This window comes from Mixophyes fleayi, chromosome 7, assembly GCF_038048845.1.
Source record: "Mixophyes fleayi isolate aMixFle1 chromosome 7, aMixFle1.hap1, whole genome shotgun sequence".
In the NCBI taxonomy this organism is placed as follows: Eukaryota; Metazoa; Chordata; class Amphibia; order Anura; family Limnodynastidae; genus Mixophyes; species Mixophyes fleayi.
In genome coordinates, this window is record NC_134408.1 from 6,707,012 (window position 1) to 6,777,307 (window position 70,296).

The 70,296-nt window shown below is 37.7% G+C and overlaps 2 protein-coding genes and 1 long non-coding RNA gene across 3 annotated transcripts; 2 read left to right on the plus strand and 1 right to left on the minus strand.

Annotated features, from left to right (window-relative positions):
* Nucleotides 1–17,007: 17,007 nt before the first annotated feature.
* Nucleotides 17,008–31,034, minus strand: LOC142097196 (up-regulator of cell proliferation-like). The gene is made up of 3 exons (XM_075178844.1): nt 30,988–31,034; nt 27,469–27,527; nt 17,008–23,468 (listed from the first exon to the last, which is right to left on the minus strand). Exons 2-3 carry the CDS (start codon nt 27,482–27,484, stop codon nt 18,727–18,729), a joined length of 4,758 nt encoding a protein of 1,585 aa, XP_075034945.1. The 5' UTR covers nt 27,485–27,527; nt 30,988–31,034; the 3' UTR covers nt 17,008–18,726.
* Nucleotides 31,035–44,909: 13,875 nt separating this feature from the next.
* LOC142098590 (uncharacterized) lies at nt 44,910–51,700 on the plus strand. The gene is made up of 3 exons (XR_012678361.1): nt 44,910–45,395; nt 48,468–48,589; nt 51,676–51,700. It is a non-coding gene; the product is annotated as an uncharacterized LOC142098590 (long non-coding RNA).
* A 1,168-nt stretch (nt 51,701–52,868) lies between these two features.
* LOC142097197 (interferon-induced very large GTPase 1-like) lies at nt 52,869–68,376 on the plus strand. Its single transcript, XM_075178845.1, has 7 exons — nt 52,869–55,836; nt 56,691–56,825; nt 57,611–57,709; nt 58,327–58,464; nt 59,674–59,802; nt 61,203–61,361; nt 63,779–68,376. Exons 2-7 carry the CDS (start codon nt 56,726–56,728, stop codon nt 68,374–68,376), a joined length of 5,223 nt encoding a protein of 1,740 aa, XP_075034946.1. The 5' UTR covers nt 52,869–55,836; nt 56,691–56,725.
* Nucleotides 68,377–70,296: the final 1,920 nt, after the last annotated feature.

Here is a 70,296-nt window from a genome sequence, read left to right on the forward strand (position 1 = left end):
CTGAGTCATTAAGGAGAGCAAAGCATAGAAAAAGGAGTAACTGCATCTGGGCAAAACCATGTTGCATTGGAGGGGGGAGGTACATTTAAAATGCAGGGACAGATTTATAGTTGGGGGTAGGGCATGTCCTAGATCAACTTTACATTTCTGTGTAAAAATAAAGCTATCAAGTATTTGTGTGTTACATGAAAATACAGCCAGTATTTATCTTATGTGCAAAATAATAAACTAATTTGCATCCCTTGCATTGTAACATGGTTTGTACCGAAGAACATTTACTCCTTTTTTTTGCTTATTTTCCTTAATGACTCAGGCCCTTGATGTGTATTTTTAAGGTTAAGTTTATATTAGTTTTGTATATATTTAGGAAGCTTCATTCCCAGATACAATCTACAATCTACTCCAATAGGGTTGGGTTTTAGTTCATAGAGTTAGGGCTATAGTTTTTTTGCTTGGTTTTAGTACAAGGGCACCTTGAGATATGTCCCATTGATGTAATATTCTAGTGAGGGGGTCTAGATCTTGGTTAAATAATATTGGGGAGAGCGTACAACAATGAAGTATCTCTCTGGTCATTGATATATTTCTCCACAGTCATTTATGATTAGCAAAGTCCTTGGTGTGTTGTATTAATAGTCACAGAGTTGTGAGGAGTCCAAATCACGGTTTGTCGAATAAAGCTGGTAAACAGACCCATGACATTTTATCAAACTTTTTCTCTGCATCTAAACTATGTGTATGTTCAGGGCGGGTTTATTGTTTGAGGATGATATAAATATTGTCCTTGCTGATTTAATTTTGCAAATGATTCATGGATGTATTACAGAAGACCCTGGAGGTAGGTGACAGTTAAAGAGAGTAAATGAGGTTTGTGTAGGGTTGTTTTTATTTCAATTAAAATAATGTTTACACCAGTGTCTGTATTTAATTTTCATTTTTTCTTGGTGCTCTGGCAGCCATGGGTATGCTGGTGCTTGTAGTGCTACAAGCACCAGCATGCCCAGACACTTAACGGCAGCCCTGGCATGCTGGGTCCTGTAGTAAACAAGGGACCAAATGCTTTTATACATAATAAAATTAATATTACCCCAGACCCACCGCCCAGGGTGTGGAAAAGCCCTCGTGCCATCAGCACAGGGCTGGGTACACCTTGGAGGAGGGACTGCATTTTTTTTCCCAGACCTGATCTCTTCAGAGAATACAGCCCCATACTGGTTTGGCATTACGCCATGGGGTCTAGTACTAGCCTAGGCTTTGCCAGCCTTAGAAGAACTTGGTTAAGTTGCTAGGGTGGGTGGGGGCAGGTGTTTTAAATCTAGTGCTTTATGTCAACATTTTTTTGACTGTCGACTTTACAACCTGTAGACATTTAACAAGTCAACCTTCTAACTGTGTGGACCTAATAAACATGTATACATTCTGACTGTGGACCTTTTAACTGTGTTCATATTATGACTGTTGACCTTATGGTGTAGACATTGTGACTGTTGACATCTTAACTGTTGACCTTTTATACTTAACCCGCCTAAACAATGCTACTGCTGTACAGCCTGGATTGGCTTTTCGGACTGATTCTCAACAGAATCAATTTACCCATCTATAGTCTACAATAAACACTAAAAAAATAAATAAAAATAAAATAATAAAGTAATATATACATATATATATATATATATATATATATATATATATATATATATATAAATATATATATATATATATATATATAGTATTCCAGGTAATCTTTCCATTGTCTCCTCCCACCTGTCCACATTGCTTCCTTTTCAAAGAAAATGAAATAAAGTTGGTTAGAAATAAGGTGTCCAATGACTCATGATATAGTCATCGATAATTCAGCAGGGATGAGCGTATGATAATACTTAAAATATAACTTTTATTAATATTATTAAAATGGTAATACCAATAAAGAACAGCGAAATACATATATAAAATGTGCAAGTGATCAAAACAAACTATTGTGACCTTATAAATCCCCTAAATATGATCTCTGGTTGTCGTGCTGTTTTCATTAAACTCCAGGGGGTATATTTACTAAACTGCGGGTTTGAAAAAGTGGAGATGTTGTCTATAGCAACCAATCAGATTCTAGCTATCATTTTGCAGACGGTACTAAATAAATGACAGCTAGAATCTGATTGGCTGCTACTCCACTTTTTCAAACCCGCAGCTTAGTAAATCTAGCCTCAGATGTGAATACACTTTTAAAGTTAAAAGGTCCCGTTCTGGATTTACATTTATAGTAATGTTGCACTTTTTTGTTGGTGAAATATTGTTATTCATTATACTATTACTTTATGATTTTACATGTGACCTGTAATATTTTTTATAACAAATTAACAAGTTTTGGGCTCAGCGGTGGTTTCTGTGGCTGTTATTTTGTCTGCTATAATCAGTATCACAGATTCCTCTAATTAAGTGTCTGACACTGCATTATCTCTGATTATTATTAATATAAATAATGATATACATTACATCATTAATTCTAGAGCTTCAGGATTATGTTAGTTTAGTTATTTAGTTACTTATGGAGAATATTCCCTATTCACTGCAATGGGTTTTCATGGGCAGGAGCAAAGCAATAGTCTCGGTGGGACATCCAGTGGTAGAACAAGGGTACTGACTTGGATTAGTTACATTACATATATCTGCCCATTTTGCTGCTGGTATCTCCATGTGCTCACACAGAAATATATATAGAGACGTGTTCCTACTGTACGTGTTACATGTCACACACAGCACATAGCAGGACTAACAACATCTATCCATCATCAAATCATATAATTATAATAATATGCTTTGTAATAATCCGATCAGGGTCCCCGCTCACCATCGGGAACCTTCCACACTTTGGGGAACTCATTAACAATTCTCCAGCCCTCATATCGCACCCACCTACTTGATACATTTGTCTGTTATAGGATCAGGGTGTAACTTCATCTTTCACCATCACCAATAACTGTAGTTATATCGGTAAACACGGACTTTGGGGAGCTCTTGGGATTCAATCACACTTACATTAGGAACACATACACTATATGGACAAAAGTGTTTGGCGACACCTGTTAATTAATGAATTGAGGTGTTTCAATTAGACCCGTTGCCAGAGGTGTATAAAATCAAGCACCCAGCCCTCCAGTCTCCATTTGCAAACATTTGTGATAGAAAATGGGTCGTTCTGAAGAGCTCAGTGACTTCAGGCGTGGTACTGTGATAGGATGTGTGGTACTGTGATAGGATGTGTGGTACTGTGATAGGATGTGTGGTGCTGTGATAGGATGTCACCTTTACAATAAGACGGTTTGTGAAATTTCCTCCCTGCTGGATATTCCATGGTCAGCTGTAAGTGATATTATTAGAAAGTGGAAGCGTTTAGGAACAACAACTCAGCCACAAAGGGGAAGGCCACGTAAAATGACAGAGCGGGGTCAACGACTGCTAAGGCGCATTGTGCGTAAAAGTTGCCAACGCTCTGCTGATTCCATAGCTCAAGAGTTCCGAACTTCTTCAAATAAGCTTCCATGGTGGCATTACTGAAAACAATTACTTTTTGACTTTAACAATTTTAACGTTAACAAAAGTTTTACATTCAGGGGATTTTTTTGTATAGTAAAATGTAAAAATAAAGTCCATTTTCTATCACAGAAAAACAAATATACTAAATTATGTCATCATTTTTCTTTTTAGAAAAAAAGTGGGAAATGTGTTTGTATACGTCTGGATATCTCAGTTCTTTTATATTATTAATATTTTTTAATCTTAAAGACAAATATAACAATTTTTATATTTTATTTTATAGGATTATAAAGCCCTCGTGCGATAACTTAAACATAAAAAATAATAAAAATGTTATGCTTTTAAATTAAATGAAAGTAGCTTAAGTTAAAATAATAATAATAATAATAATAATAACAAAATATATAATACAAATAATAGTCATCATCAGTTTATAAAGCCCTGTATTCTGTAACCAGTTATGCAATGGTATAAAGCTGATGGACTTGCTTCAATAGATTTCTTGGTGTATATCTATATATATATAAATGTCTAGTGGCGTGTGTTAGTCTGTCTGTGTGTGTGTGTGTGGAAAAAATAAAACCAAGCTGCAGCGCCACCTGCTGGGCGGAGTTATACACTGACCTACTCAATTCTTAGTGTGTGCGGAAAAAAAATTCAGAAAGGGCTGAAATTTGGTATACTAAGATGTTTTTAATTTGTTAATTTAATTTGTTAATTGTTAAAAGTGTTTATAAAGATTTAAAAAATATATATATATATCTCTTGAAGGAGAAGTGACAGTTGGGAGTGGTTGGTTGTTGCCGGGGGTGACAGTGGGGAGTGGTTGGTGGTTGAGGCCTGGGCTATGGCCCAAATGCATGACAAGAACCTTTTTAACACCTTAAGTAGCTTGATTTGACTAGAATGCATGAGTATCATGCACGGGTTAACTTGTTTACTAATATGCAGGTTTGAAAATGTGAATATGTTGCCTGTAACAACCAATCAGATTCTAGCTGTCAATTTGTAGAATGTACTAAATAAATGATACTAGACTGACTAGAATCTGATTGGCTGCTATAGGAAACATCTCCACTTTTTAAAACCCACAGTTTAGTAAATATACCCACTGGACTTTAATACCGTATAATGTAGAATTGTATATTTTCAAAGGAGAGATTATTAAATCAATCAGCAGACAAAGAAATAAAAACAAAAGTGGTTCGCTAAAATTATTTTAGGCTTCCATGTAACGCGTTGTAGCTCTATTTAATATTCAGTTCAGGGAGCTTGTAGAATTCATTGTACCATAGATCTCTATGAGATCACTGTATAACGTTGGGGGAATATGGAAGTTTAATTCATCTATCAGATAGACATCATTTATGGCAGAATACAGTTCATATTATAAAGATGCTAGAAGTCACCAAGAAGTGACAACAGGAATACCTAATACAGCAGGGTGAGAGCTTTCATACATGTCAGGGAAATCTGTGGTGACTTCTAATATCCATAACAATAGTGCGGTTTTATTCTGTGTACTGAACACTTTGTCCTAACATAGACTGAGGTGATGACATCATTATTCACCGATGATAAGCGAAGATATTAAGACTGATCTTTTATACGGATGTTATTTACAAGAGTTTATACATATATTAATAACACTCATGTACTAGAGAAGAGACCGTCAAAACTTGCATTGTTGGTGAGTTCCTAAACGCAGCTTAACAGCCAGAAGTGTGAATACTTTGGTGCAGATTTATCAAACCTTCCAAAAAGTAAACGTGGCAGTCTTGGGCATAGCAACCATTTGGATTGGAAGCGTATCACAATGTGCTTTATGTGTATCATGGTGCAGCTATATAATAGGACGCAGCTTCATGATGACAACTGGGGTTTTAATGTATATTGAAAAAATAAATAAATAAACTGCCTGCCCACACACCCAAAGTGATCACCAGCGCTCATGGCCGCAATGTGGGGAAGCGGACAGTGTGGGGTCTCCCCCAAAAACCTGCAGCAGCTCCAGGCTATGCCAAGCTGATCTGGTCACACAGGTACAGGGAAACCCGCGGCAGTGGGTCCTCCTGCCATAATGGGACAGGGCTGAATTTCAATGGGAAAACCGGACCCCCCAAAAATGTGCCCCCTAGGAAATACCAGACCTGTCTGATTGTACTGCAGACCTCCAAGCACCCGGACCGATGGTGTAAGTCAGAAAAAATATTTCCATTTGTGGTACTACTGGTGCCAGCATGCCCACGGCAGCCAGAGCTTACTAGCACTTGTAGAGCTATACTTATGTTTTCAAGAAAACTGTGTACTTTTCTCTGTATGGGGAACATGACAGGGGACAATTTTAAATGTTTCATATTGTATTATCCAGAGAAAATGGTTATTCACATGTGTGGAGAAATCGTTTACTGATCTGGTTGTTCTGCCCGAGTACATTATCAGCACATCGGAGTTAGAGATAAGAGATTTATATCTAATATCTTCAGATGAGTGTTATTTATAGGGTTTATGTTTTATAACTTGTACTTTAGGCTTAGTCAATAAGGAGTGGAATAGAAAATGTCATGGGCTGGTAACGATGGAGATGATGGTAATGATGCGGGATTGAGGGATTGGCGTTGCCCAGAATCATGGCACGATTTCTGTGTATAGGTGGGTACTCTCCAATATCTCTTTAGATTCACGGTCAGGCTCTGCTGCCACCACTACAAACTGGTTACCGGGAAATTACTTTCACTTTGGTCAGTAAGGTGTTGGTGCCACCCAGAGATGTATCTGTCATAGATTATAAATAAAGTGTGATAATACCATTCCCCCATTATCTTCTCTCGGAGCTCTGTACATCAGTTGTACGTATATTGCCAAGATCAGTGAGAGAGGTGAGTAACACAGCACGATATCTAATACACTTAGTCATATTTTACTCCCATCGACCTAATTTACTTCTCCCCACACCAGCCAAATACAGGGTCTTCTTATTATATTATATCTCACACATGTTTTTGCTTCTTATTTACACATTAGTTTCATCTTTCATTTTGCTTTCATACTTTAGATTAAGGATCTTCTCTTTATAAATCATTAAAAATGATTTAAAAATAAGATTACTAAAAGTTAAATAAAGATATAAGCATTGTGTGTTATTTAAAAAAGAAAAAAAAGAAAAGGAAAGTCCAGCACAGTGCCTTGTATATACCCTTATGTAATTGTTTTAGGCATTCTTCAATGAGCAATTCCTTTTGAATATTTTTTTACTTTAAAATAATATACAATGTTTATATGTTATACAATTTTTACTATAGGTGTCCCTCAAGTTTGCTGCCTAGGGACCATCCTCAATACCTCCCTCCCTCCCTACAATCCTCACATTCAGTCCGTCTCCATATTCTGCCTCTTCCACCTCCAGAAAATATATCCAAGATCCGGCCCTTTCTCACCACTGAAGCCACCAAAACTCTTATTTACTCCCTTATAATCTCTTGCCTTGACTACCATAACCTCCTCCTCTCTGACTTAGCCATCTCCCGCTATGGCCCACTTCAGTCTAGCTTCATTGCCTCTGTCTGCCTTAGTTCTCTCTCCTGCTGCTTCTGCCTCCCTCTGTCAGTTGTTACAATGGCTCCCCAGGGCTGACAGAATTACATTTAAATTTGTCATTCTTACCTATAAAGCCTTCAGCCAATCCTTTCCCCCTACATCTCCAGCTTCATCTCTGCTTTGATAAATCTGGAGACTTTGCCCTGTCTGCTCCCCACCAGTGGAATGATCTCCCATGCTATATCCTCTCCAAGGCTTTAAGTGTGCCCCTAAAACTCATGAGGCCCCCTATTTGTGTCTCCCCCTTCCCTTTAGGATGTAATCTCTCAGGAGCAGGGCCCTCTTTCCTCATGTTCTCCTTCTGCTATCCATCACCCTCTGCACCATTACGCTGCTCCCCTAGTCCTGTTTTCTTGATCCCAGATGTTCTTCATGTTGGACATCACTTTCACTCACTGTTGGTGGATAACTTCATCTGCATTTCCAACTTATCCGTGTATCATTTGTTTATTAGAATGATGTCTGGTCTTTTTATTAGTTTGTTTATCATGTAATATGTAACGTGTTAGGTAGGTATCGTTGCTGTCTGCTTAATGTATTTTACTGTAGATTTCATGTATAGCGTTGCGGACATTTTGTGGTGCCTTATAATAAAAAATAATAATAATAAAGGAATCACAATGTTTTCTAATTAAATGAGACAATTTGTTAGTGTTACATAACTAAATAATGTCAATGTGGTATCATACTAGTTATTTATATATATATATAAAAGTTTAAACTTTTTTACTTTCTCCAATTTTATCTATTTTTTACTGATTGTCTATGACTTCAACAATACTTAATATTATCATTTGTATTCACCATTCCTTTGGAGCAATGTGACACAGTGGGAACTTCACTTCATCTACAAGGAATCTCCTATTATTATCACTGCATAAAGATTTACAAGAATTCAATACATAAAGTTTGTGAAAGGCTGACACTATATTCACATCACGTGAGTGTAATATGTACATATGATTTTTTTAGATTTTTCACTTTTATACAGAACTTCACTCTAAGCACAATTTTTCTTTTTGAGATTCCACATATAAAGGATTATTTGGAGCAAAGTTGGCTGAAAAAGTACTCAAGTTCAGTGTTTATGATTTTGACATTTATTTTTGTCACATTTTGCCGCAATTGTTTTAATATACAGCATTGGGTGTACGGTCTTATACTCTATTTGGTATTTACTGTTTAGCGCCACTACCAGATTTTTTTGTCTTATCTCTTTAACATATAGGGAATGGTGGTTCCTTGAATCTTGAAGCTTTCCACTAGTATGAGTGTCTGGAGATACCAAATATCTTTTTTCTGAGGACAATAGGTAGAGTATTACACTAGGTTTTGTGACTCAATATGCCATAAATTAGGAAATGTACCTCACTCTCTCCAAATTTATAAAAGTTGCACATATTTAAAAATATTTTGTTGTAATGTTGACCTCATAGTTGATAACAATTTCTCTCTGTTGGCACTTCGAAATACTCCGGAGGATTACTCCTTTGGTGTGCAAAGTGCAGGGTGCCTGGTACCAGTTTGGCATTGTGAGTTGGGGGCAATATTGTGCCGTTCCAAATCATCGACATTCATTTATATAGTGCCAGTAGATTTCCATACCGTCCTGTTGTATACACACTTGTTACAGCCTGCTAGACATGGATACAATCATATATACCAGAGATGAGGTTCACAAATCTGATGAATATTCCTCAGCCAACCAGAGATTGCAATTACTACTATGACATCATGAAAACTTAATTTTACAATGGTTGTCCAGTGTCAAGTTCTATTGTCAAGTTCTGAGGACTCTGATCATTGTTACCATCATAGTAAGTCAATTATAACCAAAAACTTCATACTAGAAAATAAATTAGTACCCAACAATAAGTTTGGTTGAGTAACATTAATCCTGTTCATTTTCAATATTTACAACTGATATATGTTGTAATATTATTCAGTGTTAGATTCAGTACTCAACAATGTGTTACATTGAGTGAAATAAATGTCATGACAGTGCATTGTGTAACTGTGTTTCTGATTCAAGTTATACTTGAAAGCAAAACATTGTGTATAAAGATCTATACAGTTCTATATAAGATCTACCTATTCTATATAATTTAAATAAATGCCCTATTGCTTGATTTTGACCTAATTCTAAAGTTTTTCTCCATCACAATCTAACTGCTCCAAGCATGTAGAGGACCCGGAGGTCACCTGTCCCCAGCCACTATAGTTCAGATCAATAGGTCAGCCATAAGTAACTTCATGATCCCCTCGGGACCTTGACCTTGGTTGTACCTTTACTATACCAGGTTCCTACCTTACCAACAATGGGGTAACTCACATAACTAAGACCCCACAGGATGGGCAGGATGCTGTTACTGTGCAAAACTGTCATCTGAGGTCACTCCTCTTCTTACAAATATACATAGTTCCACTATGAACCAAACCCTCCTCCCTACTTACTGTAATAGAATAAATTATGGTACAAATATAAGTTGGATAAAATATTATTAATGTATTATATGTGTTCAGATAGAATAGTTGAACTGCCTGTATTTCTATGTATTCTGTGCAAGGGTTAAATTCTTTCTATGTGTCTTAGAATGAATACAGGATGTTCGAATAGATACCAGATGTGTTGAGTAGGCATAAGCCTTAGGAATGTAAAAGATTACATATGCCCCTTCACCTAAGTATATAGGTTTTCTGTTTGATGAAATATCTGTCAAAAGCATTTATAATTTGATTTCTTTACAACTGTAGTGTATTATTTCAAAGTATGTGATATGATTAGTGATGTCTGTTAGGAGGGGTGGATTTTTATGTATATAATCTCTGTACATTGAATAAAGAGGCAGTCTTGCTCTGTCCTAGAACTAAAACTCATGCATTGCATTACGGAAGAATAAAAGAACTTTGCCATTTCCACACTTACTGATTTCTGAGTGCTTCATCATTGTTGGAGGTAAGCACCGAGATTATCTGTAGATAACGATCAACCAACACATCTGGAGACGGGAGACAAACTATATATTCAACTGTGGCCACAAAGGTAATATTTTTTTTATCTTTCTGACTATATAATTCTGTCTCCTACTCTCTGGATTTGCTGAAAAGGTATTTATAGTTGTCTCTGTAAGTGTGAATTGGCAAATGTATTTTTGAACTGCATATATGCTTGTATAGATGTATAAGTACAGATTGAAACCAATTAGAATTTCCATTTGCTGTTTATTGCTCAGAGACTGTTTAACCTTATTAACCATAGTATGAAAGGTTGCATGTATGTGAGTGTGAAAGGGTTTTCTTGACGGGGCCTGTGTCCGGTTAGTTACTGAATTCAAGTATTACTTCTGGTTAACGCTTGAAGGAGGTAAAGATAGTTCCAAGCCACGTGAAAGTGCTGTAAAACACATATAAAAAGTACACTATAAGGCCTTAGATAGCAGTGTATGTAACATGTGTGGATTTATCTGACGAGAAGAAGTGTGGTTTCCCTAATAACAGTTGAAAACGATAAAAGGATAAAAGGGGTAATACATATTAATAGTGGTTGTAGCCCAATTACCGTAGCGCAGATACTGAATAAGTCGGACAATAAAAGAAAAGATTAAGCTGCGCTATGGGGCAATATGTAGCCACATAGAAAAGTCTAATTGGATGGATATTTCCCCTGGTAGTCCGGTCGCAATTATGTCTCATAAATATGGAAAAAGTCTGTTCAATATGTGCATAAATGGTCAACAAGGTGTCCTGAATATACAGCAAAAGGAAATTTTGATTTAAATGTTTTAGGAGAAATAGGAAAGGGTGTTTCTAAAAGTAAAGAAGTGCAAGTCTTGCAATTATGGTTAAATGAGGCTACAATCCCGCCTCCGTATATTGATCAATATATGGCAGTTAAATCTCCTAGTGCACCAGGAGAGCAAGACAACCAAATATCCGATTTATTACCTATTGTAATGGGGGCACAAAAAAGTCTGTATCCACATATACCTCTCCGATGAAGGGGGGCGCAATTTAGGAATATGTTAGGTTCATTTGGTTAAAATTGAGGGCTAGGGGGGCGGCATTTGTCTTTCTCGCCCCAGGCGCTAGAATTCTAAGTTACGGCTCTGACTATACATGAGGATAGTCAATATCTGTTTGCATTTACCTATCAGGGTGAACAATACACCTGGACTAGGATTCCTCAGGGCTTTGTAAACATTGGTACTATATTCAGTCAAGCCTTAGCAGCTGTTTTAAAGACTTTGAGGTTTTCACAAGGGAGCACACTCATCCAATATCTAGATGATTTGTTGTTATGCTCTGATTCTTTTGAGGCATCATTTTCAGACAATAGCGAGTTAACTCATTTGGCATATTCAGAACATAAGGTGTCAAAGGATAAAATAGAGTTGTGCAGTCCACAGGTCTTATACATAGGACACTGTTTAACTAAAGAGAAAATACATTTGTCCCCAGATCGCATACAAGCCATTCATGATTTAAATTTGCCATTGAATAAAAAGAAATTGTGCGGTTTCCTTGGTTGTGCCGGTTTCTGTAGGCATTTTATATCAATCTATTCAAGTTTAACTGTCCCTTTGTATGTAGGATGTTAGAATATGTATTAGTATGTGTTGATCAATTTTCTGGTTGGGTTGAAGGTTACGCAGTTGCAAAAGCCACGGCTAATGTTACAGCTAAAAAGATTGTACAAGAATTTGTATGTAGATATGGCATACCACAGGTAATTTCTTCTGATCGAGGTCCTCATTTTATTGGATTTGCTTTGAAGCAAATGTGTGAATTGCTAGGTATAAAACAACTTCATGTACCGTGCAAAGTAGTGGGAAATTTGAGATACAATGGAATTATTAAAAATAAACTGTCTAAGATATTCAAGGAAACAGGAATGCAATGGCCTGAAGCATTACCAATAGTTTTACATGCTATCAAATTAACCCCTCGAGGTCCTCTCAATTTAGCACCATATGAAATTCTGTTTGGAAAAATTTCTAATTTGACTCTGAATTGCAATACCAGTCAAAGCCAAGTTAATGATGTGACTGTTAACTACATTCTATCGCTTACTAAACAGTTAAGATAGATTCAAGCTGTTGTGATAGGCACACAGCAATTCTGATTGTCGGAGCCTGTCATAATCTGCATCCTGGAGATTGGGTGATGATAAGAAGTTTCTTGAGATCTGGTTCGTTGACTGATCGGTAGGAGGGTCCATATCTTGTGTTATTGACAACGCCAACAGGTCAAAGATAAAAGCACTTGGATACATACTTCCCATTGTAAAAAGGCAACCGGTCCTGATCAAATAAGAAGATAATTATCACCTTTATTCTACAAGTTTGGGATATTTCTGAGACCATAACAATGTCTCAGCCCTTACAAAGGCAAGACGCTCTCCTCTTGATAAAGTCAGGGGATGAGAATCTTGTGAAGAGAAAATGACAAGAGACAGAAATAATCTGGTATTCAGAGTTGATAGGTCCTCAACCAAATTTGAAATTGTAGTCATTACTAATTGTTATAACACTAATGACATTTGCAATTTGTATTTTTCTTGAACTGTATGTTTACAGCCCTGTAAATGGACAACAGAACAATAATGTAACTGCTTTGGAAAAGAGAGATAAAAGGGAGACTACATTACATGAGCATTGCAAATATTTATCTCCAATACAAGCATGTATTTGTAAATATTGTGAGCGTCATTCAGAAAGACAATGTGGGCAATGGTGCTCAGATAATCCAAATTATTTTCATGATCAACATCCTATAGATGTGTTTCATCAATTGATAGGACAGAAGCTTAATACCAGTGAGTGTTGGGTTTGTACTCAAGTACCTCGTAGACATCATAATGATGGTCTTATACTGTTTCCCATAAATGAAAGCAAATTATATGAGAAGAAATGTGATACCAAGACAAAGGCAGAGTATAGTACTACCATATAGAGCTGAGATGGAAGAACCGCACAAGGTAATGTATTGCGAGCATAAATTATGATAAGTCCTAATTAGCCCGGGAAGAAAAATTCAAACCGGGGGGTGCACCCAGACACTGATATATTTAGTTTATTACAGAGAAAGAAAAGACAGTGTGAGTTGAGGCACTCCGTGAATACTCATTAATATTTAACTTTTATTAGATTGATTAAAATGGACAAAATTGAGCGAAATAATTAAAAGGAGTAGTTAAAAGGTGTGAATAGTGATTAAAATGCAAAAAAATTATTTTGCAAAGTCTCACCTTAATCCTATTATGTATATATGAAATAACAGGCTTAAATGGCACTAATTAACAGCTATGTAACACTTATATTTATAAGCAAGATAATGAAATTGGGCTAAATGTATTGTTATCCAAAACACCTATGATAATAATGGTTAGGTAAGCTTATTCTAACTACAATGTCACCCGATCTTGGGCTAAGGATAAACTAACATTAGCATCACAAATAAGCTTCTCCTATGGAGCTTGTAAAAGATATTCTTACAGCTTAAGAGTCTGGTGCAGACTCATAGCTTGGAAGTCTGAGAAAGACTCCTAGCGAAAGTCCCTCTCATACAGGAACTTGTAGCGCTAAATTGTGATAGATTTAGGCTGAAACATAGGAGGTTAATAAAGCTAAGTACAGGATTCGCGGGATTTTGTGAAGTTTCCCTACCTAAAATAAACTGGGAAGCGATCCTTAAGGTACATAGCATAGATTAAAGAAAGGTGAGACACAACGCCGACGCGCGTTTCGCTCACTGAAAAAGCCAGTGAGCGAAACGCGCGTCGGCGTTGTGTCTCACCTTTCTTTAATCTATGCTATGTACCTTAAGGATCGCTTCCCAGTTTATTTTAGGTAGGGAAACTTCACAAAATCCCGCGAATCCTGTACTTAGCTTTATTAACCTCCTATGTTTCAGCCTAAATCTATCACAATTTAGCGCTACAAGTTCCTGTATGAGAGGGACTTTCGCTAGGAGTCTTTCTCAGACTTCCAAGCTATGAGTCTGCACCAGACTCTTAAGCTGTAAGAATATCTTTTACAAGCTCCATAGGAGAAGCTTATTTGTGATGCTAATGTTAGTTTATCCTTAGCCCAAGATCGGGTGACATTGTAGTTAGAATAAGCTTACCTAACCATTATTATCATAGGTGTTTTGGATAACAATACATTTAGCCCAATTTCATTATCTTGCTTATAAATATAAGTGTTACATAGCTGTTAATTAGTGCCATTTAAGCCTGTTATTTCATATATACATAATAGGATTAAGGTGAGACTTTGCAAAATAATTTTTTTGCATTTTAATCACTATTCACACCTTTTAACTACTCCTTTTAATTATTTCGCTCAATTTTGTCCATTTTAATCAATCTAATAAAAGTTAAATATTAATGAGTATTCACGGAGTGCCTCAACTCACACTGTCTTTTCTTTCTCTGTAATAAACTATAGTACTACCATGCCACCACATATAAAGTTGATAAATATTATAATGTGATACACGAAAATATAAAATGTTATAATAAAACTGCTAATCCTACAGTTCAACAGAAGGTAGTGAATTATAATGTGCCGAAAATAAAAGAATGTTTGAGGATTGTACAGTTTAACAACTTAAATTTAATTGAAGAACTAACCAATGTAACAGACAACCCATAGGAAGAAATAGATAAATATATGTTAAATATTGAACAAATAAAGGATACATTCAGAAGAAACCATAATGATCAAGATTCTGAAAATGGCTGGTTGGAAAGTTACTGGTGGAATCCTTCTACTTGGTTTACAGGTATATTTTCAGGAGGGTCAGGATGATGGAAAGGTTTATTCTGGACATTAGGAAAATATTTTATTATTTTTTTAATAATATATGAATTAATTTATCTACTTTTAAAATGTGTTCCAGGCATGTTAGGAAAGTTGTGCAGGGTTGGAAAAATGCTTTACAAATTAATGTTGTCTCAGAATCACAAGGGAAAGTCTCAACTGCATTGGAAAATATCAAGGAAAATAGGATATTTGGGCCACAACTTAAATGAACATTTCCCTCTTGATAGTTAGGTTTTTATATATTTGTAAAGTAGGGGATGTTACTGTCCTTTTCACTTTGTTTTAGAATTTGTTTGTATTTAAAATGTTTTTCTAGTTAAAGGTTATAGTGTGTGAACTGCATTCACAAAAGGGAGGCATGTAATAGAGTAAATTATGGTACAAATATAAGTCGAATACATTATTATTAATGTAATATATGTGTTCAGATAGAATAGTTGAACTGTCTGTATTTCTATGTATTCTGTGCAAGGGTTAAATTCTTTCTATGTGTCTTAGAATGAATAGGGGCCTCATTGTATATAGGATGTTCAAATAGATACCAGATGTTTTAGGTAGGCATAAGCCTTAGGTATGTAAAAGGTCACATATGCCCCTTGACCTAAGTATATAGGTTTTCTGTTTGATGAAATATCTGTCAAAAGCATTTATAATTGATTTCTTTACAATTGTAGTGTATTATTTCAAAGTATGTGATATGATTAGTGACGTCTGTTAGGAGGGGTGGATTTTTATGTATATAATCTCTGTACATTGAATAAAGAGGCAGTCTTGCTCTGTCCTAGAACTAAGACTCATGCATTGGATTACGGAAGAATAAAAGAACTTTGCCATTTCCACACCTACTGCTTTCTGAGTGCTTCATCAGTATTCCAGATTGTGACACTACTTATAAGAATTATGGAACTTATTACCCTGCTACAATTACTGACACATATGTAAAGTAGTTTATAATGGCCCATGCACAACCATTGCCCAGATATAGTGACCACAAAGTAAAAATATTTTCCAGCACATTATATGAGAGATTTATGATAACAGAACTCAAACTAATAGTTATCTGGCCGTGCTACTCCCCCAAACTACATGCTGTGCACTCTGACCATGTTGGTTGTTTGAGCGTCATTAAAACCAAGGTTTCATCCCTTCATATGCAAAAGTTCGAAAACGTGAAGTCTGACAAAAATATTTTGGGGAGAATGGTTCTTTAAATAATTATTAATTTAATATTAACTATGTCATTGGTTAACCTAGCAATTAGTGGTTACCTAGAGCAATTAGCTATCACAATTTTCTCTCCATTTTAAAACTGCTTTGTGATTATGATCCTTTTCTGAAAGAAAATGCTATGGTCCTTTAAAATATTAGTCCAAATTAAATACAAATTCGTTCAAAACAGGCACAGAATGCAATGGTCACAGAAATAAAAAAGGTACAGAATGTAAAGGTCACAGAAATAAAACAAGCACAGAATGCAAAGGTCACAGAAATAAAAAAGGTACAGAATATAAAGGTCACAGAAATAAAACAAGCACAGAATGCAACGGTCACAGAAATAAAACAAGCACAGAATGCAACAGTCACAGAAATAAAACAAGCACAGAATGCAACGGTCACAGAAATAAAACAGACACAGAATGCAATGGTCACAGAAATAAAACAGACACAGAAAGCAATGGTCACAGAAATAAAAGGAGGCACAGAATACAACGGTCACAGAAATAAAACAAGCACAGAATGCAATGGTCACAGAAATAAAGCAGACACAGAAAGCAATGGTCACAGAAATAAAACAGACACAGAAAGCAATGGTCACAGAAATAAAAGGAGGCACAGAATGCAACGGTCACAGAAATAAAACAAGCACAGAATGCAACGGTCACAGAAATAAAACGAGCACAGAATGCAACAGTCACAGAAATAAATCAGTCACAGAATGCAATGGTCACAGAAATAAAACAAGCACAGAATACAACGGTCACAGAAATAAAAGGAGGCACAGAATGAAACGGTCACATAAATAAAACAAGCACAGAATGAAACGGTTACAGAAATATAACAGGCACTGATTTATTCTGTGATTTTGGATACAACATATCAATTATAGATTACTTGAGTCAGGTTATGTATCTGATGATAGAGATAAGAACCTGAGATCAACTTGTGTTAATATAATGATTTATAAATTACATGTTTCTGAGTTTCCACTCTCTCTCCCAGGGTGCTGCAGGTCTATAAAAGGATATTTTTGCCAGCAAATGCCTAAAAATGGACAGGTGTGGTCAGGGGTAGGATGGTCCTGTGACAATAAGTGGTATCTACTCTGGAGTTGAGACTCAAATTTGCTCTCTATATTTTTTGTGCATTTCATAACCTCAATTTGGTATTAAAAGATGGTGTTGCTATTAATTAAAGGCATGTCAAGCATTTGATGTTACACAGAATGTGTTTACCTTCTGTGTGTGTATGTTAGGGAATTTAGACTGTAAGCTCCAATGGGACAGGGACTGATGTGAATGAGTTCTCTGTACAGCGCTGCGGAATCAGTGGCGCTATATAAGTAAATGGTGATGATGATGATGATGGGAAAACATACAACAATGTGATAACATTTTGTCATTTACTAGTGACTTCTTCCTCACATTGAGAAGATTGTGCCCTACACACCGGTCCTCATGCTATGAGTCCTTGCTTGCCTTGAACTTCTGTTCTGTATGCAGTATGTAAGCATTATCTAAAATCATTATTTTATTAAAAATTCAGTAATTCCAGTTTGCTTTTCTGACATTTTGGACAGTATGTGTTATGTTATTTATTCCATAAAAAAAACAAGGATTTGTTCAATGCAGCATATCTGATAAAAATGTGAAATTTTGCCATAGAGGGACATAGATGTCTGTCTCATACATATCCATGGTAGAATTAGCAACTTACATATTTAGTTATGGGCAAATTTTCACATCTTTATACTATTGTAAGATAATTTGTTCCATAAAATAATGTGTTAAACTGTGCATTGATCTTTCTTGACATCAATAGTATGTTCTGTACTGAAGTTTGGACTTATAATTATACTTCTGTGATAATATATTTTGCATGACACCCTTTGTCTCCCGTGAAGTAATACTTTACCTGTAACTAATACTCCAGCAGGATCCCGGTACTAACTTATAGTCGAGACCTCTACGGGATATCTTTAGCAATAACCGGCCTCTCCAGAGCTACTGAGATTATACCCAGAGGTTGAATATAAAAGCTGGCTGTTGATTGGAGGAAAAAATTTTTCTCTGCACTACAGACGGACAGACACAGACAGACACAGACAGACAGACACAGACAGAAACACACAGACAGACAGACAGACACACAGACTAGGGTTAATTTGTTAGCAGCCAATTAACTTACCGTTATGTTTTTGGAGTGTGGGAGGAAACCAGCGCATCCAAAGGAAACCCACGCAAACACAGGGCGAACATACAAACTCCTCACATGGTTAGTATAACAGTATAGGATGAGGGGAGGAAAGTTATATAGTGAGTATAAGTGTATGGATGGAATATACACATTTGCTCTACAATTGTCAGAATGATATTGTGAGAATTCCTGGATTTTTATTTGGATCGGAGGATGTTATCATATAATCACTGTAATAGTACTGGGGGGACGTGCTCTATTTCACATGGTAAGTATAAACATGATAGTGGGGAGGAGGAATAAGTATCATAGATCAGTAAAGTAATGTTATCTACATATTATGCTTTATATGATATTAATGTTTTTCTAGGCTTTGAAGTGCTTGCTCTAATGTTATTTTGCTCCAGTCTTCAGGTAAATTAGCTGGTTTAGCACTATAAGCTTTTGCAAACTCATTATTATATGTCTTGAAAATATATTTCCAGTATATAGAAGCCTCAATGCTCGGATCAGGCTGAATTTTCCAGTCTGGGTAAATGGTCTGATACTTGTTGTAAGGATGTGGTTTCTCATCTGTGTCCTTACATTCAAAAGTTGCATTACCCACAACTTCTGTGGAACACAGCTCATGACACAGAATCTTTGTGTATTTGTTTCTATAACCCCCTAATCCTTGTGGGCGATGAATAGATGCAAAGTGCTCCTTATGGTCGGTGCCTCCAGCCTCACAGGGGACTTTACAGAATGGACAGAGTTCTCCACATCCAAACACTTTCTTAAAGAGCTCTTCATGGGGCTTTACAACAACCCTGGAGAGGACAGATTCAATATTTTCAGAATTTAACTTGTTTTGTATTTCTTCTTTAAGATCATCTAGTAATGGCTTAACATATTGGAAGAACTGGAGAACATTTGTTGTGTTTTGAAACATGACCACATTCATGTCATTCTGTGACATCACTAAATCTCTCTGTAGGTTCTCACAAAATGCGTCCAGGCTGTGTGACAGTTCTGTATGTTGTAGAAGGGATTGATCTTCGAGAACTTGTTTGACTTTGTTTGTAATCGCTGTTAGGTTGGCTGATATCAAGTTTTTCAAACTCTCAGGTTGGTTGTACCTCACTGTTGTGTGTTTTGTTATCCAATTTTTGACAAAGATCTCATAATGAAGACAATACTGCACATATTCATCAAATGTCTTCTCTGTCAGTAAGTCTGTAAGCAAAGCAGATTGGAAGAACATTCTACTTCCATACTTTTTGGAGTTGTCACTCATCAATATATCATCTACAATGTCTTTACCAAGATTTGAATAAACATATCCAGATAGCGCTGGTTTCAGACACATTTCACAGAATCTCTGAGCTCTGATTTTGCAGTCGTCCTTTTCTTGACATACTCTTTTAAAGGTATTCAAGTAATCAGGCTTTAATTTTTCAAGACATTGTTTAGTATCATTTTGTTGGATGAAGTCATCATGCATCTTCTGGAACATTGGTGCCGCCTTCCCTAATACTAGAAGTTTTACATCCAGCTCAAAAAATTGTTTAAGCTCAAATTTTTGCATATTCTCAGTATAACATTTATTGGTAATATCCAGTAAATGCTGACAAAATATTTTACTATAATTCTCTTTTGTGGTAATCTTTTTTTTAACATAACAATGACATCGATCCATAATAGTGACAGCTACAGAAGTTGCACCATTCCAGAATTCTGGCTCAAATCTCTTTTTGTTGACTGTGAATGTTTTCCCTTCAAGGTGTTTAGTCTTCATTTTAAATTCTCGATCCTTATATTTTTCTAATCCTTCTAGTTTAGTAAGTTTGTCATTTACATGTCCTGCTTTATTTTGCATGTCTTTCCTTAGATGTTCCAGCATTAATTGACTGATGTTGAGTTTCTCTAAACTGCCTAAGTTAAATGATTGTAATGTTTTGTTCCACATAGTCTCAAACTCCGACTCCAGCTCCTTGTCATCCAGCTTATAGTGTTTATCTCTGGAATTATTCAGGAGTATTTCGACTTGGTCCTCAATGATCTTCTGATAACCTCCTTGTATATCTCTAATTTTCTTTCTTTCTTTTTGGATGATGATAACTTCCCTGCATTTGTCAACTAGATGATATTCAAGTTCTTTTCTTAGCTGTAACACACTCCTCATAAACTCCTCTTTGTAATTTTGTACCAACTTCACCTGTTTGTTTTCACTTTCAAAATATGTTTCCAGGGACTGTTCCATTATCTGTACTTCTACCTGTAGAACTTCATTTATTCCCTTTTTTATACCCATCCAAATCTCTGTTTTTTCTTTAGTAGATAACTGATTTCTTATCTGATTCTCTGTCTCGGTCATCCAGCTGTGCACCTTTTTCCTGAAATTCCACTCCAGATCTGAGTATTCTATACACAGCTTATTATAGGCATCAGCTACAAGGCTGCTCCTGAAACTAAAGATGAATTTTTCATGTTTCACAGCATTCCACAAACTCTTTATCCATTCAATAAATTCTTTAATGTTACAAGAGTCAGAATGTGGTTTTTGTTTTAGAAAGTCCAACAAATGTATTTTAAGTTCAAATATTTTATCACTGTATCCTGTGCAAATTGAAGCCATGGGTGGAACACCGTGCCACAAGCCAGGAATATACCAATTGTGTTTTTCAATATCATATTCAATGATATCAGAGAACTTTGTGACATCAGTGTAACCCTCCATATTTGCTGCTACAGTTGTCATTTCATCCAGTTGTTCCAGAAGTAGCTTTTTTTCCCTTAGATTGTGTTCATGAGCGGACACATCACTCACATTTTGATGTACAAATTGACAGTTAGGTTTCTTCCCTACTTGTTTCATTCTCAGAAATGCGTGGACCACAATCTGCAAGATTTCTTTCATTTCTGAGGTATTTTCCATTGACACATTTATTATGGTGATATCACTTAACCCGACCACTAGTGTCGCCAGCTCATTGTCATGCTCTGAACTATCATCCAAGGAAGCCAACTCAGGAGCTTTCAACCCTTCAGTGTCAATCACCAGAATAAAGTCACAGCCCAGCTCCTCCTGGAAGGTCTTCTCCACTTTAATAAGAGTCATGAAGGCTCCTCGTGTGCATCGTCCACTGGCCACAGGGAACTGTAAACCAAACATGGTGTTCAGAAGGGTGGATTTCCCCGTACTCTGCACTCCCAGCACAGTTATTACTCTCATCCTGCAGTGTTCTCTCATCTTTTTGTCCAACTCATTAAGGACATCAGTTATCCACTGCAGGGGGATGTTGGAGACGTCTCCATCAATCAGCTCCAATGGGAACCCATCCAGCAGGAGATCAGCAGCTATCCCTGGGAGATTACTGAATCGTTTCTGATTTATATTAATTTCTCCATTTTTAAACATAAAACATTCAGCCTCATAAAACTGTTCCAGCTCACGTAGAAAATGTTCAATTCCTAAATTGCTTTCAGATATTATTTGACCGTACCCTTTTACTTCAGGTGGCTGAGTCTGTATTTGTGACATATTCTTTCTGGATAATTGATCAAGATAGAACTTCATCCACTTCAGGAAGTAAGGTCTCTCACTCTGAGACAGGTCAGTCAGTGCGCTCTGAAATTTCTTGATACCATCAGGAAGAATCTGCTGACTCTGCTGTCTGCGTAGGTCTGAAATTGTCTTAAATATTTGGGACCTGTAATCCTGTCCACTCTTGTTACCTTGTCTCCTCATTCGGCACATTTCTTTCTCATTTCTTGCTAATTGTGACCAGAGATCTCCCTGTAGTTTCATTGTATGTTTCTTATAATCTGTCACATCCTTTATAGATTTAGTGATCTCATGGGCAAGTGTTCTTGTCTTCCTGCACACCTCCGAATTCTCATCTACATCTATACCAATTCCGTCAGCCACATGTGATATTTCATCAAGGTTATCTTCATTTCTGTTTGATTTGATTTTCTCTCCTATTAATAATTGCAGTTTCTTTGCAATCAGTCTGTCTTGAGGTGCTCTTGGATTCAGTGCTATAAGTCTTCTATTTAAACTTGGAAATAATTTTGAAAGATATTCAATAGTTGTTTTCTCTGCATCAAACCTATTGTTTTTACTTATGATGAAAAGATAGTTATTGTTGTCGGAGTGTGATAAGTCTTCCAGAAATGTCTTGAACGTTCCTTTTATAATATTGGATGAGGGCAGGGTGATAATGAAAAAGTAATTTAAATTTGAAACTTGAATATCTTTGAAACATTTGCTGTCCTCATCTATATTGTCAATAAATACAAACACTGTTGATGAGACTTTTGTAAGAAAACAGAATTGTTTCCTGTAACACTGTAGATCTCCCCGTAGGTTAGTAACAGCAACAGGATCAGGGAAGAGATCAGAGGCTCCACCAGCTGGAAAGTACCAGATTATTTCCACTAATCCATCAGAGATGACTCTTCTCACATTCCCACCAATCATGTTCCCATGTACGAAATAGTCATGTTGCTGTTCATCATGGCTGAGAACTTGATTGAGGATTTTAGATTTGGATAAATTATATACCCCCAACCTCACAAAAGAAAATATTGGTATTGGAATATTCACCAAACATTTTTCTACAAACCCTTTCCTTTCTGCTAAGACGTGTGGTCTCCATCTTTTCACAATATCTCTCATTGCCCACAACAGGAAGGTGCATTCTAGACCATCACCAGCAGGGAGCAGCAGAGGGACAGCAAATTGGCACATGGACATTTTTGACATAATCTCCTGTTGAAGAAAATGATCTGAACAGTGCAGGAGAGCGCACACAACATCCAGAGGGTTGATAGCATTTGCTATCTCAACATTATCTTCAAATAAGTCATCTATATTAAATTCTTGGTTATCCTCATTCACTTCTGTGTCTTTTGGATTTATGCTCCGTGCAGTTCCATTCAAAGTCATGAGTTTTTGTAGGAAATACCAGGGAACATTCTTTAAAGGCTGAGGTTCAATCTTTCTGCAAGTGTTTGGCCCGATATATAGAACTTTCTTAAGTGTAAGTTTTGAGTTTATAAAATCTTCAAGTCCCAGTTTGAACATAAAGTCCTGAAGAGGTTTTTCTCTGCCTGGAGAAAATGAGAAAATGATAATTGTTATATTTCTATTATAACTATTTTTGTGTGGATTTTATCTTTAGATATGGTTAAGAAAATTATCCTGACTCCCCCCAACATCTTTACAGAACAGAAATGTGCAGTCAAAAAAATAGACGGTTTAACAAAATGATGGTGGACTTAAAATTGAACATCAAAACAAATTGCATCAGTACCTATGAGGTGGTACAGAATATTTAATGTTGCACAAACCTAGTTTGTCATCAGAAGCAGTGAAAGCCGAATACTCTCATTTCTTCATTTCTTCCTCAAATATTCTAATTTCCTTATTTTGAAAGCACCTGTGTGCTGATTATAGTTTCTGCAATTATAGACAAGATTGTGGTCCAACAGAGAATTATAAATGCCTGTAACATTGTCACATCAAAGCACTAATTGCTATGACTTTTAGACCCACTCCTTAAAATATTTCTCATTGGTGTGTCCTAATGTCCTAATTCAGTATTAAAGGGACATTATGAATCCATCCTTTCATCTTACAACACTACCCTTTCACTTGCCAAACAAACATACTTCACTTCTGTAATATTCACCAAGTCTTCCTACCCCTGACATCTCTTTGCCACCTTCAATTTTCTTCTCTACCCACCTGTACCTCCTCCCAATTCTTCCCCCACAAACATGATTTCTCCACCTACTTCATAGAGAAAATCGACATAATTTAGCAACATATATTTCCTGGCGCCAAATTCTACACACCCTACCCACATTCTCATGCACTCCCCCAATCCACCCTGATTTTATTCTCTAGAGTAACCTAGCACAAAGTATCTACGCATCATCTCCCCATATTTCCTTATTCCCAACCTCTACACTCCCTCTCCCTCACAGCATGCCCACCTCTAGCTCACCTCTTTAACATTTCTCCACTGATCCATTACCATCATCCTTTAAACAGGTGCTTATCTCACCAATTCTAAAGACACTTCCCTTTAACCTAACTGCCTGAGTTACTTGTGTACAACTCTCTCCCCTCACTCCTTTCTCAACTCTCTGCAGTTGGGCTTTTGCCCCAACATGCCTCTGAGATTGCACTCACATAATTGATCAATAATCTGCTAACAGCAAAGTCTAATAGTCACTTATTCATCCTCATGGACATCTCTGCTGCAATTGACATTGTTGATCACACACCTCCTGCACACCTTTCACTCAATTGGCTTTTGTGACAGAGTTCCTTCTTGGCTCACTCTCTATATCTATCAATCCACTCCTATAGTGTATCTACCTTTAGCACAGCCTCACCTCCTCTACAAACATCTTTTGGGGCCACAGAAGGTTCTGATTTTGGCCTTATGCTATTCTCAATGTACACTTATTTTCTTAGTGAACTAATTTACTCATTCTGTCTCCAGTACCACCTCTACACCAATGACACACGTATCTACCTCTCCTCCTCTGACCTCTTCCATTTTCTACTATCTTACTATCTTGTCTGATCAACTGTCTCCCTGCTAGCTTCACATGAATGTCCCAACACTATCTAAGGTTTAACACAGTCCAAAACAGAGTTTATGATCTTCCCTGCTCTCAGAGTCCCTCACTGTCAATAACACCACAATTTCTTAAGTCTCCCAAAATTTGCTACCTTGATATCACACTTGACTACATGCTTTATTCCATATATCCTGTTTCTCTGCCAGTCCTGTGTCCTCCCCGCCTTCAAAATACTTCCAGAATATGCCCTTCACTAACCCAAGATGTAACCAAAAGTCTTATACATTCTCTTATCATTTCCCACTTAATTCTCACAACCTCCACCTATCTGGCATTCCCATCACCCATCTATCCCTGCTTCAATCCATCTTAAATGGTGCAGCAAAACTGATCTTCCTCTCTCACCGCTCCACATGTACTGCACCACTCTGCAAATCCCTTCGGTTACTACCCAGTTCCTCCAGAATACCTCACACCTCATCTACTAAGCACTAAAATCTCATTTCAAAATTCTCTTTCTCATGCTCTCTTACATATATCTGTGACCTGTTCCTTGTCGCCCAGAGCATGCTCACACTTGTAGTTTAACAGCCTCAAGCATGCTGTGGCCGCAATGGACATGGCGATGCTTGTAGTTCTTCAAGCACCTTCATTCATAAGTACTCAATGGCTGTCAGGTCTTGCTAGGACGTACAATATTACCTGCTGTATTTTTTACAATTTACTATTACCCTCACAATTAATGTCCAACGGGACATAACTCCGGTGGTGGTCAGCATATCGATGCTGACTACCCTGACCAATACTTACCCCGACGTGGCGACCCCGAACGGCTACTTCACGACCTGGCTCCAGGGTGACTGCTGTGACCGCCGACTGCCAGGAATCGCCACGAATGAAGAATCTGGACACTGTAGACCGCGACGCTCTTCTCCTTGCTGTTAAGGTGGAAATATAAGTATGCTCCCATAGACAATGTACAACGCTAAGCAAAGTACATTGTCTATGGCCACATACGTAAATTTCCACCTTAACAGCAAGGAGAAGAGCGTCGCGGTCGCCAGTGACGTCATGCAGAGTGTCCGGATTCTTCATTGGTCGCAATCCCAGTCGGCGGTCACACCAGTCGTCCTGGAGCCTAGTCGTGAAGTAACCATTTGGGGTCGGTGCGTCGGGGTAAGTATTGTCGGAATAATGCCAGCCATTATTCCGTGCCCCACCCCATAACTCTAGTGCTATTCAGCAGTGGTCTGATTTGCCCTCAGTGCTGTATATTTTTGTAGTCCTGATTTCCCAAGGGAATTCCACCATGTGCTGCCCAGTTTTGGGCTGGTTTCACATTAGCACAAGGGGACCCCACACTGCAGGTCTCCCTGGTGTAGTGGGATAGGTCTAGTCTGGCCATACTCATTGTCCCTGGCTTTAGTGCTAGCAAATCAAGGCTGTAGCACATGTCATGTTTACTTATTATAGGGAGGCCATGACATTTAAAAATATATATATATATTTATCTTATTATTCTTTTCTTAAATACTAAATATACAATTGTAATCTTCATCAAGATCATAACTTCTGTATCTTTACTCCAGATCAAGATATGCTCTGATGACCTGAGTCTTTATCGAGAACAAGGCATAAAAAAGGAGTAACTTTGCTCCTGGGCAAAACCATGTTGCATTGGAGGGGGAGGTCAATTTAAAATGTAGTGACAGATTAATAGTTGGGGGTAGTGCATGTCCTAGATCCACTTTAAATTTCAGTGTCAAAATAAAGCTATCAAGTATTTGTGTGCTAGAAGAAAAAGTAGTCGGTATTTATCGTATGTGCAAAATAATAAACTAATTTGTACCCCTTGCATTGTACCATGGTTTGTTCCGGAGAACATTTGCTCCTTTTTTGCCTTACTTTCCTTAATGACTCAGGCCCTGAGCCTCTCTTGATGTGCATCCATCTATACATTGTACCTTATGAATAAGCAACATTTTAATTGTTACAATTATTATTTGTAGTAAAACTATTAACTACAGAAAAGTGTTTGTTGCAGGCTTATTACAGCATATTTTTTGCTTTGTTATCTAGAAACTCCCCTCTATAAATCCTGCATTTTTCAGCAGTAGCACTGTACATATGGGGTGGGGTAAAGTGACCAACTAAGGTTCTGCAAAATTGGTAGCAGGAGATGATGGGAGAACATGAAGCAGTGTGTAATCACTGTTGTCTGACCATCCCCAATTGTAAAGCGCTACGGAATATGTTGGTGCTATATAAATAAATGTTGATGATGAGGATGAGGATGATGATCGTTGTTGCTTTGCCACCCACAGGCAAACAGAACTCTAAGTGATTTTGGTGGTGGGGTGTTGTTGGGCCACTTCTTTAGGGTGTTTTGGGTGATGTCCACCCCACCCCCCCTTTGCACACCCTTTCAAGATTATTCTATGGTGCTCACCCATGTCAAGTTTTCAGACCTAATGCATATAATGCCTCATTGTTCTTTATAAAAAAAAACACTTACCTTGTTTTTCAGCCATTCTGAGAGATCTGAAGTAATCTCCTGGGTTTTAGGTCCTCAATCTAAGAGATTAGTATAAAGAAATATGTTTATAACACCTAATGTGTGAATGTTTTCTGTAAAAGTACATTGTGCTTTTTTGTGTAATACAGATAATCTTCTATATGTTAAACTTTACATCAGTGGTTATCCAGAAAATTCACCAGTGTGCAGCATATTTGATTTTGCACAAAAATTCTCCTTTGTCTTCCAGACAATAACGAGTAGCGTACCCACATTCTGCTTTAAGAACAGTCCCCATAAAACATTCGGTGCAACCTTTTTGTGGGATCCCATGAAATGGACATGATGGACAGAATAAAAACATTACTTTCTGCTTACTACCACTTTCATTTATTTTAATGTGACTTTCACTCACTGCCCAACCAAGGTTACTGCTTGCAGAACATTTATAAAGTGTGAAATGGCCAAGGCACAATAGACTATCTGCGTTGGTGGCACTGTGCGCATAGATATCCACCAAAATGCGTGGGTACAGAGCAAGATGGCTGCAATTACGGAAAAACAGAAGTCTGCAACAGCCTGTGCACAGGGCAGGTTGGAGTTAGACTGTTGCTTGCCAAGTATATAGTAGTCTCACCAATGTACCTTGTTTTGTGGTGCAAGGCAAAAAAATTGACTTTATTTTTCATTGTGAGGTTATAAAATATCTTTGAGCTGGGTAATACTGGAACTGGGCTCATTCGCTACCGTTTTGTTTTCATAATGCCTCATTGTGTATACACTTCTTACACATAATTGGTAGAACTAAAAATCACAGCACTGTACAGTCTGGACCAGGTTCAGGAAACATTTGGCTCTCCAGGCTGGGCCAACTGGGACTTATAGTTCCACAACAGTTAAAAGAGCCACAGGTTGCTTACCCTGCTCTATTTAAACCAACATCCTAACTAATAAAACTATGCCATAAAATAAGTTTAAACATTTTACTTTCTAACGTCACAAAATATTATTTAAAATATACCATTGTTCAACTGATTGTTCTCTCCTTTTCTGAATATTTAGCAATATGTTCGCTTCCATAAATTGTCTTTCTCCCACATAATATAAAACACAATATCAATATAGCAATGTGTATATTTCGGGCGCATAGAAGTTAAAAAACTCTCTTGAAATGATGCATCAAAAATCATTAATTATAGAATATCTTATTCCAATTCAATCTATACAAAAAGTTCTCCTATATTGTGTAAAGTCTTGAAATATCGGATTGGAATCCTCAATATTCCCAATGTCCTGTCTATATATAGGTTGGAACTTGCAGGAAGTTTCTCCAATATTTTCCACAGATATATAAAAAAAAAAAGAAAAATTGGTTCTTGATTCTCCGATATGTGCTCAATTTTGTATATATCATATATGAAAGATAAAAATATGTATATCGAGCGCATAGTGTGTTATCTCCAAAAATATTTCAACGCTTCGTACAATGATCAATAGCATACATATAAAAATGATAATAAAAAATGAATCCTATTGTGTACGTAGCAAGTTCACTCCTACTGAGTTTCCTGAGCACTGTCAGCGTTGTAAAACAGTTAAGATGTATCTCCGGCTCGGTAAGCGCCAAATTACGTCTGCAAACCACGGGTGGGTGTGAGGCTCCTCCGTAAAACACTATGGGCTAGATTTACTAAACTGCAGGTTTGAAAAAGTGGAAATGTTGGCTATAGCAACCAATCAGATTCTAGTTATCATTTATTTAGTACATTCTACAAAATGACAGCTAGAATCTGATTGGTTGCTATAGGCAACATCTCCACTTTTTCAAACCCGCAGTTTAGTAAATATACCCCTATGTGTTCACCTGGACACATAATGTCCTGGTGGAGATACCTGGACACTACCGAGCCGGAGATACATTATAGGAGGACTTTTTGTATAAATTGAATTGGACTGAGATATTCTATAATTAATGATTTTTGATGCATCATTACAAGAGAGTTTTTAAACTTATATGCGCCCGAAATATACACATTGCTATATTGATATTGTTTTTATAAAGAGAAGTGGTTATATTAGGGCAGCTGTGTACGAGAGCGCTTAGAAAAGCCACAATTTTTGCTTGTTTCTGTAATATAAAACACAGATGCTCTGTCAGTTAAAATCAAGTTCTAATTAGAGTACACGTTCCCCTTTATAACATGAGTGATTGTGCAAGGAGGCAAGTCTACTCTGAAGAAATAGTTTTCCTGTGCTGATCACATGAATCTAAAGTAAAAATAAAGTGTTTTTATATACCAGTGTGTATATGACACTGACAGTAAGATCATCACAGTTACGCTTCATAGATGGATATAGAGTTTTGTATCATGCGATAAAGACAGTTTTTATAAGAGTTAGAGCAGCCAGACCTTTAGATATTGAAACTCATCTATATTATACAGGTAAATGTTTCCATGCACAATGTGAAAATGATGGATATAGAAAAAAATCAATGTATTGTATATACCATATATAAAATAAACTAAGCTGGTAAGCACAAAATGCAATTCTGGCCAGAAGCAATCTATACAACCACAGGTTTACATAACATCAGTATCTTGTGTAAATTTGTGTTCCAAAAAGTCCCCTGCACTACCCAAATGGGACTGCAGAGGGCTCTATGGAACACACTGGTTTGTATCATTTGGACTAAGATTGTTATACGGTTCAATGACAGACTATTGAAATACCATCTATGCATCCCTGACTATCTGTGTATTACATTATATAGATATCTAATCCGGTCTTGTGTAAGTCTGTGGTTGTATATATTTCTTCTGGCCAGAATTGCATTTTGTGTTTACCAGCTTAGTTTATTTTATTTACGATATAATAATATAGATGAGCTTCAATATCTACAATTCTCACTGCTCTAACTCTGATAATAACTGTCTCTGTCGAATGATGCAAAAGTGTATATCCCTCTATGAAGTGTAACTGTGTTGATCTTATGATCATTGTCATAGACGCACTGGTATATACATATCAGACAAATTACTCTTCGCTTATATACAACCAAACTCTATCTTATTGCTCCTGGGAAACGTTCACCGTTATCTGCACTTTACCAGGAGAATTGAATCGGCAACAACACTGAATCTAATCTTAGGAAGCGCAGTTCAGCACCAATTTTGTGTATTTAAACTACTATAGTTAATAACATATTGCATGACTATGACTTTTTAAGTGGTAAAAGAATGACAAAACTAAAACCATATAAGGAAGATAGCAGATGTATTACTGTAGGTATATAACAGCTAGCAGTGATATTACTAACAGATAGAAATAATATGATGCTACAAAGCACAAAACATACAACAATAATATTAGCAATCCAACTTGAACAGGTTCCTTTTCAAATATTATTATTATTATTATTATTATTATTATTATTATTATTATTATTATTATTATTATAATAATAATATATTTACAAGTGTTGTTATGGAGAAAATGTCAGACTAGTTTTTTTCTTACCTCCTGATATCTTGATAGAACATTAAGTGATAACTCTGCAGTAGAACATGCTCCCAGCTGTATTTATATCTGTAACTCAGCTTTTTAGGGAAGTGCAATTTACATGTTTTTGCAATATAATGTGTTGTGCTTTCTTATGTGGTGAAAACAGTTCATTATTTCATAGAAAGTTTGTTGTTTCTGATGTTTTCTTTTGTTTTTGATTTGATTTACCTTTAGATTTATATAATTTTTACCAAATGCTCTATATTTTTCTTATTAATGCAACATTTATCATCTTACTTACCTGTATTCACTCTTACTGACCTACATTAACTCTTACTGACCTGCATTCCCTCTTACTGACCTGTATTCCCTCTTACTGACCTGTAATATCCTCTTACTGACCTGTATTCCCTCTTACTGACCGACATTCCCTCTTACTGTTCTGCAATGTCACTTAGCCGCTGTTTATTTCTCTGACAACCTACCAGTTAGCTGACATAATGGGTATTTGACAACCGGCAAAAAAAACCTCATTGCTAAGAGCTGTACATGTAAAGTCATCGTCACTTACTTCTTCGTGCTCAGTGCTCCCACCAAGTCTTCTTAGTATGGACATGGATGTAATGACCACCAGGGACGACTTGGGGACCCCCAATAACCACACACACTTTGCACAACTATGACACACAATAAGATTGTTCTTTTATATAAAAATATTTACTTTGCAAATATATATTTAAATAGATGTACAATTAGGGAATAAATAATAATTTAAATCACAAACACTTTTATGAGGTTGAGTAATAGACTCACTATGGATATATGAATACATTTGGATGTTATAGTATCTATGTAATTCTGATATTATGCTAACTATTTCTAATGGATTACAAAATTCCCTTTATAAACTAATCATAACTAACTATCATCATCATCAACATTTATTTATATAGCGCCAGCAAATTCCGTAGCGCAATTGGGAACAAACATGAATAAAACAATACTGGGCAATACATCTAGAGAGAGAGGTAAGAGAACCCTGCTCACAAGCTTACAATCTATGGGACAATGGGAGTTTGAAACACAAGGGCATGTGCTACATCATAATTCACATTAGACCAGCTAGAATGCAAAGGTAAAAAGTATTGAGTGGGCTGTGTTATCAGTCACACAGCAATATTGGTCAGAGGGTTGTTGTCTTGTGTTAGCTGTGTAGAGGGTGGTAATAGGGTAACCTAGGGAGATTAAGATGCTGGTTTAGGAATATTATAAGCTTGTCTGAAGAGGTGGGTTTTCAGAGAACGCTTGAAGGTTTGAAGACTAGAGGAAAGTCTTACTGTGCGAGGGAGGGAATTCCATGAAGTGGGTGCAGCCCAAAAAAAGTCCTGTAACCGAGAATGGGAGGATGTGATGAGAGTGGAAGAGAGACGTGGATCATGTGTAGAACGGAGGTGTTGAGTTGGGAGATATTTTGAGACAAGTGAGGAGATGTATTTTGGTGCAATTTTGTTGATAGCCTTGTATGTTAGTAGAATTTTTTTTATTGGATTTGTTGAAATACAGGCAGCCAATGTAGAGACTGACAGAGTGGCTCAGCAGAAGAAGACTGGTTTGCAAGGAAAATCAATCTAGCCGCTGCGTGCACAATAGATTGTAAAGGTTCAAGTCTGACTTTGGGAAGACCAGTAAGGAGGGATTTGCAACAGTCGATGCAGGAGATGATGAGTACATGAATTAAGGTTTTTGTGGTGTCTTGTGTCAGATATGTGCGTATTCTGAAAATGTTTTTTAGATGTATGTAACATGATTTAGATATAGAGTTGATGTGGGGAATAAATGATAGTTGTGAGTCAAGGATCACACCTAGACAGCGAGCTTGCGGGGTGGGATTTATGGTCATGTTATCAACAGAAATAGAAATGTCAGGCAGGATACTTCTGTTTTTGGATGGGAATATTATAAATTCAGTTTTTGAAAGATTGAGTTTGAGTTAGTGAGGAGACATCCAAGATGATATGGCAGAAAGACAGTCAGTAACAACACAGATGGTGAGAGATCAGGAGAGGATAGATAGATTTGTGTATCATCCGCAAAGAGATAATACTGAAATCCAAAGGAGCTTATTAGATTTCCAAGAGAAGTGGTGTAGATAGAGAATAGCAGAGGACCTAGGACTGAGCCTTGTGGTCTCCAACTGATAAAGGAAGCGGAGCAGAGTTGGTTCCAGAGAAATTAACACTGAAAGAGCGATTATATAGGTAGGATGAGAACCAGGATAGGACAGTGCCTTCAAGACCTAGGGATTGTAGCGTTTGTATGAGGAGAGAGTGGTCAACAGTGTCAAATGCAGCAGAGAGATCCAGGAGAATTAGAAGAGTGTAATGGTTTTTACTTTTTGCTGTGATCAAATCATTGACAACCTTGGTCAGGGCAGTCTCTGTGGAGTGTTGAGAGCGAATGCCTGACTGAAGAGAATCCAGTAGGTTGTTTGCTGTAAGAAAGTGTGTGAGGCGAGTGTAGGCAATTTTCTATCGAGAAGCTTTGAGGGGCATGGGGCAATGCTGATCTCCATAAATAAAGCATTTTACATATACATCTCTTAATAGAACAATCTCATTAATATAGATCTCTCTTCTCACAGATCTGTCTCAGTTACAATCCTCACATAGGTCTGTCTCCTCTCACCTTGGTATCCAGTAAAACCGTTATTCCTCCTCTCTCCATTGTAACTGGCACACTGCCAGGTCAGCTCTGGTGGGATTGCACAATATCTTTCCGGCCGCCGAGGACTCTGGAATATATAGTCCCAGCCAGCGCCGGCTTCTACACATCAAAGCTTTATAAGCTTCATTCAAGATCATGACAATAAGAACATCAGAACCATCAGGCCCGGCGCTCCCATTAGGCAACCTTAGGCAGTCGCCTAGGGCGCTGGGACCTGCAGGGCACCGCTGACTAGATTTTCTAATCTAGTCAGCAGTTTGGTGAAGAGGTGCAACGGCGGAGTGGCACCTGCTGTTTTGCAGTGGCAGTTCTCAAGTCGACGCGCCTGGGCCGCCCGCCGCACTCACACATGATCCCTGACATCAGTCAGTGATCATGTGATAATCTCACTTCGGCGGCGCCTCCGTCGAACAATGTGCTGGCTCCACCCCCATGTTGTCGCACTGTCTGTCACTGACAGTGTGAGTAAAGTTATTTCCCGACGCCCCCTCCCCTTCCAGCATGCACTGCTCCACTCGCCCTCTTTCCTTGTGAAGAAGCCGAGGAGCATTTGGGCAACCATTGGAGAAGGGAGAAGAAGATTGAAGAGCACCCCTGCATCTGCTGACCAGTCTTCAGGAGAAAAAACAGTGAGTAAATACAATGTTTTTGGTTTATTTTTAAAAAGGGCGCCCAAAGCCCAACGCAGGGATTAAATTAAATGAAACAATCAGAGCCTTGGAAACAAATACAGAAGAGGAAAGATTTACCAGGGTGTTAGAGTCATAAAACAGAAAGGCCTTAGATTTCCTATTAGCCAATAAAAGCAGTGATTGTGCCCCAATATTACAGGAGAGTTTGGTTTCATCCCTTACAATGTATACAACGCTTTGTATAGAAGCTGTCAGGGATGAAAATGGAAAATTACAGAATGCAAATGCTGATAATTGGGGACTATATCCTTAGCCTGGATCTGTGCGTATTAAAATATTACAAAGATTACCTATGTTGGAGGCTGTTTATCAAACTTTCACAGCCATTAAATCCTGCAAAAACAGGACTATTACAATGAGTCAAACAGCAAGGCAAAATGCTTCCATGGACTTACATTTACTTATTTAAATTGCTGTTTTATACAACGTAGAAGTTTGCAACTGTGGGGATGATGTAGAACCTGAAAAGGGTTATAGAGGTAAATGTCTGCATTCTGCCAGTGCTTCATTAAAGAGCCATTAAAATGTGTTTTAAGGAACTATGCAATAATGCTGAAATAAGGGGATTTTTGTAGCTGCTATAAATTTTGTAATTCTGGGAAAAAGCAAACATCTTGCTGAAACAGCTAATCTGTTATTATCTGCTCTTATAATTAAAGCAAACAAACATATTGCACTTAGTGCAAATATTTATGGAGATTAATCTACTTGTTCTCATATAATTGGCTAATCAGTACTAACTGTTTATTATGTCATTACAGCATAACATCTTCTGTATCTATGTAAGACAGAGTCTAATGTCCTGGTTAATCACTTGTCACATATTTTGGTCGCATGTACAGGGTAATTACTGGTGCCATGACTTGTATGTATAGTACCATTACTTTCAATGCATGTATGTTTCTCTGGAGAACCAGTGATATGTCATTCAATTTCTTACACAATTTATTTTATTACTCCTACTTGATTTGATTGTATCAACCTACTTTATATATTGTGCTTTTTCAAAATGAATATTGTGTGGCCCCATTATTATAGACTTAAGGGCTTCATGCTGAATTTCAGACTATCGTCCAGCACCTGCGTATGAGAAGATGAAAAGTATATATTGTCATAATGATTTTTGCTCTTTTCTTAACATAACATGTTCTGCTGTTGTAATGTAGTGTCTGTGCTTTACATTATATTGCTTTGCATCACTATATTTTCCATTACATGGAATAATATTACATTTCCTAGTGCCATATTGATGTAAAAAGTGATTCTCATTCTCTCCTCTCTTTTTCTAACATTGTTTTTATAAGACAGTATCAATTTACATTCATTGTATGTGTTATATCTGGGGTCCAAGAAAATCACAGTAACATTTAAAATATATCCTACATTCCTTTCCGAATCCTCTGAGTTCTTCTCTGAATCCTGTACTGTGTTATAGGTCGCTCCATCACATTTGAAGTTTGCAGATGCTGGGATCCAGGTCCTAGGATTGTGTGGACTTTATGCCACACAGCCCTGTAAATACTCACGTTACTGGCATTGCTGACAGGTGTCCTGCATGAAGAAAACCTCTCCATATATTTCACCGAAATGAGGAGCTGAGGGGTGTCGTGAGGGGTGTGCCTGGTGACATCATTATGTAGTCTAGATTCAGATTAGCCACCATGGAACTGTTAAGTCCCTCAATGAACATGGATGACCCGCATGTAAATTCTATCTAGCCAGAAAATCATTTTAGAAGGGACAAAAGTGCCTGCAATTTGTGTGAAATGTGCTTCAAGATAAATGGTATATAAAGGCTGAGTTTTCAATAACTATAATGTTTTTATGGGATCTCTCAGACCTCAGTCTTGAGGGTAACACTTTGCTTTGTCTCCTTATTATAGAAGGACTGCTTCAACCATTTAAGGCTTTAGATCAGAGTTTTGTACTTATGTTCTGAAGTCAAGTTGTAAGAGTGGTTAATTTAGTTAATTTCTATTTTTTTTAGCTTCTCAGGTGTCCCTTCAGGACTACCTTGTGGGCTGTCCATAGAGTTACCTGTGATATTTCAGGTTAAGTAGGTGTTTTGACTCAAAGTTAATGTCATTATCGTGCAGATGGCTGGGTGGGGGCAATATGTTAAATCGGAGAGATCTATATATAGGGCTGTGGTCATCAAAGCGATCAGATTGGCTCGGCACAAATCTAATTACCTAACACTCACTGTAACTCCCCTATTCTGTATTATGTATCTCATACTTCATATCTAAATATCCTTATGAAAATATTTTTAAAGCAATAAACTGTGACCAGCACTCTAACTAAAAATAAAAAAATAATCCTGCAGTCATTCATCCAAATGCTGCACTCTGTGATGTCGAAACTGGAAGAGTTACGATGTTCAACTTCTACTTTCAGCTGGGTTGTATTAAAGGGGGGAATTCAATTGGCTGCGTTACTTGAAAAAGTAACGCGGTCTGCTTACTATTACTGTTATTATGGTCATAGTGCGCGTAAATACCGTTATTTTTAACGGTATTAACGGTATTCGCTGAGTTTTTGCTCACAGCTCAGGGAGAAAGCCAGGTTAATATTACCGTAATAACGGTAATACCTATAACGCTGCGTTACTTTTTCAAGTAATGCGGCCAATTGAATTCCCCCCAAAGAGTCATGAAAATGCTTTATTTATGGAACTATCCAATTAAGCAGAAAATAAGGGTTTCTTTCAAGAAGCTTTTATGTAAAAGATTATTTTGTTATTGTCGCCAAAAGCTGATCAAACTAATTATTTTTTATTACAAACTGTAGCAGACCTCTTCCATTCTGCTTGACTTGACTTGAAGTATCTGAAGCAACACAGGTACTTTCTAGCACATAAGGTAGCACAGTCTATTTTGTTTAATAAAGATTATGTATTTTTCTCATCTTTTTTTGTTGTACTGATATTGAATGAGTATATCTCATTAGTGCATTTAATTACTTCATTAATACTATCATTGTTTCTTGTTTAAAAAAACATTAGACCGTTTGATGCCAGCTTGTCTGAGCAAGGAATTGCGATAATCTTCTTTATCACATAGTGGTAATGTTTTAAGCTTATTTCCCACCTGTTGGGCCTGACGTATTTATGATCTTCAGCCATGATGAACATAAACTCATAGAAATGTCCCATAGAAGTGATCCCATTTTCAAGCTGGTTTCTAGATCAAATGCAGTTTTTAAAAGAATGAAAGTATCTAAAACAACCAGGTAGGTAAGAAGCGAGGAAATTGAAGTGACAATCCGGGTCAAGCGTGAGTCTGGCCAAGGTCTGTGATTGGACTATGTACTTTGGCACATTATTGGACAATTAGCAAGATACTACATGTCTGGACAACAGCACCAAAGGGCCCAAGATAATCATTTCTACATTCTTACAAACTGTCCAGATGCTGGAGGTGATATAGATCCCTTGTTGTGTCTAATCATGGTATCAGAACCAGGTTTTTTACGGATGAAAGGATTATGCTAGATGAATATCTACACTAAACATTTATAAACAACAGGTAGGAACTCTTATTATGTGTGCAAGACTTAAAGGCTGTGGCTTCTCTGTTTTCCCAAACATCACCACTATATTAACACAAATCCCCCCATCACTAAGGTATTTTTGGTAAAAACCTATTACAAGTTACAGTAACCTCTGGAAGTGGCAGAACTTGTTACACTCATTAGAAAATGCATCTTAGAAAAAGGACAACTGTAAACATGTACACTGGAACTGTACTATTCTGGAAAGTTCAAGTACAAAGGTTACAGAAAATGATGGCTTCATATCCTTAGGAAAACAGAATTGGTTTTCTGTGAATGCTGTTGCGTTACAAAACCTTTAAACATTTTTTTTCCACAGAAGATGACACAAAACTGCTCTCCAGACCACAAGGTGTGTGGAAACATCAGGAAACAAGACAAACGGTAACTCCCAATAACTTCTCCCACATTTAGCTCCTAAGCCATGAGTTAGTATTTATTGAGAAACGAAGGATGCTATGTTTGATGATATCTGGAGTACATAAGCATTGGGTTGCTCCACGGATTGATTAAGTGGCTCAAGTATACACATCACAATGTGCTATCTGTAACAGTATAATGCCTGTATAAACTGAAGTATCAGTATTGCCTTATCCTGGAGTCCATTCTTGATAATACAATTTTATTTTATACAAATGAAGATATGTCAACATTTTGAGTATGGACTGGTTACTGTTGATTTGTTTAGCAGTTGGATAAAGGCCAATCCATGTATAAGAGTACTGTAGGAAATAAACTACTGAAATAATTTAAAAGTAGATTTGGTACCTGCTGTCATTTATCATCAAGGAACACATTTTGTGGAATAAGTAATAAAAGGTGCGTGAAGAATTACAAATAAAACAACAATTGCACATACCTTTATCCCTCAAGCTGGTGGTTAGGTAGAGGGATCCAATGCTACATTGAAACAAAAGATTGGCAAGATATGGTCTGACACTAACCTGGAGTTTTCGGATGGTTTGCCCTTAACCCCAATAACCATGAGGGACGTACCCTATAGGATTACAGGAGAGTCCTTGCATGATTTTGGGTCCTCATCAAGGTACACCACAGAAAGAGGTCACTTGAGTCCAGATGGGACCATATCAGGTTTGCTGACCACTGATTCTGTAGTAAAGTATCACTAGAGGTCTATGTGAACACGTCATCCTCTGCACAACAAGAACCCCTGGAGACCCATTTACTCATTATCTGAGCTCTAACCTCCCTGCTGTGCAGTGACTCAGTGACTATAAGTATTATAAGCTTATTGTAAAAAATATAAGTAGCTCTACTTTCTCATACTCGAACCTCACTCGCCTACATGAGCCATTTGGACTGATAACACTTAGGTCATGGTATAAATGTATTGAAATAAACTGTACACACAAGTCATAGCTACTGTGATAATACTAATATGAAAAAGTTAACAATTAAATTGGATGATTGAAGATGGTGCCACCCCACCCGAATGCTTAATTACATTAAAAATAAACTCTTTTCTAATATATCTAACTCATCTACCATTACCATAGGACACCCTGGATTAATGTATAGGTAGTTGATACTTAAGAGACAATATTTGTTTTGAAGGCCTATAAATGGTTGCCCAACCAATAGGGAGGTGGTATGGTATGTGCTTCCCTCTATGTGATGTATTGTAACATTATCATCAGAATCATTTAGGAATTATAGATGAGAAACAAATAAAATAGGAAATACTGAAATAGTATTTGTAACAATGTTAGAAACATATGGTGTATACTTAGCCTCTATACACATAACTCAGCTCTGTGTATTATTATATAGGGTATTAAATGCAACAATCAGAGCCTTGGAAAAAAAATTCAGAAGAGGAAAGCGTTACCAGGGTGTTAGAATCACAAAACAGAAAGGCCTTAGATTTCCTATTAGCCAATAAAAGCAGTGATTGTGCCCCAATATTACAAAGAATATATATCATAGGGGCCTACATTTCAAACTCTTATAAAGAATTAAACAGCAATGCAGATAGCTGATGCATTCCACAGACATGTACCTAAGTCTAGTGCAGGAGGAAGAGGTGAAACACACAATGAATAAGGAATATAATTGAAAGGAAACTGCTGTTTCATACATTGTAGAATTTTAAATCAGTGGGGATGATGTAGAACCTGAAAGGGGTCATAGAGGTAAATGTCTGCATCCTGCCAGTGCTTCATTAAAGAGCCATGAAACTGTGATTTAAGGAACTATGTAATTATTCTGAAATAAAGAGGATTTTTATAGATGCTATGATGAAAGAGGTTATTTCGCAATAGTGGGAAAAAACAAAAATCTTGCTGAAATGTCTAATTTGCTATTATCTGCTGTTATAATTAAAGCAAACAAACACATTGCACTTATTGCAAATATTTATGGAGATTATTCTACATGTAATTGGCTAATCAATACTAACTGTTTATTATGTCATTGTAGCATAAAATCTTCTGTATCTATATAAGACACAGTCTAATGTCCTGGTTGATCACGTGTCACATATTTTAGTCGCATGTAGAGTGCAGCAGCTGCGTAAGAGAAGATGAAAGGTGTATATTGTGACAATCATTTTTGCTCCTTTCTTAACATAATATGCTGCACTGTAGTTCTGTAGTGTCTGTGGTTTACTTTATGTTTCTATGCAAATTAATTCTTCACTATATTTTCCATTATATGGAATATTATTGCATTTCCTACTGTCATATTGATGTAAAAAGTGATTCTAATTCTCTCTCTCTCTTTTTCTGACATTATTTTTATAAGACAGTATTTATTCACTTTCATTATATGTGTTATATCTGGAGTCAAAGAAAATCATAGTAACAATTAACGTTTATCCTACATTCTATCTGAATCCTCTGATTTGAATGAGTTCTCTGTGCAGCTCTGTGGAATTAGTGGTGCTATATAAATAAATAAATGATGATGATGATGATGATGATGATGAATCCTCTGAGTTCCTCCCTGAATCCTGTATCCCAGCTGTCTGTGGTACAGGTCGCTCCACCGCATTTGAAGTTTGCAAATGGTGAAATCCAGTCCTAGGATTGGGTGGATTTTATATCACACAACCCTGTTAACCTTAATTTTCCTTGCTGATATGTTTCCTACATGAAAGGTTCCTCTCCATATATTTCACTGATATGAGGAGCTGAGGGGGTGTCATGAGGGGGGTGTGCCTGGTGACATCATTATGGGGACTAGACTCAGACTAGCCACCATGGAACTGTTAAGTGCCTCAATAAACATTGATGACCCAAATGTAAAATTTCCTATTGGGAAAAATAGCTAAAACTGGTATTGTTCTGCGCACAGCGAAAAAAATGCAAAAAAAGGGAAAAAACAGCTGACACTGCTTTACCTCTGCCCAATGCAAGAGAGAAGTGGGAAAATTTAGCTTCTCATACGTAAGCTGTAAGGTATTGGTGTAAGGTGTTGCTGTAAGGTGTAAGGACTAAGGTGTAAGTTGTTGGTATAAGGTGTAAGGTGTTGCACTAAGCATCCTAGAAAAAGGACATAGTGTAAACATATATACTGGCTCAATATGGGCTCTTGGAATCATTAAATCATTAATCTAAATCATTACTGTTTATTATAAAAAAAAAATCTTGATAATTAAAAGCACAGTACGTCACAGTAGCCCACCCCCCCATTATATATTTATTTTGTCATTATCATGGCTAAGCTGTTATTTTGAAGGAAAGAAAACTCTTAACTTCCAGAGACACTCCAATTAAAACTAGTCCCTACCTTGAACAGATTATTAAGGCAACTAGCAAGAAAAGTTGCAATAATCAAGTACAAAGTTCATACAGAGTAACGATGACTCATTGGGAAATTACAGCACTGATTTTGTGCGAAAGTTGCACAATTACAAAACCGTCAGTTTTTTTTCGCACACAACTTGAAAACTGATTAACAACATCTGTCAAGAATTCAACAAGGACATAATTTAAAAGCAAACTACTCTCCAGACACTCAGGACCTGATTCATTACGCTACGCAAGTCTAACATATTGTGGTTTTTTTTAAATAAAAACACACGTAATTCGGGCATACGCATGTCCGCGTTCAACTACAAGCGAACATGTTCCAGCATGAATACCCAGCCGTCAACACTAGTAATCAGCACTTACGCTGACCTGTAGCTGGTGCAAGTGATACCACTGAAAAATATGTACCTTAGAGATGCCCAAAGCTTGAATCAGACTCTGCTTTGTGCGCTCATCCTTGGCACGCCTTTACTGTACATTGATTATTTGCACAAGCCTTTTCCCGCTCCTGTTCCTCCCTTGAAATCATTGGGTGTCAGAAATGTCCTTTGCGTTCGAAGCTGAATTGGATGTTCTTGCGTTTACTGGCGTATAGTTCATTTCTGGCCATGCTAAGTGCAATTTAATGTGAAATACAGCATGCATCGTCATTTACGTTTGTTAATGAATCAAGCACTTAGTAATCAGGAAAACTGGTAGCTCGCAAGTGCCTGAAGTATCAGTGTTGCCTTATACCGGAGTCCACTCTTAATAATACAAATTGACTCTAAACTAATGAAGAAATGTCCAAGTGTTGTGTATGGACTGGTTATTGCCAATTTGTTTAGCAGTTGGATAACTACTGATCCATGTACAAGAGCTGAGGCCACCACTGTAGAATTTACTGAAAGAACTTGTAAGTAGATTTGGTACCGTTGTCATTAGTCATCAAGGAACATCTTTCGTGGGATAAGTGATAAAAAGGTTTGTGAAGCTTTGCACATAAAACAACAATTGCAGTTATTGTTTTCCATCAAGCTCGCAGAAAGCAAATTTTAGCCCAGGGGCAAGAGTTGGCTCAGCAACCTAAAAGGAGCATTTTAAAGAAAAAAGTCAAGTGGCCCAGTGACCCAGCTCAAGGTGGCCCATTAAGAGACTGGCCCGGGGGCAGATGCCTTACTGCCAGCCGCCCAGCCTGCCTCTGCACTACACGCATAAATGAGCTCTTTGGAATATTACGTAAAGTAATAAATTAAGCAGTCAGAGCTTTGGAGAATCTTATAATACTGCTATGATGATGGTAGAATTCCCCAAAAAATTACCTTATATTTCCTACTAGCTAGTAAAGTTGGAGTTTGCACCCTGATAGGACAATAATGTTTAGTTTCATCCCACACAATGTGGGTGACTATTGATAATTAGGGTCTATTTTCTTGGCTTGGATCTATTACAAGGAATGCTTATCTTAGTTAGCATTGTAGTGCATTTATACTGCTGTAGCCATCATCAAATACTATATATGCACAATGGGTAAGAATGTTTAAACTATTGCGATAAATAAAATGACAAGTCCAATAGTGTATGCTTCAGTGGAAATGTAACTAAGTCTAGTGCAGGTGGAAGAGGTGAAACATGATGAATTTTGAATATAAATGACATGCAAAAGTTTAAAAATTAAGGAGTGACGTGGAACCTGAAAGAGTTAAACTATTGTGCTAATGCTACATTAGGAAGGCTTTATTCTAAGAGACCTTCTGATTAATCTTTAACATGTTATTTTGCTACTATCAACAAACGCAAAAGAGTACGGAAACTGCAAATCTGCTTATTGTTAGAATTAGCAAGAAACATATTGCACCTATTGCGTAATGTTTGTAAAGAAAACTATCTGCACTCATGATATTGACTGATCAGTACTTTTTTTTAAAACGACATGGATCCTAAGTGTAGTTGCAGTGTAAACGGCTCTGTATCCGACAGCCTGAGCTGTGTGTGATTTCTGTAGGTGATACTCTTACAGAACTATATTCCTGATCATTTTTGAATGAGAAGGAATTTGAATTTTTGCTATGCTAAATTTTTCCTTGGATATTACTCTAGAACATATCTAAGAAGCTGATACTAGTATTATCTGAATCTTATCTATTTAACCTATTTTGGTTGATGTCTGTGAATGTGTTGAGTTTAGATTTTGTTCCCTCTCAAAATCTAAGTATGTTCTTTGTGTAACATCTCCAAAGTAGTATATGGGGTTTGTATAGCCTGTCTCTGTATATATAGATCTATTTACATGTGTTCATGTTAAGGTCAACACATTTTTCTGTTACCTCTACTTAGTACGTGTAGTGAAAATTATGTGATATTTTGTCATTTTAACTATCATTTCCCTGAGAAATGCCCTAAATCATTACTGTTTATTATAAAAAAAATCTTGATAATTAAAAGCACAGCAGGTCACAATAGCCCACCCCCCCATTATATAAATAAGATTTATGTTGCATCGCATTGGTGTACTTACAGTGACATTCTACAATATATCTGGTCATTCCAGGATTTGGTCATTCCCCTGAAAAAGAGGGAGAAGCGGTTATTTTTTTAAAACTAGGAACACCAGTGGAAATAAACTTTGTGTTTTCATTAAGTACTGGATCCATTTTCTTGTCCTCTATATTTAAGCCAGAAGTAAAACTCAAACATATATTCTACAATGTTGTTCTTTTAGTACATGACTCTTATTTTATTATTATTCAATTAATTCATTTTCTGAATTACGCAAATGGCTTGTAAGTTGTAGATTTAAATTCCTGAATGATCTAGAACCACAATGTACAATCTTTTATTTACAATGTTTGTTTTACAAAATGTGCTTAATATTGAGCATTGGACGTGAACTTTGGCAGCATCTGCATGGGTGTAACATTTGGCAACCTGATACCATATGTAACATTTTTGCACATCCTAGAAGATTTGGCCTTGGCCTAACATTTTTAATGTGACGAATTTTTCACCTTTCAGGTGAAAACGTGAAGCACACTAAAAGAGTCACCTTATAGTCCCATTGTTTCCTTCTGCTGATTAATTTGAGATATAAGTGAGAAAAGTTGAAACAAGTAATCCTAAATTGGTTGTAGACAGGACTCAGTGAGACTGCTTTCCGCCAATACTAAGTCCATTTCCGGGGATAGTTCCCAAAAGCAGAGCGTGGACCGTGGTATGTATACGGTGGACAAGGAGGTGCATTTGCACAAATAGAAAAGCTCTGCATACACAATATTATTATTATTAATATCTATATTTAGCTTCAATCGTATTACTCAGCACTCTACAGAGAATATGGAATCATTCATATCAGATTCACATCAGCCCCTGCCCTATTGGAGCTTACACTCTAAATTCCCTATATTATAATAAATAATAAAAGAAAGTCACTCACTGCTTCGTGTTTTAATAAATAATACCAAGTTTCGGCAGCAATATTTTAGAATAAACTAGGTTCCTTTTTTAAGTGATTTATAAGGAAGGAAGCAGCAGTGAGTGAAGTGACAGAGAGAGAGCAGCAGCCACAGACGCAGCAAGTACAACACGCTGGACAGAGATCACCTGAATCAGATCCAGCACATGAGGAAATAGGGATCATCTATCCGACCCGGAGGGCAGAGACTGACAGAGGAGTGTTATACAGTACCGGAGTCATCCAGTGCAGGTAAGGACTTGTATATTCATTGTCACATGTAAGCCCTGGTCAGACGACAACCTAAAAAGTTCACATTAACTGTTAATTTCTATGGTAGAAATTCAGCTTAACCCATAGTATGCAAATAAGAGCAAACAAGAGCTAGTTTTAGAATAAAAGAGAATCTAGGGTTATAAATTGAAAGCAGAGTTGTTATTGCTTGGGGTAGACCTACTTTGTTAGGACTTCTTTATAAGATCAGTAAAATTGCTTACTGTCATTTTTGAATTGCTGGACACATATAGGAAATAGTGTTGTTTTTATCTATAGAATAATTTATTAATATTTCATTGATCATTGTTAGACTAAATGATTAGAAAACTTGTCCTGGTTGGGATATCGTCAGTCTCTCCAGGAGAAGGAAATACTACTCACCACCTGCTGACATTGTGCATGTGCGCACCAGCCAATGGCAGTATAGGGGCATTATAAGTATTGTTTATTTGAAGTGTGTAGGTTTTAGAAGAATTACAATGTATTGTTTTTTTTAAGTTGTGCAGGTTTTTCAGCATAAAATATGACCATCTATGGATAAAGAAGGTTCAGTATGCAGCAGATAAACCTCACTAGTGGACCTCTGCTCTACATCTAAAGGTGACTTTAAACTTAACACTTTCCTGTTCTTTTCTATTGCTAAATCCACAGGGATCTTCATCCATATTTCTTTTCAAAATTTAATTCAGGTCTTGCTGTTCCCAATATTTTTACCACTGTTAAATGCGCCATAGATGGGGAAACACTTTGTTCAACTGATTTCTTCCCAGGTTTCATTATTTTTGAAAGTATGACCTAAGTGTATGATTATTTTTGTCTTTATATACATTTGTTGCCCACAAGCTATATTCTGATATGTTACGGCCAGATAATATATAATTACCTCACTCCTAGCTCAGCCATTGCTCCCTTGTTCCCAGGGATATTGATGATTAGAGGCATTTCTTGCCCTGTTTGTTTGTACAGAAATGTTTACTAGTGAATGGGGTGAAAGTATAGACCTTGGACGTGACATATTTTGTTACTCTTTCCCTTGGAGGTGTTTACAGCCTGGAAGCTAAGGCTACATATGTTGTCCAGATTTATCCACTACACAGTCCAAAACACAGTATTATGTAGTAAAACACTGACAATAGATATAAATACTCTTCTAGCAGGAATAAAGCCATCAGTAACAAATGTTAATAGATGCCGTTTCTTCCAGGAACAAAACTAAACATATAAAAGTCACTCTATACACAAAAGTATCTGGGACGCTCCAGGAAAGCGAACATATGAAATGGGAAGTCTCACAATCATTTTAGAGTAAAAAATGTGCATTATTTTGCTCTCTTTCCCTATATGCCATTTACTGCAATACCTGTGATGGTTAATTAGTGTTGGCTGGGCTGGCGGAAGCTCTGTGGGTGCCATAGGTGGCACCTCCAGATACAGACAATGCTGTGGGTGCCAAGTGCCACACTCCCAGCCCATCACAGACATGGGGCAGTATCACAGGTAAGAGGTGTCTGGCTGCAGCACATCCATGTCAGCGGCTGGTGTCCAGCGTGGGGACAAAAGTACTGAATGAGTGACATTATTTCACCCATTCAGGGTTAAGTTGCTCCCTAACCATTGGTGCTCTAGGCAACGGCCTACTTTCGCCTCATGGTAGCGCTGGCCCTGATTGGTATCAGTCCTGGGGAAAAGCAGATGCAGTGAATGGGGATGAGCCCAACGCCAGACATCAGGGCTTGGGTAAGTCTGCACAAGCTTCCAATCATCTCTAAATTCCAGTACCAGAAAAGACACAGTTTCCATAGAACTTATATCTCCCAGCTTAGGAACCTGGACGGAGAGCACATCATTAATATATCACACTGATCACTGATTCTAAACAACATCCACTATGACAGAGTCAGAGGAACCTTCATATATATTTACACTCTAGATATATTACAACAAGTACTGTGTTTTAGCATATTGGTGAATTAGGTGAATATTCTAAATCTATTATTTTAACCCGAGCAGATGATAAATGGAGGAATAACAATAGACAGATGGGAGTGTTATATGTGGAACAATGTGGCCCCCCAAGGCGATGGTAAAACACGGTGTATAATCTCACCACCCCAGTAGTCTGCTGTTTTGTCTCCACTGTAGCTCAGGAAGTAAATAATACAATATCCAACAAATGCGCTGCCTACTGTGGGTTAGAAGAAATACACTTTGCTGTTCTTTGTCACAGTGTTGTTAATTGCTTGACGCATTTCGATGCACAAAGCACCTTCATCAGGAGGATGCCGCAGACTCTGGCAGCTACATACAGAGTGACACTTGTAGTTCCACAATAACAAGCATGCCCACGTAGTCACTGTCTTCCAGAACTTCCACAAAAGTACTTAATGATTTATGACATTCTACATTATTACCCTTCCCCCATTACCCCAGGAGAAGCAGAATTACTGCTATTAAGCATGGGGTTGGTTTGGCCTGAGGAGTCACGTGACTTTTGTGGGCCTGATTTACTTAGAGAAGTCAGCCCCACACTTATTAGGCTGGGGCAGGTCTCACATTATTACTGTGGGGCCCCCACTCTAAGGGTCTTCCTCTCATAGTGGTGCAGGTTGTTTTTTTGCTGGGAGATCTCATGTTTGTTGTCCCACTGCTTTAGTATTAATCAGCCCAGGCTGATCTTGGTTTTTTATTTTGCACTGATGATTTTATTGTATTTATTTTCTAAATAGAATTGGATTTTATATTGAATTAATCTTGCAACAATGTTTATAAATGTTCCCCATACGGCCCATCACACAGACTTACTCACTGGGTTTGATTACACTTTGTCCCTAAGGACGTTTAGTGTATTATAGAAGTTGTGCACAGCTGCAACAACAGCCTGAATATAATATAATATAACATAATATAATATAATATAATATAATAATACAATATATATATATGGGAATGATGTACCACCTTGTGTAAAATATTTGATTCAACATAGCAGATGTATAGTGAAGATAAATCTGCACAGAAAAATGACAAATTAACATTACAATCAAACAGGAAAAGAAGCTACAGCAACCAGAGGGAAAGGTCCAGGAAACCTAAATATAGAAAACAGCTGAAGGCGGCTACTGATATTAAGTTATACTGAGAATCTTATGCTCATCTGGAAATGCAGAGAGGTAAGAAATGGCGTCATGTTGTATTATGTATGTATTGTGACACGAGCACCCTCAGATGATAAAATATTTGCTGCAACATAGCAGATGTATAGTAAAGATAACTGCATAGAAACATGACAAATTAACATTACAACCATTTGTAATACAAATATTATTTTTTAAGTTGTATTATAAATATTAATATTTGTAATACAACTTCTTGCTTGAAATAAATGGTACTTTTATTGTCCCATCGCTATAAACAGCATATACTTTGTCAAGACGACACCAGGCAACCTAACACTGGCTAGCCACCATTTCCCTCTCTGGTAACTGGCCACACGCTGGCATCGGTAGCCATGCACAAATTCACAATACAGGGTTTTATACTTGAGACTCCTCCCACAGCCTTAGCTTGATGGACAGACGACACTCCCACCTTACCTTTAAAAAAAAGTCTCCTCAGGTGCTCTGTAATTCTTCTCCAATACAGACACACTGTCACTGCTGTTGCTGTGGTAAAGACACTTTCAAAGCATGCAAGTTAAATCACATTTTATACTTTTACTTTGTCACACATGTCTTATACATAGGTTAGGTGGGTCACATAGATTCAGTTGATGACTGAAGACCTTGTTGGATTGGCAGCCTGGGATCACGTGATCGGCTGCTTGTCAATTGTGGGCACTATAAAACAGTAAAGCAGTGCATACAAATGAACTATTACTTATGCCTCTGATGAAACGGCTTCATGTTAGCCGAGAAACGCGTCAGTGTGTTATTGGTTAATTGGTGGATATTGGTGATCTACTAAAACTGGGGTTAATCATCTATATTGCCTCCGGTCGCTCTAAGTTTCTTGCCACTGGACCATTGGAGGGACATTTGATCATTATTCCTTACTCTCTGCAAACTGCAATGTTGGCTGAGCGCTGACTGTGATTAGACTCTCTGAAACCGTTTACTAGATACGCTTAGTTTCTCCATAAACAGGAGATTAGATTCACATACAGCTGTGAACACTACAGGTTGAAAAAGTGGAGATGTTGCCTATAGCAACTAATCAGAGTCTAGCTGTCATTTTGTAGAATGTACTAACTATATGATAACTAGAATCTGAATGGTTGCTATAGGCAACATCTCAACTTTTTCAAACCCGCAGTTTAGTAAATCTAACCCTGTTTTGAATCGGATACACGCACAACTTCTGCATTAACAGGTGATTTTGTTTTCTTGCTACTTGAGAGCACTGTCCTGTAACAGCCTGTCCTCCCTCTCTGTCTCTCTTCACTCATAGCCCCTTATTTTTGTAAAAGGACACTTATGAGACCTTTCTGATTGTGGCATTACTGAGACATTGGGATAGGTTTTTTGACACACCGCACAAGCCCTACAAAACCTCTTCACAGCTAGTTAGACTCCGGGCATGTAAAACCTGCGTAGAACATGTTCCCTTGTTCTCACTTCCCCTAAGTGTCCACATACCACCTGACTGTGTGCTGCTCCCAACACTAAGGGGGGTATTCAATTGTTAGCGAGTTCCGCTAAATACTTGTGCTCTAAAAATATTACCGTTAATACGGTAATATCTCGCTGGATTTCAGCTCGCAGCTTCCTGAGCTGCGAGCTGAAATCCAGCGAGTATATTACCATATTAACCGTATTTACGCGCATATTACCGTATTACCGGTAATATTTTTAGAGCGCGAGTATTTAGCGGAACTCGCTAACAATTGAATACCCCCCTAAGTGTACATGAACCTTTGGATCTGCCAGCTGTTCTACCTCTCTCTCTATCACAGTACCCATTTGGAACAACAAATCATTTTTGACAATATATAATGGTATACAGCCTGCCAAGTTAACAGATCTCGCCATAACACCAACATTATTAGCTACTTTAAAGCCATGTTTTAAAGTCACATGATCTTTCTGGTCACATGCAGAGCTTATTGTTTTCTCATGGATATGAAGGATCTAGCCATTAAGACTGATAAGCAGATTTATGCTTTATACAAAGAGAATGTTTTATCTCTAGACTATATAATGTAATTAATTGCTTGAAGCTGATCTTTTCAAGCAGTCATTATAAATAGTGGTCAGGGCTGATATACTATATACAAATGAATAACTCAAGAGGCATAAAAGCAGGAGAACAAAATTTCAACACAACGGATTTAATGATAAGCAAAATAAATGAAAATCACAGAAGCGAGGATTAGTAGTTTGATGCTGCTATTTTATTGCACTTTATTTGCAACTTATGCACAAAAATGTTTTCAATATTTCACTACAGTTGGTAATTCAGTAAGAAAAGTTCTATTTTTAAGCAATACATCAATAAATTTCGAAATGTTGTCATATATAATCACAGATTGCCCCAGCAGTATACACACATTTCCCTTATCCCTATGTTAATAGTGTATGAACGCACCACCCGAATTTTTTTTAATTGTTGAGTATATGTTATGAATCATTATAAAAATTTGAAATTGTGCAACATTTTCGGGTTACTTATAACTTGGTGTGGTGGTTCTTTACTATATTAAATATCTGCAATAATTTGGGGGGGGGGGGGTAACAAAGGTTTCATGGGCTTTCATTGATGAGAAAACTTTATCATGCTTGGAGCTAAAGAATATATTTTTTTAAAGTGATAGTGTGTTTTTTATTTAAATGTTACTTTAATGTCACTGACATTTCCACCAATAGACATGACTGGGATAGGTCTGCAGTTCTCTTCTAAGCACAGTCGGCCAACCACAACTATATCACTAGTCTGTGCCAGCGAGTAGGACTTAAATAATGGTGGGGAGCTGGAGCAGGGGGCATTTGCCCCCACCTCTCTTGCTAGCCTGGTTTCTGGGAGCATTGGAAGTTCCTGATGGTATACAGCATGCATTTGCGGTAATCACATACCTATTACCATTTATACAGTTTGGGACTACATTATTACATTATTACATTATTACATTATTACATTAGTACAGAATTTGAGGGCCAAGCGAATGTATTTTCAGGTGTAAGCCGAGGTAGCTACATTACTTAGATCTGTTATAAAAGGTCAGAATGTAATAATATCTGATTCAGATGTTGTCTTATTTCAGCAGCTCGGAGACAAAACGGAATTCATATAACTATAAATAACATGAAATATTATCCTGTGTAATGTTCTTACAGTATATATGTTATGGATATTTCAGAAATAATCCAAAAACGAAGTCTCTTCAAAATATTCTCTTTTTTATTATCTATGCGCAATACAGACCATTCAATTCAACTAGAACAATGGCCATTTCATATTACTTTTGCATTTCATATCTTAAAATCACAAACTAATACGTAGATAAAAGCATCATATGAGACTTTAGACCAATAATATCACTCCACATATCAGGAACTATCAACATCTCCCCTCACCCCCCAGATATAGGCATTAATCCAAGTTAATCTTCCCACATTTTATCAGGCGCTAACTTACTGTACCACAACTTCCCTATTCCCTAACATGTATAACGAAGGGCACATTTCAATTAAATACGTTACTGCTTTGCAATACATTTAGGCAACACTGTCTGAAAAAGAAAAACAGCTTAATTTGTCAATATATATTAATGCACTATAACTCATTAACTCTTAAGCATCCTATCGTTATTTTATAACCAGCTTAATTCAACTTCAATTTTGTCTGAATTGATTATCCATATCATTATACATTCAATAAGGTGTTATAAGAAAGACACAATAACAGTTTGCAGGATTCTGAAGCCTGCTCCTGTTTACTGATGAGAAACAAATTAAGGCTTTTATGACATCAAATCTTCTTTCTTAATGTGTGTTCTGAGCAGGACAGTAAATGGGAAAATATATTTCTATGGGAAGCAATGAATTTGATTGCAAACTGTAAGAAGCCACAAATGATCACTGGTGATCACCTCCTGTTCCCTTCCTTCTTGCCTCTCCCTCCCATCCTCTTCCCCTACACATGTCTGATAAGAAAGTAATTTGCACTATGGAAGGGGAGTGGTGTAGATGGATGTGGGTGGCGTTTGTAGCATTTGCATTATGGGAGTTATAGCGAGAGCACCTAACAATGAGCTGGTATGTACCCCAAAACATTGTGCTTTATTGTTACAGTGCTATGTTAAGGGGACGGGTGTGGTATGAAATTTCGGAGGTGGTGTCACCGACAGTGACTACCACGAAGGAAAAAGGAAAAACAACGTAAATGACTTCGCTGACTTAGAAGAAATGATGACTGACCTTAACAATGACAGAAGAAGTTCCCTGCAGTGTGTGAACAAATCACGATCCCTAGTAAGAATGGCATGTTGATTCTACGTCATTTCAATTGCGACATTTGTATCACTATTTTTAAAGCGGCAATGCAGCTTGTCATCCGACCTGTTACACTTAAGCCTAAGTGTAATACTGAGGTCGACTAGGAAATCGGCATTAAAAATAGTGATACAAAGGTCGCAATTGAAAATGACGTAGAAACAAGATGCCGTTCTTCCTAGGGATCGTGATTTGTTCTTACACTGCCGGGAACTTCTTCTGTCATTGTTAAGGTCAGTCATCATTTCTTCTAAGTCGGCGAAGTCATTTACGTTGTTTTTCCTTCGTGGTATTCACTGTCGGTGTTATCAGCACGTTAAAGTGACTACCACCGAAGGGGACTATGTACTTGAGTGTAGTACCTATTAATGATAGTGACTACACTGCCACAGAAGACAACGGCATGAGGACTCCGATTCATAAGTAAAACAAGATGCAAAAATAACTATTACCGAAATGCAGATTACTTCATATCACGACTTGCTCTGTTGCTGACTGGAGAAAATAATGTCATCACTACCCGCGACTTGGCTTAAAGCAGCGATGGACAGACCCGCCTATTATTTATGTCATGTAAGTACTATTTTAGGGGTTAGAGGTATTAGGGTTAGGAGTTAGGGTTAAACCTAATCCTAACCCTACCCTATTTTTTGTTTTTGAGAATTCAGGCTCAAAACTGAAGGGGGCAGGGATTATCTGTAAAGTGCTTTGTATATATCGGCATCATATAAATAAAGGAAAATGAATAAATAAATGAGACACAAATTGAGAATTTCAATAAATAATGAAAGCAATGTGTCTAGGGAAATGATTCATGAACATGCACAAAGGTAACGCATTCCTACAAAAGAGTGAAAGGCGTTTAATAAATGCAGTTGTACAGAAAAATGCATTTTGCTACATGGCCAATTGCCTTAGTATGCTCAAAATGAGTTTTCTATGTAACATTCAGATGGTAAGAAGAGCTACAAGTTGCACAAAATGTTAGTATCCCTTGAATTCAAACAATAATAATGATAATACAGTTCTTATTAAGAAACCTTCGGTACAGAGAGATTTTAATGAACATTCACTGGTCAAGGAGATCACAGGGTCTAAGGACCAGCACACAGGGGCTCCACCAGAAATTGGAGATGAATCTCCTCTTGATAAACCAGAGAATGTATATTCAAGAACAAAGAGATAATTACATGGCAAGATACATCTAGGTTTTAAATTTACAGATTGATAATAACTGTTCACACATTTTACATTGTTGTTTGTATTATTGTAATTAATTTAATTCTGGAGATCTATTGCACGTTAGCCTCTGATATTCCCACTGACTGAGTGGCCACCTAGTGGTGAGAGGTGAGAAGGACGTCAGAATGAACAGAGTGATCTTCACAGAAAAAAATTCAAATGTAGTATAAAGAGAGAGCAAAGGTTATCTACTAACGGCAAAGTCTGTGGATGTTCAGCCCAATTGCTTCGTACACATTCACCTTATTTACCTGCATGCCCACTTCGCTTTGGGACGAACCTTTGTGAAAAACAGTTTGTGCGTCCATCTGTGGATCTCTTTATTGCCCTATAGTCCTGTCTACTATCACTTTTTCACCACCCTCTTATTAATTTTAACTTATCTATTTAAAAATAAAAGCAGCTTTATCAAGTCTTAGTTATGTCTTAGATTAATCATGAGAGTAAAGGGACATTGGGCAAGTGTCCATTACACGTGACACAGGGGAGGGCTGGCAAAGTTCAACCTAGGGGGCAAGACTCAACTCAGCAGCCTATTTTAAAGGACAAAGAGTGCAGGTGGCCCATTGATCCAGCCCAAGATAGCCTTCTAAGGGACCGGCATGGGGGGCAGATGCCCCCCTGTACCCCAGCCCAGCCTGCCCCTGATGTGACACATGTATTTCTGATGTTTCTTCATCCCATTGGTAGAAGTGTACATGGACTGTGCTTTCCTGCATAACATTCACCCGGATAGTGTAAAAAGTGCCTCATTTAAAATATAGACAGATGTCTGATTCCCCCCACCTCTCAGGACATCGTAGTTCCAGGAATTGTATCTGGTCACAGAACACCCGACTGAATTTTAATAATCGTAGAATCTACCACAGTAAATTGCACTCATTCTAATCACTTGTCAGCTATATTTTGTTTAGACAATTCTTTCCTAAGGGAAGGAATAAAAAGTTAGGTTAGTAAATGTACAATAGTTTAAACCAAATACAACTACTATAGGGAGTGAGGCATTTAGCCAGAACGATTATAAAAGCATGCAAATTAGGAGTCAGGGGAGGGTCTTTAGAGGGTCTTTATATATCCCTGACTTTAGAAGTTGTTCCTCTTGTTCTAGCAGCAAGTTAGAAGGAGCTCAGGATTTGTATTGTGCTTCTTTTTGGCTGTATTTTTGTCTTTTCTTTCTCTCTTCCCCCCTCCTCCTTCCCGTGTGTTTCTCTCTGCACATTTTCGGTTTTCCCCCCGTTTCTTCTCGGATATTTTTCTCCCCCTGTCCTCCGTTCCCCCCTCCCTCCCCCTCATCTTCCATTTCTTTCCTGTTCCCCTCTGTATTACTTTTTTTTTTTTCCCTTTTTGTCTCCGTGTCTCTCCTTACCCCATTGTCATGTCCCACCTTGTCAGGTCCCCCAGCGTCCTGGCCAGCTTTTTTGACCCCACTTCCTACAGCATCCCCTCCGCCTTACCTCTTTTGGGCTCCCAATCCCTACCGTATGGCAGGTCCCCCATGACTGGAGCCAACAGAAGGGCCCCTCATGCCCGGTCATCCAGTGGTGGACACAGCTTCTGGGGCCAGCGGGGACGCAGGTCACGTGACGTCCCCTGGCTTCCCGTGGAAATCGCGGCCCTGATGACAATGGTGCGGTTGCTGTGACAGCTTCCTCCACCCCCCCTCCCTGGATGCTTCCTCTGATTATCAGGTACTCGGGGCTGCCAGTGGCAGTTCTTTATTTAGGGGCTGGGAACGCCTACACTAGGCAGCAGCAGGGGCTATGACCACCAGTGTGTCTTCTGGCAGAGGCACTTCGCTGTTAATCAAATTCCGCTAGTGCATAATTATCTAACCCCCCACCTCCTTCTTCAGGCACGATCCTCGGATTCAGTCCCCTTAGGCCTTGCGGTTGCCAGCAGCTTTGAGATTCACAATGTTAATGCAGGAGGGCACTTCGGCTTGGTTCCTATACAGGCAGCACCCATTCACCCCACCCCCCTTTAGACAGGTCCCCTCTACTCTATTTCCCAGAATAATTCCAGTCAAGCACAGGTCCCCACGAATTCTCAGCCCAGTAATGTTAGACATACCTCAGGATTGCTAGGTCTTAGCTGTTATGCCCCACTACACTGTCCGGTAGCCAGGTTGATCCCTGCTTTGCCGGTGTGTCAGGTATTACGGATCGGTAGGTCCCCTCAGATGGTCCATCACTTGATGATGTTCCAACCCCCATTTTACTTTGGAACCTCCCATATCCTCCCTCGGGGGTCTAGTCTCAGTCAACACTACAACACGGCTTGCCCCTACCCTTCTCCCCATGGCCGCTATGCTCATTATTACCCCCTACCCACGCTTCTTTCCCAGTGGTCATAGTTAACGGGGTATAGGTGTACTGTGCCGGAGAGCAGGAGCGACAGCGTGGACAGTGGCAGATCCCCCCCTCCAGGTTTCATAATGCCTCCGCAGATTAGCGCTGCAGTTTCATTGGCTGGGTCTCAAGATTCCTCTGTGTCACTGGCGGTTCATCCCATGGGACAGATATTAACATATCATTGTCTTCAGCACTGCAGGATCTTCCATCCATTTCGGTCGCACGGATGTCGCAGACAGAGGGCACTCTTCAGCAGACTGTAGATGCTCAGGTGGCAGTTCAGCGACCAGTGAAAACAGATGCACAGGCAGTGTCAGAAGTCATTGGTGAGTTGGTATCTGTTGCTGTTACGTGCACGACTACACATAGTCCACCTAGGTCATCCACCAGTAATGATTCTTCCTCAACCCCTGAACAGGGCCCACGTAAACTTATCAAGATTTTGAATACACATTTCAGTAAAAATAAATCTCACATAGGGCAGCATGCATCATTACCTAAAGCGCCAGTTAAGGAGGGCCCCATGGTTCGTTGTGAGAACAGGGCCCTCTTGTCCAGGATTAGAGCTAATATTAGAGACAGAATTAAAAAGGGTTACTTTGTAAACATGTTTGAATTCACGGGAACTTCTAAAAAGGATTTAGAGGCGCTAAAGGTGGCATAGGAGAGGATGCGTATAAGAATTTCCCCAATTGGCTTGCAGACTACTGCATTTTTTCTGCCTGTTATCTTGCAACTAGATTGGATGCACATACTGAAGTGTGGAAATACCTTCACCGTATAAACAAAATTTACATATATGATAGGCCAGGGACATTGCGAGTCTACGATGAAGAATTTAGGGAAAAGGGTAACGGACAAGTAGATATGCCCCTAGGTTGCAGGGATGTGGAAATTTGGATGAAACTTAACCGGGCTAATCTCATATTAGGTCAAAGAGGTACCACTAATAGGTTTCTCCAAGCAGTGAGACGCAGTGACGGAGAGCAGGAGCGAGTGCATAATATTCCCTAATATAGCCACTTGCACCCAATGTAGAGATATTGTTTACTGTAGTATCCACTGATGTATTGATGCAATGATGTAGCATGTGTATTGTATTACTTTGCAGGAGGATTCGATGAAAACGAACATACAGGAAGAACTCACTGGCTTTTGATTTCCAGTCCTTTATTTTTTGCTATACTCGCTGTCCTCACCTGCATGCGATGTGAGTAGTTACCAGGATTTTTGGTTTGTTGAAAGCGGAAATGTTCTGTGATAGATAGAGTAAGCAGAGATTATGCAGAATGTAACCCCAATAAAAATCATTTTAGATACAGCAGGGAGAACCAAATACACTTTATCTGGAAGATCAGAGGAATGATATACTTTAGCCTTACACTTATAATATGCAATTTATACAAGTCTCATTGAGGTTACAGAGTATGAGGACTGACAAAACATAACAAATAAACTTTTTAACTAGCCTAACATCTGGGACCTATATTTCTAACTGCATCACTGCCATCGTTGATCTGGTGCAGACTTTTGTGAAGTTTAAATGTAGAGGCAGCGATATCACTGGTAAGAATGGCTATATCAGATGACTCATTTTTGGAGAGCTCATCCAATCAGGAGCCAGCTACAAGTTTGGTATGTCTGTCAGACCACTCCCTCCTAATGATGTCAATATGAAAGCTGTGTAGAAGAGAGTCCCTGTCTTATAGTGGAGGCCTGATACATATGGACTGTAAATATACAAAGACTGTTCTCATGCAGAAAACATTTTCATTTCAAAATATTTATATTTCTACATACATGATGTGTCCTGTTTTCTTTTTATAGGTAATTTATTTAGGAAAAAAAGTCCTTTCCCAACAGAGTCTGAGCACTCAGACACTTTCCTGGCCCGGACATCTTCCATTGATAGCTCCACTGGGACAGAACACAGAGGAGAGGACACAGACCAGCAATTATATTCTAGTAAGATTTAGTTTTCAGTTACAGATGATGCTGGGTATACAGGATATATTTATTAAAAGCACCCCATGCTCCAAGAGCCTTATTAACTACCCCTGAGGATGCCCTCACAAGAGTGACATGTGTTGGATGGAGATATTAAGGAGACCATCAAATACTAAAGCTCTCACTCACTGTTCAATGAGCAACAGACTGTACCGGCCGTACATGTGACACGGGCAGATATCATGTATAAGGCCTCTAATTATCAATGGCTAAACATGAGGGATAACCTGTAGCTCAAAAGTAGAGTTTATCATGACGTTCTCAAGTGAACAGCACAAGATTTTAAAAAGTTGATGTTTTGAGTCTTTTTGGAGCGGGACATTTATTCAGATCACTTTGGTTAAGCATCATGCATGAAAAAGTATATTTTTATCTTTCAAACAAGGGGTTTCTTAACAAAGGGTCTTGTATCTTTCTAGTAGGCAAGGTGGCTGACATAAAAGCTCTTGAAGCAACTTGATGTTGGACCCTCAAGGGCAAATATTAATTAAAATTGCCTGTTGCAGACATCTTCCACCTTAAAAAGGAAAATAAATAACCTCCTCCCTACAAATGACAGTATTTTGGGGGTCCAAAGGGGGGTCTAAGAGCTGTTCTGTTGGTTCTCTCCATCTAGTGAGACTGCAAAGATCACAGCTTTGTGTGACTGCTGAGACCGCTGAATAGAATGAATAGAGGTATTCACATTTGGAGAGACCCCAATATATTACCATTATTGGGATGGAAGATTATTTAGCTAGTTTCCTTTTTAAGGAAAAAAATAAATCTTTAAATAAATCATTCCCTCAACATAGTCAATAACCGTACGACGGTCTTTGCCATAACCATTTGTACATAAGAAATTAAAGTATTTTCATAAAATTGTGCTGTTCTTAAAATATTTTGTTTCAGCACCCATTTATGAGTTTGGCCCAATTCCTTTGTAATTGTTCTACAAATAATCAAACATAATTATATCCTGTAGTCCAGACTGTGCTGTACATAAGCCGGTATAGTGTAATATATGACACTGTAGAAACTGTGCAGCATATATAGAAGGTATTAAATGCAAGATGTGCCTGGTAAAGAAGCATTTTAATGAAAGCTGATATACTTTATATTTGTAGCATAGTAACAAAATTTTATATTTTACTGATTATAGCCTAATTATATTTTTTTTCTCTGTAGATTCCAGTGTATTGATTAATATAGATAATCAACATTCAACAGAGAATAGGTTACCAGTTACTACAGGAAATAATGGCTCACAAAACTATACTGTCCCCAGGAATATGGATGAGACAAGTGAAGAAACAGGTAACCGTCTCTGTACATTCTGGATACATGAGGAGGGCATGTAATAAAGCCCATCTTTATATATAGTGCACTAATATATCCCATAGATTGTAAGCTTGCGAGCAGGGTTCTCTTACCTCTCTGTCTGTATGTATCACCCAGTATTTTTTTATTAATGTTTGTTCCCAATTGTAAAGCGCTACGGAATTTGCTGCACTATATAAATAAATGTTGATGATGATGTGTGTTATGAGTTTTGCAACTTTTTGTCATTTTTACTACTATGAAGGTCTGTTTGAGTGTGCAGTCAAAATTAAGCATACTATAATGGCAAAAATTAAGCAAAAACCCCCCAAAAATATTAGTGATTGCTTAAAATATGCATATAGAATAAAGAAATTAAAAAAATCACACCAGAGCACAGCACGGATTGGTGATTTGTGATGTACTTATGTTTTATTTTGTATAGTAATAATTTATTATTGACATATTCTGCTTAACTATGGAGGGTAATAGGCCGTAATTGTTTACAGATATTTATTTTATACAAAGAGCATGCAGTGGGAGATGGTAGTGTAGAGGAATACGGCTACCTGGGGTGGTTTGAGGAAGCACACACAGGGCAAGATGTCAAAATTAAAATGAATGTAAATAAATAGTTCATAAGAATGGTAATGTTAAACAGAGAGGTGACATGAACTAATATCAGGTTTATTTTCCAGCACACAGAGATGTTATAAAATATATTTGGCTGAAGCAGTTTCAAATTTTAGTTATAGACATGTTACAGTTTGAATTATAGAATATGTATGGTTTGACACACCGCTGTAACATTGTTTGACAGAAGCACTGGGCAGGTGATGAATGGTAGAGGAAAATGTGCCAGGTTTTCTGTCTTGTATGCTCTAAATCCCCAGAGATATTGACTTGTAAGAGAAGGAGCTCCCACAAGAGTGTATTCAGCTTCAGGAAAAACTGGTAAGGGTCTTTGGGGTGTAAATGGAGAGAGAAGAGTAGGCTCCATTTACAAGGCCCAGATAAAGTCTTCTGTTCTGCCAGTCTGACAGCAAAGTGGTTAATTGTAGCACCTGTGAGAGGTGTTTTAAAAAGCTGCTAGGCAGTTTCCTCTGTCTCTCAGACCTGTGGAGGAGGTTGGATGCCTCCTGAGAGACTCTGGAAAGTGTGAGCAATTACCTCTATATTTTGTATGTGTGTGTAGGACACATGGTCCTTAGGGTTTTCCTGTGTGTTTAGTTAGTGCCGGACAGCCAGGGTGAATATTTTTCCCAAAAACTTGGATTTGTGTGACTTCTCTGCTGCTGTACACTACCATCTACCCCAGGAGATAGCACCTGTTCCCCTAACCCAGTTACATTTAATTTATGGAAAGTAATATATATTTGTTTTTATTTATTGCACAGAAATGCCTCCATTTCTCCACAAACTGCATCTTCCACAAAATGATTCAAACAATGATCAACAGAAACACAAAGTTGAACCTGACCCTATCCAAAGACCAAGCTCTAGAGAAACAAGACCCAGAGGAGAAGTTCTAGACAGTTGGAGTTGGCCACATACAGGTAGGATGCTCAGACTCATAAGTAGGGGATGTATGGTATATGGGAAAAGAACATAAAAACATACAGTATATAGTGTACTCACTACATTTATACCACTGTTTTAGAGTCGTCCCACTGTCGCTCACTGGCTTTCAATATAGAGGACAAGGAGAGAAAACTAAGATTTTCAAAACTTGTTTCAGGCTCAAAACTAGTAATACAATATTTAACTCATATTTCCATAACAAAACATATTTTATATATTAAGTGAAACCAACAATGCAATACCAGTCACATGTCTGCCAGTTCTTTATCCACTACAGCCTTAGTTCCAAGAAGATTTCAAATAATAATAATAAATTCAACAAATACAAGATATACATAATCTAAGCAGTCAACCACCACACTTTTAAATTAAGAAAATTCAAAATGTTGCCATGTTACGTTAATACTAACAAATTGAGTCAGAAATTTTAACGTACAGCTCTTCAATAAATCTTGTAAAAATGACTTACTCTCTCACTAAGAACAAGAGAGAGGAAATAATAAAAGTTTATCAAATTTGAAATTGTTGTATACATATTAATATTAAGTAATGAGATATAGTGATTGAGAAAAATAATCAGATTACCAGCGCTAAAGTTCCCCTGCTGTAGCGGTACTCCCCCTTCTCCTGGGTCAAACAGTGTGGAACATAAACTGAACTCTAACAACTAATTATAGTGCCCTGGTGCAGTTTCCTGATCTTGGTATTCAAAATACTCTGGCACAGCCCATGTTGATATGCCGTCTCCAGAACCATTTCCTGGTAGCCTCATTGAAGAGACTACGCACCGCAATATGAGTGATATTCTCTCTCAGTTGATTTTTCAAAATGTTTTGTACACAAGTATAATGTTGGACTTCAACCTCATTGAACACCCATTCTGGAGTAGTATGGTATCTGAAGCCCCAGATTTTGAAAACTACTTTATGCATCACTTGATCCACTCCACTAGCTGACAGTGTCTCATGTAAAATGTTTATGCCAGGTATAGTTCAGAGGACCTGATGCTCCTTGTCACCAAGGGTCTTCTTAGTCCCACACTGGGTAGAGCTTCCTGGGCACACCATAATAGAATAGGTGCTCTCACTCCATTTCATAAAGCTCCACATACCTGGGGGTCACCGATTTATCACTTGGCTTATTCTGGACTGGATACTGGACTAACTATGTCATCATTTGTCAACTCAAGTTCTCCCCTAACCTGCCAAATTATAGGAATGCTTGTGTCTAGCGGGGACATGTTCCTCTTATTCTGTGCACACCACTTAGGTTTTCATATACTTATAGTGGGTCATACACTAATATCAATCCTATTTCTTTTGCAAGATCCTCTGCAATATATCTTATTGGCTCTTATCAATTGCCACTTCCACATCTTTCTTTTCAACAGCAGCTGACAGTTTTCTCCATAAGTTAAATACTGCCTGTTTTTTCATGTAGCACACAAATACTTGATTATTTGTACACTGAAATGTAAAGTTGATATTTGTGTGCTACATGAAAAAACAGTCAGTATTTAACTTATGTGCCAAACAGAAATCTAGTTTGCACCCCTTGCAATGTAACATGGTTTTGTCCAGGAGACTGAAATAAGAATCCACTTCATTTAAGATCCTTAATGAATCAGGCCCAGATTTTTTTTAGAATGAGCATCAGCCTTGCACCATGTACTAGGTGGAGGATATCATGTTTGTAGCTATCAAAGCGCTTAAGTGAACTCTTACGATGTTATTCTAACTAATCTATGTCTTGCTGTCTTGGCTGGGCAGGTTCTTCCGTCAGAAAAATTATAATTTGCCATATAAGCAAATTGCAGTTCACAACAGGATTTTAATTCACGACTGATCACTGCTCGGCACTGTTGATGACATGGTCAAAATTGGATGGGTGGTCTACTCCTGTGATGAGCTGTAATCAGCAGCAAACTGTGATGGTGCTTTTACTGCAATTTTAGTAATGGTACCAGAGCTGGATTCAGACACTGGGGACCATGGGACACTTAAGACAGAGGGGTCCCTATGGTGTAATATGGCTATAATTTAATCATTTTAGACAAATACTTAGGCGATACTGTGTGCACTACTGTTAGGTGCACACAGCTCTGCCTTCACGAGCAGTACGTTATGAAGCGGGACTTACCTCCCAATTGTCCTTGCAGTTGCACCAAATCCTAACTAAGCAGTACAGTCAACCAACTTCGGGACTGCCCCACCAGATATAGGATAGTTGGCAGACTGTCCTGCTCTCCCCTACCTGTTCTTACAGCTTTCACTACCTGTGGCTGCTGGTGAGTTAAACTCAGTTGCTGCTTGTAATGATCCTGGAATGTCTGTATACATCTGTACACATCAAAACTATTTGTCATCATATAACACTGCTGTTATTTTTGCAGGTCTTTTATCTATTATCCAACAGATTGACCAAGAATGTGCAGCTTGGAAGGTTCCTGAAAATTCTACCGATGTTAAGTTACAATTTCTACAAAAATTGCTGACCTTGGATGGAACTGCAAGACATAGTCATCTTCCCCAGTGGGATGTACAGATAGGAGACAGTATGGATAATGATATACAATATAATGATAATGTCTCCATTCACCCTCTTGATGTTCTTTGTGATATCTTGAATCATTCATGTAGAGACAATATTTCACAGCAACAAATTGTATCAAAAATGTCCATGTGTCAATTCGCTGTCCCTCTGCTGCTCCCTACTGGTGATGGCTCAAACTGCACCTTCATGTTATGGGCAATGAGAGATATTGTGAAAAGATGGAGACCTCAATCATTAGATGACAGTAAGGGGTTCAGAGAAGACAACTTGATAAACATATCTATGACCTTTTGCTCTTTTGTCAGATTGGGAAAATGTAATTCATCAAAGTCTAAAATATTAAATCAAGTGCTCAGTCCTGATCAGCAAAACCATAATTTTCATGTGCACAGAGATATGGATGGTGGAAATAGTGTAAGGAAAACCTCAGATGGGCTGGTAGAGATATGCTGGTATTTTCCAAGTGGACAGGGAGGTTTAGATACTTTCACAGAGCCCATTGCTGTCACTAATTTGCGCGGAGACCTGGAAACTCACAACAAACAGTTCAACTTCTTATCCTTTATATCATCAGCCATGTTCATATTTGTTGAGAGTATAAATGAGAGACAATATGAGCTGCTTTCCAAGTTACACAATGAAAACACAGAGTATTTCCTTGTTATTAATGCAAGTGGCGGGAAACCAGGAGAAGAGACAATGACATTCCTGAAAGATCTACTGACAAGTCAAAAAGTGAAAAAACAGAATGTAATAATTAAGAATAAAAATATTAATGACTCCCAGATAGTAATGAAATTACAGACAGCGATAAACAAGTTAATTAAAAATAACACACAAATATTAAATTTAAAGCAAATTGCAGAAAAAGCATCAGAAGTTAATATAATAATAGATGAAAATGACCTGCACTGCAGAGAAGCAAAATCAAAAGCTCTGGAAATTATACGTGAGATACAGGACATAGCACATTATAAGAGAACAACAATGAAACTTCAAGGAGACCTCTGGAAACAACTGACTAAAGCAGAGAAAGAATTCTGCAGAATGAGAGAACTGGGAGATAGAGATGCAGAGGAATATAAATCACAGCTTCAGGCAGAAATACTTCACCTACGAAAGCAGCAAAGTAAAGAACATTTGCCTAAAGGAATTAACACATTTCTAAGAGAGATTGCAGACAAATCTTTCTTACAAAAGCACCTTTTTCTAAAATGGTTGAAAATAAATCTTGACACACTTGGAAGAAGAGATCTGTCAGTGCTACAGGCTGAATATAGGGACAGATGCAAGGACTTATCAGTGACTGCATGTGAGCTAAAGAATATAGATCAAAGAATAGCCGACAACACTTTAGGTGTAGAACATTTCCTGCGTGAGTTGGGGCAGTTTTATGAAGCAGAACATTTCATGGAGAACATAAGAGGAAATACAGATGAAAGAAAATATATTAACCTCCCAGGAGTAGCTGCTGATCTCCTGCTGGATGGGTTCCCATTGGAGCTGATTGATGGAGACGCCTCCAACATCCCCCTGCAGTGGATAACTGATGTCCTGACTGAGCTGGACAACAAGACAGGAGGACACTGCAGGATGAGAGTGATAACTGTGCTGGGAGTGCAGAGTACGGGGAAATCCACCCTTCTGAACACCATGTTTGGTTTACAGTTCCCTGTGGCCAGTGGACGATGTACACGAGGAGCCTTCATGACTCTTATTAAAGTGAAAGAGACCTTCCAGGAGGAGCTGGGCTGTGACTTTATTCTGGTGATTGACACTGAAGGGTTGAAATCCTTGGAATTGGCTTCTCTTGAGGGCAGTTATGAACATGACAATGAGCTGGCGACATTGGTGATTGGGTTGAGTGATATCACCATAGTTAATATGGCCATGGAAAATACAGAAGAAATGAAAGATATTTTACAGATCGTGGTCCATGCATTTCTAAGGATGAAAGAAATTGGAAAGAAACCCAATTGTCAGTTTGTACATCACAATGTGAGTGATGTTTCTGCTCATGTGAAAAATAGGAAAGCTAGACAGAAATTCCTTGAACAGTTGAATGAAATGACAAAAGTAGCAGCAAAAATGGAGAAAAAAAGTGACATTTCTACATTTTCTGACATCATTTACTGTGATCTTGAGAAACACTCTTGGTATATTCCTGGATTATGGCATGGCATACCCCCTATGGCCTCAGTTAATGTTGGTTACAGTGAAAATATTAATAAGTTAAAAAGATCCATAATTAGAACTCTGCAATCTATGCCTGGAAAGCCTCAGACCATTGGAGAATTTACAGAGTGGATAAAAAGTTTGTGGAATGCAGTGAAACATGAAAAATTTGTCTTCAGCTTCAGAAATCGGTTGGTCACTGAGGCCTACAACCAGCTTTGTATCCAGTACTCAGACTGGGAATGGAGGTTCCAGAAAATTATTCACCATTGGATGTTAAAGACAGAAACATTAATCTACAACCTTCCATATGATAAATTAGGAACAGATTATTTCAATAAAATACAAGATGAAATGTATCAGTTATTGGACAAAGAGGAGATAATCATGTCTCAAGCCCTTCAGGAATATTTTGCACGTGACTGTGACAATGCCCATCTTTTAGAGATGTTTAGAGGAGACTTCTTCAGGAGTGTGAACTATCTGAGGAAAGATCTAGAACATTTTATCATTGATAAATGTGAGAAGACATTTCTCATCCAAAAAGAGAAATGTCAGATCCAAGCCATGCAAGAGCGATACATAGAATTAATTGAAGAAAAAGTGGCAGATATTTTGGAAGCAAAGAGAAAAACTAAACGTATATTAAGCTCTGAACAAGTAAATAAAGAATTTGACATAATGTGGAGAGAAACATTAGCTGCTTTACAACTAAGTAAACTAGAGAAACGCAACATTGGCCAAATAATCCTTCAGCATTTGAAACAAGACATGAAGTGTGATGACAGTTCCATCAACCACAAGCTGCGTAATCTTTCTAGTCTTAATGAATATAAACAGAAGAGTTTTGTGATGAATCCAATGCATCTATGCAGCACTTCTAATGAATTAATGACGCTTACAAAAGGGATTGCTGTGTCTTTACTCAATAAATGCAATCATTATGTCACTGAGTGTGTTAGTACCAAAGAGGACTTCAATGAATTGTTCTGCAAACAATTGCTAAAAATGATTAATAAAAAATTGAATAACCATGATGTTATATCTCTTCAGACTACAAAATTCTTTGAGTTGGACCTTAAGCTTCATATTTTAGGTAGTGCAGCCTGGAAGTTCCAAAAGATGCACAATGACTTTATCCAAAAAAATGACCCAAGTCATTGTTTGCAGATGCTGAAACCAGAATACTTCTCCATGTTCCAAAGTGTATTTGAAAAAAGAAACGAATGTCAAAGACGGGCTGAGCAATTCTGTGATCTGTGTTTGAAACCAGCAATCATTGATCACATTAACAAATATCTTGGCAAGGAGATAGTAGAAGACATTTTGCAAAGAAATGGTCCTCAGGAATTCAAGAGTAGAAAACTTTTCCAGTGTTTGGTGCTTAAAAGGTTGCTAAATATAAAATCATGTCAGCAATATGTAGAGTATATCAACAACTATGAGAGTTTTGTCACAAGTTGGATCTCACAGTACATTCTAGAGTATTATTATGGCCAAGAACATGTTAAGATTTTGCAAGTAAATATCCTGCACATTTTAACAGCAAAGCTTCAAGAAGCTCTGAATCACACAAGTACTCTGCAAGCTGAAGGTGTATCTGATTTTCTATCCAAGTTTTGCAGCATTTTACAGAAAGAGCTGGTTATTTCTCAGAACAATTTGAAAGTTGTTGTTTTCCAAAGTGATTTGCATATTAAAAAGTTTGCTAATGACATTGGATCATATCTTTATGTCTTAGAGGAACAAATAAAAGTGGATATAAATTCAACAAGTGCAGGATCTGTACTCTCACAGGTAACACTGAAACCTCAGGAGGAATTGGTGAAGAAGGTGATTGGATGTGGAAAGAAGTGTCCATTCTGTAAAGCCCCCTGCGAGGCTGGAGGAGGTGACCACAAGGAGCACTTTGCTTCACTCCATCGACCGAGGGGATTAGCACAACATAAAGATGAACAAACAGAAGCTCTGGACCATTCTATATGTTCTACAAATGTTATCTCCAATAAGTGTTTCAGTAATGGAGACACAGAGTGGAAACCTCATCCATACAAAGATTACCGCACATATTACCCAGACTGGGCCATCTATCCTGACACGACGGCTGATGCCTCAGATTACTGGAAGTTTGTTTTTAAAGAGTTTAAAGATTTATTTGCAGAAATGTTCAATGGCGAACGAGCTAATCTTCCAGATGACTGGTACAGACTAACAGAGGATCATGCCCTCAGCAGCCTGAAGACAACATTCAACACTCATTAAAATCACTGGTAGAAAACTGAGAATGTGTTGTAATGACTAAAATTGTGAAATCTTCGAATCATATTGATAACTTTCGCTACATTAGAAGTCTGTCATTTGATTTCACATATTATTTATGTTTATCAATGTATTTTTTACAGCGTAAATTGCTGTTTGGACTATATATTAATTTCCAATTTTATTGTAATTAATAATATACAGCATATTATTCTTTTCTGGAGAGTGCATTAGTATCTATAGCAAGAAGGACTAAATAATACCTCTATACAGTAAGTAAAGTAAACAAAATGATATAAAAATGTTTCTATTGCAATATATTACATGGTCCAATGGAAATGACAAATATGAATTCCAAATTGACAGCTGTAACTTTATTTACTGTACCCAGAACTCTAACAACTAAAGTCCGATCATCTGGAGGGATCAACATCCAAATAGCCCTTAAGAAGTTGTTAGATTGTGCAGTTGGTGTCATCGTCATCATCATCATCATCATTATCCTACATATCAGAAACAGCCCTGAGATACTCACATAAAATATATATCTAGGATGTGGATTTGGGGATGCGTCCAAATCTAATTAGGCTGCATCTCCAGTGGGGCGTGTTACCCGTACATGTACATGGCCTTACTGTACTCATCTTGTACTTGCCCACCCTTGTCCTGTCTCTCCAGAAGTAAGAGGTCACAATTCTAAGATACACCCAAATATAAATCCAGTGGCATTTTGGTGCATATGCAGAGTATAGATATGCTACCAGTAGATTTACGCCATAAAAAAAGGACTTACATCAAACTTTGAATCAGGACCTGAACGTGCAGATAGTCCATAAATTTAGAGATATAACTCTACTGCTATCAAAGTCCTAATTTATTTTCTCCCTAGAGCATTACCAGTGATAAGGAAAGTGAGATGGAGCCATTGTGTTAAAAGGAGTCATCAGTACAGCCAACAACTCAAAAGAGGAAAATAATCTCCAACCAAAACACTATGCTGGCAATACTAAAATCTACATCTCTACCTCTGACCTCTTCCCTTTTGTACTATCTTGTGTAACCAACTGTCTCTCTGCTATCTCCACATGGATGTCCCAACACTACCTAAAGCTCAATATATCCTGTGTCCTCCAGAACCCAATTTAAATTACTCACCCTTAACTACAAAGCCCTCAAGAACACTACTGTACATCTTGAATATCAGATCAAAATACTTTCCCTCCCTCCTTCTCTTTTAGATCTTCATCTAACCTGAGCTTTGCCTCATCTCTTGCACCAAGCTCTCACTCCCGTCTGCAAGACTTCTCCTATGCTGCTACCCACTTATAGAATTCACTACCACACCCAATTATACTTACCAAAAGCCTTCAAGTCTTTAGACGACCTTTTTAAACTCTTTATTAGTGCTGACCTTACTCCCGCTGATCCTACTCACCCTAATGCACCCTCACAACTTGATTTATCTGCAATCTAAGCCAAACTTGTTCCTTTTGTTTCAACTGTACCCTCACACAACTAGAGTGACCAGGACCCTCCCTACCCTTTGTTTTCATGTCTGCATTCATTTAGTCTACATTGTATGTCCCTATTTTATATATATCCACTTTCCAATACTGTACAGTGCTTTGAAGTACAGTGGTGTCTTACGAATCTATCGTATTAATAATTAATAATTAATAATTTTTACACAAGGACTTTTCCTGGCCCAGATAAATTCTGAAGCTTATTGTAATCCTTCTTTGCTTTGATAAGGTCATAAATTGACTTTGGGGTATGATCAGGCATGTTATAAAGTGTTGAGTAAAAATAAATATTTTGAAAACATTTTGTTTAATTCAAATAGTAGACATGTGGTTACATTTGTTTTAGTTTAGATGCAAGCAAGATGTCCGCCTTATCACCCTTGTCATAAAATCTATGCTG

Coding starts and splice junctions, on each gene's coding strand:
- LOC142097197 (XM_075178845.1), top strand. CDS start 56,726: ATGTCGCAGACAGAGGGCACTCTTCAGCAGACTGTAGATGCTCAGGTG. Junction 56,826..57,610: donor GGCAGTGTCAGAAGTCATTG/GTGAGTTGGTAT, acceptor ATTACTTTGCAG/GAGGATTCGATGAAAACGAA. Junction 58,465..59,673: donor AGACCAGCAATTATATTCTA/GTAAGATTTAGT, acceptor TTTTCTCTGTAG/ATTCCAGTGTATTGATTAAT.